The following is a 72,089-nucleotide window of genomic DNA, read 5'->3' on the forward strand; positions in this document are numbered from 1 at the left end:
TTCAACACTAGCCGAAGGCCACCACAGACATCAGACAGTCTCTTCTCTATTAAGCAAGGAGAGACAGAGACGTTGAGAAATTTTGTGGCTCGATTTAATATGACCACATTTGAGGTCAGAGACCTCAATGAAGATATGGTCATATCGACCATAAAAAGGGGTCTGAGGAGATCCAGATTCACCTATTCTTTAGATAAAACTCTCCCTTGGACCTATGCTGAACTTTTGGAGTGCACGTACAAGTACATTCGTACGGATAAAGCTGCTTCTGACTGATGTCAGACAGATGAAAAAGGTCAGAAGAAAAAATAGAAGAAGAGTGGAGCTCTGATCGAGTCAAGTAGGGCAACTATCAATAAGCGAGCTTCACCTCGACGATGAAGTCCGAAGCTGAATAACTATGACAGGTATGACTCCTATGCTCCTCTTTCTTCTCTTCGTGTGCAGATCTTAATGAAGATCGAAGGAGAGAAGTATTTACGACACCCCTCGCTAATGAAAGCACCATCGAGGAGCCATGGCAAAAAGAAGTACTGTCGGTTCCATCATGATCACGATCACGATACTGAACAGTGCACTAACTCAGAGATGAGATAAAAGTCCTGATTCGACGAGACTACCTCAGAAAATTTTGATGCGATCGTCTGACTCAACCTCCCACCGACCAACAACCTCAGCAGCAAGTTGAGGAGACAATCAATAATTGACCAATGATGGGAGTAATCAACATGATCTCCGAACAACCAAAGAACTGGGGGGCAACTTCTGAAGAAGAGTCGGCAAAGAAATGATGACTCGATAATGTAATTATTTTTTTGAAAAATGATGTTCGGAGAATTCAAACTTTTCATGATGATACTGTCGTTGTCTCGACGATGATAGCAAATTATAATGTAAAAAAATTTTAATTGATAATGAAAGCTCAACAGATGTTCTGTTTTACTTGACTTTCTTCCGAATGCGACTACCGACTGATCGATTTAGAAGAGTCTCGACGCCATTAGTCAATTTCACTGGAGATGCAATTTTTGTGGAAGGAGAAATTACTCTCCCACTAACTGCCAGAACAGATCCACGATAGAGTACTATTCTCTTAGCATTCACGATTGTCCGAGTTTCTTCGACTTATAATGCCATACTCGAATGATCTGGACTTAATACCCTGAGAACAGTAGTCTCAACATATCATCTATTGATCTGATTCTCAATAAAAAATAGAGTCAGAGAGATGCACAGAGATCAACAACTTATCCGATGCTGTTTTCTGATCTCCACACAGAATAATCAACCTGAAGACTCTTTGTCCGTTGATAAATTGGATCAAAAAGAAAATAAAAAAATAGATGAACCAGTCAAGCAATTAGTTTTCATCCTACTAAAAGAAGAAGATCCTAAGAAGATGGTCCAAATTGCATCGCAGTTGCCTGATTTGGAGTGGCAACAACTAATAAATCTACTAAGAGCAAACGTTGATATTTTTGCTTGGTCGGCTACTGATATGCCAGGCATCCCTCTGGAGGTAATAATCCACCGGCTAAACATTGATCCAAAAGTTAAGCCGGTGAGATAAAAGAAAAGATCTTTTGCTCTCAAAAGACAGAAGGTCATCGACGAAGAAGTCGACAAGCTCCTCGCGGCTAATTTCATTAGAGAAGCAAATTATCCTGATTGGCTCGCCAATGCAGTGATGGTGAGAAAAGTCAATAAAAAATAGAGAATCTGCTTCGACTATACAAATCTAAATGAAGCCTGTCAGAAAGATAATTTTTCTTTACCGAAGATCGATCAGCTAGTTGATGCAACTTTGGGACATCGACTCTTAAGCTTCATGGATGCCTTTGCTCGATATAATCCAATTCGGATGGCATCTGAAGACGAGGAGCACACAGCCTTCGTAACTGACAAAGACATCTACTGTTATAAAGTAATACCTTTTGGTTTAAAAAATACAGGAGCTACTTATCAACGGCTAGTCAACAAAATATTCAAGACACAAATCGGATGAAATATAGAAGTCTGCGTGGATGATATGTTGGTGAAAAATTCTCAAACTTCTGATCATGTTTGGGATTTGAAAGAAGCCTTCAACTTCGACGACATCAGATAAAGTTAATTCTGACTAAATGTACATTCGAAGTGACTTCTAAAAATTTTTTTAAATATTTTGTGTCACAACGAAGAATCGAAGTCAATCTCGAAAAAATAAAAGCTATCATCAATATGAAGCATCCAAGTTCCAAAAAAGATATACAGTAACTTAATGGAAGGATCGCTGCACTCAATCGATTCATCTCAAGATCGACAAAAAGATGCTTGCCCTTCTTCAAGACCTTGAGATAAGCAAAGGACTTCACATGATCAGACGAGTACCGACAATCCTTCGAAGACCTAAAAAAATATTTGGCATCTCCACTATTACTTACAAAACCAAAAGTCAGAGAAACTTTGTATCTTTATTTGGCGACTTCGACTAAAGCAGTTAGTTCGGTACTTATCCAAGAGGATAAAAATCGTATTCAATGACCGATCTATTACACTAGTAAGGTGCTTCACAATATCGAAATAAGATATCCAAAGACGGAGAAGATGGTCTATGCTTTAATCATATCATCGTAGTGACTTCGCCCATACTTCCAAGCACATCCCATTGTTGTCTTAACAGACCAGCCATTGAAAATAATTTTATACCAACCTTATACTTCAGGTCGAATAGTAAAGTGGGCAATAAAATTCAATGAGTTTGACATCCAATATCGTCCACATCCATCGATGAAGGCACAAGTGTCAGCCGACTTCATCGCCGAGTATACTATACCTGACAATAATCTTAAGGATGAATCCAATGACCAAATAAAGTTAGTTGAAACTCCTCAGTCCGACTTAACATCGACGTGGATGCTACATATTAATGGGGCATCTAATGCATAGGACAGTGGAGCTTGTCTCATCTTCATCAATTTTGAAGGGATTGTAATAGAATATGCCCTTCGATTCAATTTCAAAGCTTCAAATAATCAAGCCGAATATGAAGCACTCCTAGCCTGCTTAAAAATTGCCAAAGAGCTTAACATAGACAACCTGAAGGTCTTCACTGACTCATAGCTGATTATCGGACAGGTTAAGGGCGAGTTTCAAGCTTGAGACATCGTTATTGTGAAGTATCTTCAAAAAATGAAAGATCTTATATCGACTTTAAAATATTTTAAGATCTCTCACATCCCATGAACAGAAAATGCTCGAGCCGATGTATTTTTCTGACTTGCAACCTCTTCATTCAACTCGCTGGGTCGGATATTCATCGAATGTCTTGAACAGTCAAGTATTAATAAAGTCGAAGAAGTGCTGCAAGCCAATGATGAGTGAAGCTGGATGGATCTAATCATCCAATACTTGACTGATGAAACTCTACCACAAACCTTTCAGAAGCCAAACGACTCAAATGGACGGTCTCATAATATATTTTGATGAATGGCCAACTATATAAAAGATCATTCTCTCTTCTCTTACTGAAGTGTTTGAGACCAACAGATGCCGATTATGTACTCAAAGAAGTTCACGAAAATATTCGTGGAAATCACTTGAGGGGCAAATCTTTGGGTTACAAAGTCTTACGACAAAGATATTATTGGCCAACCATGAAGAAAGATGCAGCTGAACTTGTCTAAAGGTGTGAACCATGTTAGAAATATGTAAATATACAATATCAATCGATCAGTCAGCTGACATCAATTACTACACCATGATCCTTCGCACAATAAAGAATAGACATACTTGGTCTTTTTCCTCCGACATCTGATCAGAGAAATTCATAGTGGTTGCCATTGATTATTTCACCAAATAGATGGAAGCTGAACCTCTGCTACAGATCACTGAAAGTAAAATGAAAGACTTTATTCAAAAGTCAATTATATGCAGATTCGGTCTACCACATAGCATCATCACCGACAATGGTCAATAATTCGATAATCAGAACTTCAAAGAATTCTATGCAAAATTTTACATTACGTATAAACTCACATTAGTCGACCATCCACAATCCAATGGTGAAGTGGAAGTGACAAACTGAACAATCTTACATGGACTCAAAATCAGATTGAATGAAGCTAAAGGTCTCTGGGTGGAAGAACTATATCCGATCTTATGGGCATATCGAACAACTCTTCGCATACCAACAGAAGAATCGTCATTCAATCTGGCCTATAAAATAGAAGCGATGATCCCACTTGAGATCGAATTACCATCAGTAAGTGTAGAACAATACAGTGAGCCAAGCAATTCAGAATGTCGGAGAGCCGATCTAAACTTACTTTCAGAAGTCCGACAGTAAGCTCAAGTTCGGATAGCAGCATATCGACATAGAGTAGTCCAGTATTATAATTCAAAAGTTAAATCGAAAATCTTCCGTCCAGGAGATCTGGTCCTAAAAAGGCAGAAGTCTCAGAGCCTTTGGACCAAGAGAAATTGTCTCCAAATTAGGAATGATCCTAAAAAATAATTGAGACACTTAGACCAGGTGCATATCAGCTGAAAACTCTTGAGGGAATAGCTATTCCTCGAATATGAAATGCTGACAACTTAAAGATGTATTATCAATAAAGTTGTTTATATATACAGTGTTAGGACCGTGGCCCCTAACCAACATCCCAAAAGGCAAATGCCCCTTGAGAGGCGAGGTTTATTAGCCTTTATCCATTAAGCAAAGGGGCTTCACACCTGAGTTGACCCGCATTAAGCTAGATCACCCTCAATCAGCAAGCTAGATGGTTAGACCCATTTAATCTTACCAACCAAGCACCAGTCAACCCTCCATGTCGACTCCTTGGGTCTCACCAAATGTGCGCTGGAATCTTGCACAATAATTTCTCTCCCCAATGATATTTTTCTTTTAACACTCTGGGGACCTCCCAGATTTCGAACCTGCAACCTCGCTCTGATACTATATGTTAGGACTGTAGCCCCTAACGAACATCCCAAAAGGCAAATGCCCCTTGGGAGATGGGGTTTATTAGCCTTTATCCACTAGGCACAGGAGCTTCACACCTTAGTTGACCCGCATCAAGCTAAATCACCCTCAACTAACAGACTGGACAGTTAGACCCATTTAATCTTACCAACCAGGCACCAGTCGACCCTTCATGTCGACTCTCATAATTGTTGTCAATACATCAGCCACCTTCAGCTATCAACCCCTGCCTGAGTCTCACCGAACCCCCTCGGCTACCATCCTCTCCCAGAGTCTCACCGAGTTCTCTTCGGCTACCTCACCGAACCCTCTCGGCTACCATCCTCTCTCAGAGTCTCATCAAGTCCTCTTCGGCTACCAACCTCTCCTTGGGTCTCACCAAATATGCGCTGGAACCTTGCGCAACATACAGTGCTCAGAATGAAACATTGAATTTTAGAATCACAAAAGTTTCGGCCAACTACAAAGTGATATTAGATCGATAAATGGATGGTCAATTTCTATCGACTATATTTTAATTTTTTACTATAAAAATTGACACATTGATTATATCTCTATTTTCACTGTAAAAGTCGATATACCGACTGTATCTCAGTACTGACTGCATCTCAACTTTTCACTGTAAAAATCGACTCTAATTGAATGATTATTTATGCCGACTTAGTTTTAACTAAGGAGAATACTATGTCAATATGATCCAAGTCGAATTGAAACTATACCGACTTGACTATGGTCAGTCGAAGGATATTCGACTTGCCACCATTTATTAAATAAGTAGACATACTGACTTGACTACGGTTAGTCGAAGGATATTCGGCTTATCACTGTTTATCCTAATACCTAAAAGGTAGAGTATGTCAATTGATATTCGACTAATGAACAATTCTACAATTACTACTAAGCATTTGATTCGTCGATCGATATTCGATAGTCAAACTACAATTCTACAACATTGTAGGTATACAGAAAGGAAGAAAGAGTTTGTACTTGGAAAAATTCTTTCATTCATTGAAAAGGAAGTTACAAAAATTGGACTAAAGTCCGATTACAAAATTCTTCCAATTACAAAAAAAAATAAAAATGCTACACCGATCACCAGTCGTTGTCTTCATCTCCTTGCTCCAACGCAGCATCGACGACTGAAACAGCTTCTGGTGCAGTCGGTGCGTTGTCTTCGATCGATGCAGTGCCCTCTTCAGCAGCTTCATCTCCTGAACCAGGGAGAATGATGCTGCTCAAGTCTAAGTCTGGGTATAATTTTCTGACCGTATCTCGACCGTCCTCATACCCGATGCAATAGGATGCATATCCGCCTTCAAAAATTTTTTCCTTGAATTCTTCAGAATTTTTGAAGTTCTCGACGGCCAGACTCAGAGCTTCCCTCGCCGACTCTACCTCAGCTCGCATGGAGGCCGACTCAGTATCGGCGAGTGCCAACCTTTCCAGGATGGCCTAATGCCTTCCGCACTCCGCTTCCAATTCTTCAATACATCCATCCCACTCTCTTCGAAGTCGATGGATCGAGTGCTTCTTGCTCTTGATTCGTGACTCAAGGGATGAGATGTTTTGACGAGCCAACTCGAGTTCGACTCTGGAGGACTATAGGTCGACCATCATTTGGAAGATTTGTTTCAGAAGTTCCTTCTCCCATTTAGTTGCCATCTGGAGTTGTTCGACGGTAGTATTCTTTTCGACGGTAACGGCCGCCACTTTATCCATCCATAATCGACGAAAGTCGGCAATCTTCCAATAGCCGCTCTCTAGATCGTGCATATCATGTGCCCACTGAGAGTAGAAGATAAATCAAGTTAGATCAAACAAAAAAAGAAAGAAATGTTGGAAAACTTACCCCGAGTATCATCGGGTAAAAGGAAGAAAATATTTCAGCGACAGTCCGATTCTTCCTATTCCCCTGATCAGTCGGGAGAAAAGCAGCTTCGATGAGCCGCTTGGCCAATGCCAGATTGGCCAAGGTTGACTCACCCTCGGAGATCTGAATGTCAAAAAGGGTTGGAAGGCCTACAGACAACCCATTATCAGCTAAAGTCGCTGGCGCCTTCCCCCGATCTCTGGTCGGCAATCCCATGCTTAAGAATGCTGGAAAGTCGGAGCTCAACTGTGCTCGAGAATGTTGTGTTGGAAGAATGCCTGGTGCAGCCATAAACTGCTTGGGTTCAGCCTGACTCCTGTCCCGATCCGAACCTCTGCTGAGCTGTTGATGGTACTGTTGCAGCTTCGTCCTCTCCTGTCGTCCCATCTTCAGCAGACGGCACCTCAGGAAGCATTATCGGGGCCGACAACGCCAAGACTGGTTCAGAAACTATCTCCGACGAAATATCAAATTCCCTCACCAGTGCCGATGGAGTAGTGACCCGACCCTTCTTCGACGGTCAAGAGGGTCCAGCTTCAGTTACTGCCTTCTTCTTGGCAGCGTGCAAATGGATATCGGCAGCCGACACTCGTGTCCTTGGCTGCATAGCTACAATCAGAACAAAGAGATCAGTATAAAGTTCAAAAACAGATAAGAAAAATAAAGTAATCGACTATGTTATATCTAAAGAAGTGATCGAACTAAGCCCGGAATCGTAGAGAGCTTGTTCGGTCATCAACTCTTATTGCAGTGGAACTACCATGTCTTTCAGTCGGAAAAAATTTTCTCGATCATCGGCCTCCATCCACTATTCTCTTTGAGGCCAGTCCTTGGATCACCCCAGCACGAAGGAAAGCCCTAGGGAGAAAAAGAAGAGACGAAGAAAAATTGGTTCTTCCATCCATGAATGGACGATGGAAGACTGATGATAAAAGAAAGGTCATTCTTTGGATTGAAGAACCACCAACCCTTGGCCTTCGGATGAGGACGAAGGACAAAGAAAGATCAAAAAAGAGAAGGATGAGGAACAGTCGGTATAAGCTGACACAATAGAACAAAGCTAATGATTAGCCGGATGGAATTCGAGGCCATAATAATCAAGAAGATTTCGGACGAACTCCAGAATCGAAAATCGAAGACCGACCTAAAGATCCTCAACATAAATTGCGATCTGATCCGAAGGAGCAGAATTCATCCGACCGTCTGAACCAGGAGCGAAAAGTTGATACTGCTCCAGAATACGATATTGTTCCCGGAGCCGTTCAATGTTGGGCCCAAAAAAGGAAGAAGCTTCCATTTTCGGACATGATGGAGTTGTCGGTCGAATTCTCCGACCGACTATCCCGAGAAGAAGAAGCTTTTCTACTAGCCATGGAAAATGGAGAACTAGAAGAAGAGAAACCCTAGAAGAAGGAAAGGGGAACTCAACCTGAAATTAAAAGTGATGCAAGAAACAGAACTCAGAGCTCCTAGTACTGGGGCGACCTTCCAGCAGAACCTTCTATTGCAGAGGATGATGACAAATGCAAAATAAGGTCTGGATGAAAGCGACTGAGTATATATAGGATCCCTCAACAGTCCAGATGAATCGATCAAATCTGAATCTCTTCAGATGTCGACATGTGGTGACATCAAGACCGACTATTGATCGGACGGTTCGACGCACCTGCTCCTAGATCGTGCCACCTCATCATTATCCGCATGAACAGCTAAAAGCCAATAATGTTTAGACACATGGCCAAGATCTATTAGTCAAAATCAAATCGTCCGAATTTTCTGAACGCCGAATTATCTTCCCAAAATGACAGCCCAATGATGATTTTACAGCTATCGAAACAACAAAATAGCTGGATATCTCTCGTATTCCAAAAAAGATCATTAATACCAGCAGCCGAGTCGGGGCTCTAGGCAGCATGTGACAACTCTCTTCATCCAACATGACAGACCACGTGATAATATACACGTCAGACTACCTTGGACTTGGGAGTGGGGAGCAACTGTTGAGACAAGTCAACCAACCCCCGACTCCGACTCTACGTCAGCCTTATGAACACAATACTCTGACTAACAATCAATTGACCGACCGACAGTCGGCTATTATCAACCAATAACGGACAACTTGATTAATCTTCGACCGAAGATCATCGGCATATCAGAGTTACCGATCGATGCTCATTCGGATCTCCACGACTACCAACCTACCACAGTTACCGATATATAATTAGTTTATCTTCCTACAATCATATAAGGCCGAAATGTGCGGAACCTATATATCTAACCGTTATAAACGGTTATCAAATACGTATCACAGTCATTAGTGGGCATAAACAATCCATTAACTCCATGATTATAGTCCGATAATTTACTGCCATAAAAAGCGGGATCACGTACTCGACGGTTACATCTGAATTATCTATAAAAGGGAGGTAAATAAATAGCATGGATAAGACAATTCTAGATGGAAACTCTGCCAATTCAAATATTCTTCATCTGCTGTTCACCACTCTCCACTGACTTAAACATCAAAGAGTCCCCATCGGATATAATTTCAGTCAGTAAGGACTTCTTTTGTAGGTGCTCTTCTTCGCGACGGACGCAACAACAGTAATTGATTCTTGAATGTTAGTGAGTCATAAAATGACTTATAATAAATTTCGAGATCCTTTAATCTATTCATTCTGAAGAAAAAAAATTTAAAAAATTTTAAATTTAAAAAAAAAATTAAACTAAAATCCAAATTTTAACTGCCTATTCATAAGGATTTAAATTTTTTTGATATTTTTATTGATTCCAAATAGGAGGATATTTATTTATTTATATTTATATTTTAAAGTTAATCGAAAATAAAATAAATGAGAAAAATAAATAAGTAGAAAGAAAATGTAAATAAATGGAAGGGTGAGCTATAAAATCACCCTTTAATAGGACAACTTATAGAGCCATCCTATCAAAGGACGACTTATTCTCTGATCCATCTGACCTGATAGGACGACTTATTCTCTGATCCACCTGACCCCCAGCTAGCAATCAAGTTGGTGAGTTACTGAAGAAAATCTTCCTTTGAAAGGACGTCTTTCTTCTAAACAATAATTTCGTAAATAATTTGAACTCGATATTATTTTGATAATTTTTTTTAAAATTAATCGTAAATAGATAAAAAATCTGATAAAAAAATTTAAAAATACATGGAGATAAAAAATTAATAAAAATTAATACTTAAATCCTAGCAGAACATAATCCCACACCATTTCAACCATACATATCTATTTGATGTGTAGATCAAAGCCACCAAAATACATGATTATTTTTTATATATATTTTTCAAGGCCTTATAAGTATAATCATAGCCAACATAATGAATTTTTATTGATTACTAATTTCCAAATTGAGAGGAATAGATATTCCAAGAGAATAATCAATCCCATGATATAAATACTAGCATTCCTTTTTTTTTTTTTTTAGGAAGGTAGAGGAAATAAGATGCTTCTCCTATGTACATATGTATATATATTAAACAGTACAAAATATTAAGCTCATTGGTGGCATCTTAGCACATGCAATATGCATCCATGAGTACAATACAATCGTCCACTGACACCTATTTGAAGAAGTAAGCTGTGAAGGCCTTCAAAGATGCTGGTAACTTCAACTTCTCTAAAGTAGTTTATCCAATCAACAAGCCTTGAACTAAGAGAGAGTACAGAGACTATGGCTTATCCCTTGTACTCTTTAACAGTTGAAAATAATGCCGTGGATCGAATCTGCTCTTAAACTTGATTTAATGATTCAAAACCAGTACAAAATAATTACAAAGCAAAGTAAAAGAGTTGCATGAGACCAGTTCTGTCACATACTCTTTAACTTGCACCAAAACTTGAATATGACAAATGTTAAAAAATGGCTACAACCAAGACAGTACGTATACACCTCAATCGTCTAAAAATACATTACAAAACCTTTTCAAACCTCAAGGAATGCCTGTAACGGGATCAGTGGAATTACAGACAAAAACAAGCCCACTGAAACAGTACAAATTAATACTTCTATGAGCATACAACGGACGGGATCGAACTTGTCTGATTGGCCGCACCACTAGGACCCATATAAAACACAACTCGCCCTTTGTCCTTGGCGTACACATCCAACAATGACTATTCCCATACCACTGTAGTGGTAAATCACACGACAAATCTCACTCTTAAAGCTTGAAGATCCAGACGTCGTGGGTCCATTATTTCATCCATCTCAAATGCAAGATGGAAATATGACACCATCCAGAGAAGAGAGCTTGTCCCAAGGAACTGTCATACTTGGTATCTTGACAATTTATGCAACACTGAAGGTTCGAGTGTGGCCATGCACTGATCCCATCCTCCATTAGCAAGCATCTACAGCAAATGGTTTTATTATTTTAATCATAATTTAATTTCCAGAAAGAGAGAAATATATGCTAAAATAAGTCACTACCTGTTTATACCCATTCACAACCTGGCAGACTTCATTGCGTAGATCTTCACTCCTTATTTCCTGAGAGGTGAAAATAAAAATCAGCTAAAAGATATCTCCAAGTTTCAAGTGTCAAATATCTCTAGAAAGAGGTGCACAGTTCTCACATGCCAACTGGCAATAGCTTTGCATACATGGGCTAGCGATCTTACAGCACCAGATGGATTTGCTCTCACCTACTTAAGTCACAAGAAATCAGCATGCGTAATTATTAGAATCACTGTACCAACATATGCAGAAAGATGTTGTACCATTGCACAAAGACCACGAAATGCATCCTCTTTTTCAAAATCATCTCGTATCCTGTGATCAAGGATCTCCATTAGTTGCTTCCAATAAAGCTAAGAGGAAGCCAATAGTGGCTTGTGAAACAGCTGTTCAAGTATCAACCTTCATCATCATAAAGAAACAAAAGATACTGTTCATCAATGTGCAAGCCTTGAGTCAACCTTCAAACCTTGCTTGGATACTCTTTAAAAAATAGTTGGCCAAATTTTGAATCTATAAACTGCAATCAACATTTGCCATTCTCCTCTTTTATAAATTGTCTAGGGGTAAAGAGAACAAAAGGGGATTTCTTTTTCATTCTAAATTTGCTAAATGTGTTGGGAATCATTTGGGTTGGGGTTACTTTTTAGAAAGAAATACAACATGTTGCCTGTGATTGTTAGATGGCACTATTCAATAGACAATTTGAGTCTTGACAAGGTTTGAAGGATCAACTAGAGATTCTGGTGGACAATATTGCCTATCCTTTCTGGATGAATAAACTAAAGGATTTAAACTTAAACTGAATCTCTCACCGAAGAATAGTCTTAAATATTGTAAACTTCAGTCTAAAGCAAAACCTCATTGTAGAGAGAACTTCCATACCATCATCGGTAGGGTGTGTGACCAGGATTAGTGTTTTTAGATCAACTCTGAATTTTTGAAAAAGATGTCATGATTTACAAGGCCAGAGGAACAGGGAAACCTAACAAGCATAAGGAAAAACTTGTGCCCATTATGGATGGCATGGTGTTGTACTCTCATCTTATGTATGACAAAGTGCTAATAAAGTGGTGAACCATCTAGCTAAAGAAGGGTTCCAGAGTGTTGATTAATTTATTGAGTGTGATTTACGCATTGTAGTCTTCAATTATACCCACATATCTGGTCTAACTTTTCATGTCTCTCCTGTTACAAATCCTAAAATTTTACAACATTACCAATCAAATCAAGGTACAATCATGGTTTGCAGTTTTGGCCAAAACAGCCAGAATCAATCTTGTGCATATGGACAATCCATGCTTATCTATCATACATTTTTTCTCCCACTTCCAATAAGTGTTTTGGCAGGATTAAAATTAAGCTTCGCAAGTCTTGTGAACATCTGAAAACATTTTGATATAAGGTTCAAAAAATAAAGAACCCAATTATCCAGGTGTAAAAAGAAAGAGCATCTTACATGCATAAAGCAGCACACCAGGACTGCATGAAATGTTCCATATGTGGTGCTACAAGCTCTGGACAAACCCAGCCAAGCCTTCCCAGAGTGATTGCACTGTTTTCTATAAGTGACTTGTTGAGACCCTGTCCTCACCAGAAATGATAAATGGCAAATTAAGCTAACAGTTCTAACAAGTCACAATATAAATAATCAACTCACCTCTGCATTTTGAAGAATTGGGACCAAGCATGAAATGATTGTCAACACTATAGGGGAAATTTCTTGATGAACCTGAGAGTGAATAGCGAAAACAGATTATGGAATTTGGACTTCTACTACTACGAAAAAAATAGATGGTCAACAACATTCATTTTTAGTACATAGAAATACCATCAATTTGGAGTAAAAAAATGGTGTCCAACTAAATCGTTCCAATACTAACCATGTCATGAACAGATCAAGGTTTACCTGACTGACGTCGCATATCAATGTATTATGAGATATCATTTATAAGAAATGATTAAACTAGACAGCCAGAATTTTTTTATATAAAAAAAAAATTGATAAAAAAAACATTAAACATGAGGAAGCCGCATATAACATACACAACTAATTTCCACATATATTCCTCATGTTATGGCTGTCCAATGTACTTTCAAGATAACTAGAATCAATAATGCCAAATAATTTTCGAGTTGGCAACCTAAAGCTAAGTTCACATAGCACATCAGTTCAATGCATTTAAGGTATCCTCCCCAAAAAAAAAAAAGTATTTTAAGGATCTCGAGCTTCAAATACTTCCAATAACTCCCTCCCATGGACATAGGAATTTTCTATGATAGGCTGTAGAAAATAATTTAAACGCTAGTCATAATGGGGCATCTTTGTCTTCTTCACACATGCAATTGCAGAGTAATCAACTTTAGTCCAAGTCATGCACAGAAACAACTTTTTAAGAAAGCAGTCCAGAAAATATTTGATCTCAAATTTGCAGGTTTTCTTCACATGTGTGATGGCAAAACCAATAACTAATAAAAGAATAAGTTATCTAGTAGCACACAATAACCATAATATTATACCAAAAGGAAAAAAAAAATGAATTTTAGACAGCTGCAATGTCAGCATTTGTCTTTGTACACTAGAACGTAATGGTATTCTTTAAGAAAAAAAGGAGGAAAGTAAAAAACCAAGCATTTAGATTACATTGAGTTGGCTTGGTTACAGGGTTCAGAAAATATGAGAGTAAAATTCAGAACTCCTTGGAAAAACCTCAAAGAATTCACTCATATGCAACAAAGGACAGGCGAAGTGAAATTTCAAATAGAATTCTGGTCATGCTAAATATTCTAATATAGCAGTTAATCCCTTCTGTAATTAGATGTTCTATAGGGGTATTTAGTCATTAGAAGCCTTCATCCAGTGGTTGATCTAATCTAACAACAGATGAGAAGAGTGTCCAGTCAGATCAGTGTGACAGAGTATCTCTTTCTACAACTTTTCTTCTTTCCACCTCCAAGATTTCTCATGTACCTTGTTGTTTTCCAATAAAAGTTCATCCAGATTTCTACAGTTGGAAGGAAATAATAGTAGACCAAAGAACAGGATGGTAGGCTGTTCTCCCTAAAATTTGGGTCCAGGTCTAATAAGTTTCAACAGATCTAGATCCAACCAAGTCCTTACTCACTATTAAAAGAGTTCTTATTTATCTGTGATGTTCTAGTTCTTATTTGTTAATTTTGAAAAGTTTGATGACCTATAAATGTCGTAACATTTAGAGAACACTAAATATGAGTTAGGCAAGTTTGTTGGCAACAATTAAATAAAATTCATATATGGCACTATCACATTTCATGGATAACCCCATGTATGATGTGCGATGCAACAATCATCAACTAGAGGAGCTTGTTTATTGCTCATTCTCTTCAGAAATCATAATAACCTTTTTAAAAAATTACAATCGCAGAAAAATGTTGATACATACTTGAGGCATGGCCATCCATGTTCCCATGATAAAATGATACCATCTCAGTCTGACTTGTGCCAAAAGATAGTATTCATGGAATTATTTACAATAAAACAGCAGTAGAATTAACAGTAATAAGTGCACACAACAAGATTTTGAGTGATTGTTGTAACTACAGACCAACAGGTTACCATTATACCTAAGATAGCATTTTATAAGAAGCCTAATGTTTCCAAGGACTGGCAATGTTCAGTCTCTATCATAAATTTCCAGAAGACAGAGATGCCAACTGCTTATGGGAGGATACTGAACATATCAGATTCACAATCATAGGAAGAGACTATTTCTCACTTCAATATAATATTGCAAGGTGTACCGACCTTGACTGCTAGTTCCCCAATTGCCCAGCAAGCATTATTTGCCACTGATACAGCCTCCTTCACCGCAGAAGCATGCTGCAATGACAAAGTTGTTTAAGGATCATATATACTCAAATATGGATTTCTAATGTTCCAAGAGTATGTCCTACCAGTTGTTTGGCTGCAACATTAAGAAACTCCTGTAGACGAGGATGCAGGTGTACGGGGCAAACCTGATTGCAAAGCAGAAATTTAAAATGTGCAAGTATTAAGAATCAGAAAGAAGCTTTCTGGTGTATAGGGTTTAAATCTACGAAAAACAATTGACTTCAACTCACTCTTGCAAGGTCCCCAAGAAGTGCCAGTGCACTTTGCCGAATATCAGCTGCTTCATCCATACAGCATTGCAAAAGTAGATCTCTCAGATTACTTTGTGCAACCTATAAATAATAATAAAAAAAATCCTTTGTTGGAGTGTCTTTGCCAGACTATATGCTCCCTGTGAAAGTATAGCTATGCCACAATATTTTGATATACAATCCTGGTTTCTATCTGCTATCTGAATGATAATATATGGGTTTCATTCTCAACATATGAAAAAGCCCATGTAAACACCAGTTTCTGGGAAAGAGTTTAATGATGTGTACGTAGCCCTCAAAATTATTGATCTATATATTATAGGCCATGGACCATGGATGGATGTCACCATCTTTGAATCTAAACACTGTTTGCTAATTTAAGATTTAAGAGGAAATGACAGTAACCGACAATTGTATAATTAGATAGCATCCTTGATGTCAGTTAAGCAACAAGAACAAATAGCATAAATGTATACTACAGCAGGCCATAAAATATACTCACAGTACAATCAAAGGTAATATCTTGGAGTAAAGTCTAAGATTAGAAACTTCTTGACCACTAATCAAAAGAAAATTTGGATACTTGATGCACAGCTACAACATATTTTTAATTGGTGGTAGGAGATACAGCAGTTCATAAAGAATCACAAGCATTAATAGGATATGTCAGGAACTATGAAAACAAGATCGTCAAATTATCATACACCAAATCTCACATAAAATCAAAGAAATAAATTGCACAGGCTGGTGTTCTATTACTAGGTTAAAAGTTCAGCTCCACTTCTTTACGCAAAAGCAAGCCTGGAAGGTTTGACTCTAGCAAGCTACATAACACAGATTGATCCATAAGGACCACAACCCAACTGTTCCTGACAAGGATATATGCAACCTTTACATCATGGCTGGCAATTTCACACCAAAAAAGGAAAGAAAAGAAAAGAAATGACTGGCCCTTTAGGTTTAAGGGCCAAACAAAAGATGTTTACGAAACTTGGTGGAATAAATCTTAATCTATTAAACCTACCCAAAATAGACAGGTTACAGCTTGCTGGCTAATATTGTTCGCCATTACACTAATTGGCTGAATCATATTTGTCAAAATTTAGGCTTGCAAACCAGACTGGTTTAAACAAGGAAGATTGGAAGAGATTCTAAAGCATATGATACATCTTTTCAGATTCAGATAGTAGCATCTTCTTGCAAAATAAAGAACTGCTCAAAGAGGGCTGCTACTTGGATAGGGCGGGCCGGTGACCAATAAGATAGCAAGAGAAAAATACTACAAACTCCATAAGCGGACAATGGGACTTCATGAATCAGACCATCAACTTATGGGCTTCAAGTGCAATATAAAGTAAAGGCGCTTCCAAAAAAACAGGCTCTAGCTAGTAGAATAAAGCAAATCACAAGCGATGAGATAATGAGAATGTAATCAACTAATCATAATTTACACATGTACAGTAATCACAAAATATAGGGCATCATCATCAATTAATTTTGGTTGGTCTATCGAGGTTCTTGTCTGAAATAATATGGTTTCAGGTTGTGAGGCCATAATTTCAGCATGAAACTTACTGAAACGTAACAACCAAGACTAATGTATGGTTGCTCGGCCCAGACAAAAATCTAGTTGGGTCCATTTGCCCCAAGCGCCAATCAGCCCAATTCTATAGAAGTCAAGTAATAACCAATGAAGCATTTGTCTATCATAATGGAATTACTACTCTGAGCACCTTCAAAGCATGCCTCTACACAAGATGTACATAATCAATGTGGTTGACAAATATAAAGCAAAAAAATTACCAGGCTCTCTATCCCACTGCCAAGGCCTTCAGCAAGCCCTGACAATAAGTCCAAGGAGCAGACAATGAATTCTTTATCATATTGGACACCAGCCACAACATGATTAACCTGCATTTAAAGCATCAAATATCAGGGTGACTGAAATTAAAATCCCAATCATGCCATGGTTGTTAAATATAAAGACTCCTGTTGCTACAAACAGTTAAATGTATTCTTTCAGAATCCATGGTGAAAGATTTATTAATTATTACACTTCCAGAGGTCATCTTTATTTACCCCCTCCAGAAGAAAGTTACAAAGGAGGATCAGAACTTAAAAGGCAAATTGGTGCACCAAATCAACTTGGAGAACTAGGTCCCCGTTAAATAGGTATGCATGTGTATGAATTCGTCAGCAGACTGACTTGATCCATGCACAATCCAAGTATTCGAATGAAATCTCTATGCTCAACATTATCCAGTTGATTGGATCATCTAACTGTCCACTATTTTGGTAAAGTCTAGTGGACTATCTTCAACATTATCTAAGCCAATTTATATCAAGTCTCATGACTTGCATTGTATTACACTAAAATATATACCATACCCATCACAAAGTGCTTTGTCTTGTGGTGTGATAAAAAGTGAGTTTGGTTTTGCTTAAAATTAAGTACTTCTGCAACTTTTAAAGCAAAAAAGCACTTTGTAAAAAAATAAATAATTGTTTGCTAGCACTCTAAAAAGTGGTCCGACAGGATGAAAAATTCAGAAATGCTTCTACAGGATGAAAATTTTGGAAAAGCACTTTTAGAAGAATCTAAAAAACCTATTTCTGGCTTGTCTTCTATCGATGCAGAAGCAAGACCAAACATGCCATAATATTTTGGAACTGTTGCGATGAGCCGATGAATCTACAAATGACAGCAATAGCAAATGCATACAGGTGCAAAAGGTCAGAGGTCAAATATACATTCTCATAATTTACAATGACTATAAATGTATTATTACATAATATAGATAACTGTCGCACCCACTACTTGTGCATATGAAAGACTCCAGCACGCTTCCCCTTGGCAACTAAAGAAGACATCTGTTTTTTATTCATTTGAGAAAGAAAAAGAAAAAAATGAAGATCTCTCTCTCATTAGCTATGCAACCGATGTAGGCAGGATCCAATTATATACCAACCAACTGCCAGACCGTTGATGCACCCAATGTTAACCTAACCCAACCTAACATGAAACTCAATCTCTCTAACCTAAAGATGATCCAACTTCATATTCTTCTAGATGGAAATAGCCTGTGTTGTATCAAGTGATGCCAGCAGAGGGCTCAAGTGGTCTATATTAATAGACTTAGATTCTCACTTTTGAAATTTAAACTAACCACGAGCTCGATAATTTAAATGCCAGAAAAGCTAGATCTTATGTTTTTATCAAAAAGTTGAAGATGGGAAAGAGAAATCATCCAAGATTTTGGAGGCAATAATCAATATGACATAATGCAACTATTTGAACATGTACTCAGCATCAAAGAAAAATTCAAAAGGGATGGATTAGACATAGAAAATGATACATTTCACACAGGATAGCATGGACTTACTAACATCTATCTAACAACAACTCAGTTGGTTTGGGTTTGTCAAATTGCAGCACTAAAATAAAATTAAAGAGCCAAATACCTTTGCCAATTGTTGTATCTGGATAAGATTGATGCACCTCTGAAAAACTGGTTCAGCAAACTGAGAAAATCCTGGTCCCAAAGCCTGCATATTTGAGTATAATTCAATCAAGTGAATTCTTTTAGATCACCATCAAATGAATTTTGCATATGATCACATTCTAAAGAAAGAGGGAGGAAAAGGGGGTTGGTGGGAGGGAGATATTTGACTGCAATTAAACAAGCTGTTTATGAACAACTCAGACTCAATAAGAAATTCATTTGAAGTTGTTCAATTAGGAAATAAGGCCAACACAACCTCAGTTTAACGTTTGACTCGTAAACAAGCCAAGGCCGAACACTCTAGGATTGAAAAATAAGTAGAAACTCAAGCTTGACTCTATGACAGGCACATTCAAGCTGTTTTATTAGGAAAACAATCAAGCTTGAACACTTTCAAGTTATGATTGGCCTGAGATTTAATCACACTTTCATTTAACAAGTCAAGCCAGAGCAACCAAAAGCATGTCTTGGCTCAGCTAATGTGTAGCCCTGAGCAGACAAAATCAGAAAAGATTCAGAAAGTGTTCTCGAACATAAATTTCAAGCAAATTAAAAGCTATCATATTTTAATTGAAATATTATTGGAATAAAGAAATTTTGATGAATAGACAAATCAGATCCACGAGGAGTGACAAAAACAAGGATGAAAGTAAGCAACTTTCCACATCAAACGGATCTTTTCTATTCCAAATGTTTTATGATAATGAACGAATGAAATGCTAAGTCTGTCAACAAAATCGGTCACTTCATCAAATCAAATTTACAGGGAACCCTTCCACCAGAGCCCAAGAAATAACAACTCATGAATCCAAAAAGCTAGGGGTGGAAATCAGCCAAACACAAACAAAGCTTGCTCTAGCTCAAATCGTTTGCTAATCGAGCCAATATTAACTTCTGCTAATAATTATAAAAATAATTATTAGATATAATAAATATATATATATATATATATATAGTTAAATTTGTATATTAGTATTTCGGGAACCATGCTCAAGGCTAGACCTAAATCTAGCTCAGCTTATTTCTTAACCAAGCAAACCAAGCTCAAGTCACTGACTGACTCCATGCTAAACCTTTCTAGAGTATAAAAATAAAACAAAGTCGACTTCTGAAAATTTCCCTTTCTCGATCTCTGTGATGATTCATTTTGTGACCCTTTTTCACTGATCCCACTGCTCAAGCTTCTCTGTAATGACTCATTTTTTTATCCATTCTTGCTAATCCAACTCCTTAAGCTTCTTCAAATGGAATACTTCCTACTGGTATTTGTGCATTAACTACCTAGTTATCCATTCACGAACCCTATGCCGATGGAAATGACAAAGAAAAAATCTTCTGCAGATGGAGACAAGATTTCCTCTCTTTTTTTTTTTCTTTTTTTTTTTTTGATGGAAGTGGGCGGAAACCCCACCCTATTTAGTTAAATAAATTCAGATGGAGACAAGATTTGCATCAGGAGAAGTTAAAACACATATGAGGACCTTAATAGTCAGTACTGATGCTCAGAAATTTTCAGCTAACTACATTTCTTAATATTTGACATTACTACTCCAGTAATTAGCTAGGCACCAATATGGCTTGCTTTAATTAGAAGATCAATAGTATACACCGAGACCATGATGATCTTTTTTTAGAAAAAGGGACCTTTTACCTCTTAAACAAAAGCTAAATCAGACACACTAGGAATCAAAATATCTTGTGGTAGAGAAGCTTTATGACCACAGTAACTATCAACTCTTCAAGAGTTTTTTTTAAGTAACTAGACGTAAACAGAATTTATAACAGCAAGGCTAATGTGGTCAATTAAAGATTTAGTTCTGAATGTCTACAACTATTTTTCCTGTATCAAAAAATCAAATTAAAATTTGGAAATATGTTTTCACAAGTCCTAGATTGAGTAAGATTATTATTTTAGCTATATGCTAAACTTAAGAAGATCATGTTAGAAAATCGTATACATCTGAGCATTTAATGTTGTGATTGCAGAACAGAATAAGCTTTCCTCAAAAAAAAAAAAAAAAAAAACCCTTCCCTTATTTACTCCTGAGATGAGAAGAGATAGAGCATCATTTTGCATAGATACTCTTTGTTATTGCTGAGTAAATGATTTGTTCTACTGCTCCACTTTTCTCATATTATCACTAGAATTTAGCTAAACTATCATTAAAAGAGAGAGTGGATGGAAACCAACTAATAGGAGAATATACAAGTGTAGGGGATAACTTCAACCTCGGAAATTACTTTTGCACTCCTAAAATTCTAAGGTTTTGTCCATCTTTACATGCTAACACTGAACACTTCCAAAAATCTGAATGTCCAAGCTATTGGCTTGACACTTGTTGCTATAGCAAACCAGAAAAAAACAAAAATCAAAGTTGAATGAAAACTTTAGGAACATATGATCAACAAGTATTAATAAACTATGTTTTCACGTTTTCTCCACATTCTATATATTATTTTTCCCCTACTCATACTCTCACCATATTATAAGTAAACTTATTTATTCATGTAAGCAATTAACCCGCTGCCCTAATGAGAATACACCTTCACATCTTCCTTCACTTGCTTCCAAAAATTAGCATCATTAGAGCCCACCCTGTGTCATAGGAATTCACTCACGAGCCTCGGGCAATCTGAATAAAAGCATCTTGATAATCTGACTATTGGATATGACCATGTCTTTCCAACATTTTAACTTAACTTTGACAAGGTTTGTCACCAAATCAATGCTATAAGAAACTGATCTTGCTCCTCGAGAATGCTAAACACACATCAAAAAATCAATTAGGAGGTCCTGTCACTCTTGTTAATGGCCTTTTAAATTCTCTCAAATCGATATCTGGAAACCATCTAGTCATTTTTGGAAGTGTTCACACAAATGAATGAATAAAACCCAGCTTTTAGTTTTTTTTTTTTTTTAATTGTGCACCTTATGGGTAGCCTTTTGAGTTCAGATTTGCTTCCTAATATTCAGTTTGCCCCTCCCCTTCCTTCCATAACAATTCTTCCCTTGTTTTCTTGTTTTAAGAAATATTTAAGAATCATTTTAAGTAGCTAAATATAATCTACCAAACTGTTCAGAATATGATCCAACAAGAACCAAATCACCTAAAATTGGGGTGCTATTGCATATGACATGCACACCTCCCAGCCTTGACCTGGACCATAGGGGTTTGGATCTAAATTTTAACACAAACCATACCTATTCAATAACCAGGTTCGGGCTGGAGGTCCAAGTCCAGGCAGGAGAGATTTCAACAGAACCATAGATCCTACAGGTCAGGTCCAAGTGCTTTAAGACACTTACCCTACCTGAATCAGGTCTAGATAGTTTACAAATCAAGTCCAGATTTGGGTCCTAAGCATGTAAGAGTATTTGGAAAGCTCAAACATTCATGGCCTGAAAAACAACTCATTGATGGCATGGCTTCAAAGTGCAACTAACAAAATTTATAAGAAATGTGAAGTTACAAGATGAAAACTTTATAGATTTAAAATGTCGATCTATCTTGAAATCCATACCCCAGACCTAGGTCTATGGATCCAGGTCAGGTCCAGGTCTGTGGGTCTCATAGATAGACAAACTCCAACGTCTCGTGGATAGACAAACCCCAAATACTTCTGGGTTGACTTTAACATAGATCGTTGACATCCACTACCACATTTTTTATAATCCATTTTGCCACCTCCTTGAAATCTCTACTCCAGCAAATTAAATCCTTAACCTATCTTCATAGTTAGCCAAAGTTAGTGTACAGTATTTCCTTGCTTATGCCTGTTTTTTCAAAAGCTGATTGGCTGGCATAAGGCTTATTTCGAGTCTTGTGGCCACTTTATTCTTGAAACAAATGCTGCTAGGTGTGCATAAGCGATCTATTAATGGTAGGTCATATAATTGTTTTTGTTCGTATTTGATACACTAGTAATTCATTATTTTTATGAGAAGTCAGTAATCCTTCCTGATCATTAAGCAATCATATATTTAGCAATATAGACAACACTCATTCGATTTACCACTTTAGGAGGCTGAATGACTAAGACATCTCACACAACTGCACTTGTAATTTCTAATTTTTCATTTTTTAGTTCTTTTACTTCTGGAATATATATAATCAAATAATTCTGGTACTTCAAACTAAAAATATTGCAACTAAAGTCCATTTAAATCTAATAGACTCATAGCATTCTCAACTTTCTTTTCTTAATTTTTTTCATTTCCTTTTTCATTGTACTTTTATTGTTATATGTTTTTCAGTTTTTAATTAGTGTTTACTAACAATCTTTGAAAGTAGGCCCACTACAATAATATTAAATCAAAGTTTTCAAACCTCGATCTACATATGCCACATAAGATAATTGTCAGCTTGTTGTATCCATTATATTTGAAAGTTTTGCATAAGGTGTGAAGCACGTAAAACTTTGTCCAGAGTAGGTTGTACCAACCCAAATTGCCTAGTTTGAAATTATATCAAACAAAACCGACAGGGAACCAGGATGATTCGCATTATCGGCTTGGTAAACAGGCCAAGATTTCTTCTCTATAGGCTGGTTTTTTCTTTGAAGCCTAATTCACCTTATCTTTAATCCCAATGCTTTTTTTCTTTGAAGCCCAACTCAAATCGGTTGATTAAAGGTCACAATTGTCCGCCACCCCCACCCCCCCAAAAAAAACCCAAAAAAAACCCCGGCCCACCCCCAAGAAAAGCATCCACCAAGCTCACAAGGAAGCCATGCAAGAGAAGTAGCCCCTTGCTTGATCACCCCCACCCCCCAGTTCAATCATCACGAATAAGCATCCCCCCCTTCCCAAGCGCAGCCCTCTACCCCCCCCCCCCCCCTCTCTCCTCCCCAATGACAACAAGGGCTTTGGAGCCCTCTCCTGGCCTCTCTCCCCCTCCCTTTCTCTCTCTTTTCCTCTCTCCCCCGTCCCTCTCTGGCTCTCCCTATTCGGTATGGCCAGAATAACACAATTCAAACATGTACTATGCTAAACCGATTGCTGGCCAATACACCTTCCAATAACAGTTCAGTGAACCTTGACTGTGTCCATAAGTTTTATCAACAAATAAATAGGAATTTGTTCAAATCATCATATAAAACAAGGATACATGATAGACATATGAGTCTATAAGAAATGATACCTGTGCTATAGAAGTAAAGCACTCGAGCAATGGAAATAGATCTTTGTCACTATTTGAAAGTTGCTGCCACTTTGAGATTAATGGAGGCATCAAAATATCAAGATACTTCGGCTGCCAATGAGAACCACAATCTCAATAATAATCTCCTCATTTCAGTCCAAATTCTTCATAGTAAGAAAAAAAAAAAGAAAAGGTACAAATTACTAAGTTAAAAATGTTAAGACCTGATTTAATTCTCCTCCAACTGCATCAGCAAGAGTACCAATAGCATCATAGACAATCCGGAGGTTCCGTCTCTGGTTGTTGAGAAAGAACACAAACAACAGACATGAGATGAAAAGGTTGGTTGAGTGACTTGCAAACATGAAATATTGACATAACCACATTAATTTGTAACTTCCATGCTACTGCTTGGCATATGACCTAGCTGACACATAAAAATGAGCTCAATGCACGTAAATGCTAACAGTTGAAACCTGATATTTCCCAAAAGCGCATAAGAGGTGCTGCAAAATGATTTCCAGGCGTGGTGCCAATTCTTCTGCAGCCTCCTGCCAGCAGCAAGACACAATTGATAACAAATATATTAGAATGCATGGACAGTTATCAATTCAGGACAGCAGAAAACCTCTTCAAGAGTTGCAAAAGCTGAGCAAGCAGCCTCCTGCACTCGCTTATTAGTATCCAATATCCTTCTAAGTAGTCCCATGAGAACTTTATCAAATTGTTCATGACCATTTTGATGACCAATGCCCTGCATTATCAAGTAAATAAAATCAGGAGAACAGGCATGTGCTTTCGCTATGAAGAAATATGAAAAAAATAATACATCAATTCAAGACAAATACACTAGTAAAGTAAAAAGTCAATATAAAGCTTTACTACCAGAGTAATAATACATGCAAATGCAATAACAGATAGTTTGAAGTTTACAAAAAATATTCACTAGATAGAAGACCATTTTACTTGTCATCAGACATGCAAATGAAAACAACCAATCATCCATGCAAACATAAGCATATGTTAATTTTGAATCCATGAGGATTACAAATATAGTTGTCATATAATTAAACAGTGGCGGTAATTGTGATCCATGCAGAATAAGGCCCATTCAGGATAAATACTCTTATTTGCAACAATACCTCTAAATACCAATTTATGGAAAGAGAAAAGGGCTAAACAGCTATTAAAAAGTTTGATGGAACCAGCTGGTTGAGGAGGTAAAGTCTTTTGGCATTGATCCAAGAAACTTTAGTTCAAGTCTCGTCTTCACCTCAATTCATGGTCCTAATGAATTATTGATGGCCATTATCTATCTTTTTCTTTTTTTTTAAAAAACAAAAGTTAAGAACTTTGAATATCATTTGAAGCTTGCATAAGAGTCAAAATATTTGTTTCCTGTGGGTACATGAGTCCTAGAGCCTATCTATTTTATGTTCTGTCACAACTTTGACCAACAAACTTGCCCTTATCTCTATTTATACCTTCTTCCTTTTCCCCTTTACTTTTCATTGGATCATGAGTCATGCATATATCCATATTCAAGGTTTTAAATCCTATAGGAGGGATGTGTCCCAGTATCTCTATGGAATAGGACACCCCACTTTCTTGTCCCGTCCCAACAACAGTCTAGGTCATGCACCCCATAAATATCATCCATCTCTCTCTACTTTTTTTCTTTTTTTTCTTTCTTTTCTTTCCTTCTTTTCTTTATTTTTCGTCTACCTTCCTTTCTTTTTTTTCTTTTTCTTTCTTTTTCCTTCCTTTCTTTCATTTTTCCCTTTTTCTTCTCCTTTTTCTCTCCTTTCTTTCTTTTTCTTTTTCTCTCCTTTCTTTCTTCTTTCCTTCATTTCCTTTTCTTCTCCCTGCCTTTCTTTCTTTCATTTTTCTTCTTCTTTCCTTTCACTTTTCCCTTTCTTCATTTTCCTTTCTTTCTTTCCTCTTTCTTTTTCTCTCCACACATAAATGAGTTTCGGAGTCCCGACCCCATCCTGGTCCCATTTTCTTATATGAATAGGACAAGACAGCCGGGACACCCCCTATCCTGCCGGGACATAGAATCTTGTCCATATTTGAAATGGATCTCCCATGATGATATACTAATTGCCAACCAATTTTCAAAGAAAGTTCTTATGGTATGCATTGTCCACAATAGTCTTGGAGCTAATCATTAATAACCAAATATATACCTTGTTATAAGGCTTTCCATCATATGGTACATTTGTTTATATAGTAAGTACCTTCATGAATCATTTATATCACCAATTTTGGCTTTTCATGTCTAACTATTGCATGAACTCGTTTTGATCACTATCAATAACGTAGAAGATTTCTTGTGTGTTTTAACATACTCTAGCTTGCAATCTTAGTCATCCAACATGCTCTAAATATAGAGCGAGTTTGCATTGGATAGCACTAGAATAACATTTTAACTAATTAATCACTTAAGGTCATGCTTAGTTGCCAGGAACTAAAATCAAGGTTTTCCTATTCTCAGTATATGTAGTCGTGAGAATCCTTAGGAATGAGAGATTTTGATTCGTGTTTGGACTAGCCTAGGTAAAGTTAAGAAAATAAAGCAAACCAAGTAGCATATAATATAATACATTATATATTAATATTATCATTGTAATCATAATATATTACAGAAATAATATTTAATGATCTTCTGTTTATTAATATTGTAAGATTAATAATATGAAGATTATAAAATAAGAAAATTGTACACTGCATAATATAATATAGTATACAATATATAATATAATTAGATTATAATAATATATTGTGTAATAATATAATAATTATATAAACATCATCATTATAAAATATAATTAATTATAAAATAATAAAATGGAAATGTATCCACATAACAATATGATAATATAATATATTAATACTATATTCAATGTAAGATTAATAATGTGACTTCACTAGAATCAACATATACTCAAATATTAATATTAATACTAATATTTATTATTATGATGATAACAACACATGACATATAAAATTATGTATAATTCTATGAGTTACATGAATATGATATAATAATATAATACATTTGTATTAAAATGATGTTAATTATATTGCTATATAATATTAATATATAATATATAACATGATATTATGTTAATAATGTATATTATTGAATGTGAACACATAAATTATATTCTGTATTATAATATTGACATGTATTATTACAATATTATATTACACAACAGATAATATATTAATATATACATTTGAAGTATAATTTATATTAATAAAAGAAAGGCTCTTCTCATTTTCAAATGGGCACATTTCCAATACTAGGGAAAACTATCCCAAAGAATCCCTTGGTATGGTTTGCCCTTTTATGGGAAACAAATACCCATTGGAATCACCATTCACACGTCCCAATGAACTGCCAAACATGAAAATAGATTGTAACAAGAAACTGACATCATGACACGGTGACACCCATATCCCACCATCAATTCCTGCGAACCAAACATGGCCAAGGGTATCTCAGAGAATATCGTTCAAGATAGATATCTGTTCTGAGATTCTTAGTTTCTTCTTATTATACGATTCGTATGCGAACATCCAACACCAAAGTCCAGAAATCATTGCCACTTTATTAGAATCATCCATCAGAGGCCATAGCAAGTCAGTAGGTGCCTAGCCTTACCAATAATCATCAGCATTAGCACACAAAAGCATCATAGATACATATAAGCCTATTGTACAATACCATCTATGGAGTTAGACATCAAATGTAAAGCTATGAATAATCAAAAAAACTATATTTCATGTCATCGCTATATCCTTGCTTTGTCTTGTCAGGACAAAAACATTAATAGAGCCCCTAACAGAGGCACCTATTCATAAGAATATCCACTCAAAACTATTTCCTCAAGACTCTGGAGCAAGGTTTCCCATACCATGCCAAACCGGCTGGTACACCCCGTATCGTACCGGACCGACGGGGAACCGGCACGATTCAGCTAGTAAATTCGGTACACCGGCGGTATGGAAGAAAAAAATAGAAAAAGTGAGAAAGAGAGAGAGAGGAGAGGGAGGGAGGTGAGAGCTGCCGAAGGCCGACGGTGGCCGGCTGCGGCTGTCAGAGAGCTTCCATGCTCCGTATCGTCCGATAGGACTTTCAAGAGAGCAAAAAAGAGAGAGAAAGTGCTCGAAGGGGGGACCTATCGGACAGATGGCGCCTCCGTCGCGAGGCCCCCGGTGGCCGGCGAGCTGACGGCCTGTGGGCAGTCGAGCGGGCGGAGCCACCCTTCTTCTTTTTCAAAACAGACGGTCGTCTGTTTCAATTTTTCGTTTTCTTTTTTTATTTTAAACTCATGAAGTCGGCAACTGTGTTGCCGACTTAAGGGATTTAAAAAAAAAAAACACAAAAATCGTGAAGCCGGCAAATAGTTTGCCGGCTTCACTTAAAATTAAGTTTTTTTTAAAAAAATTGCGAAACAGGGGCGTCGCCCCTGTTTCATGCCCGCGGCGCCACGCGCGTGGACTGCGGCCACGGTGGCCAGCCGGAGGCCGTTCGGCAGCCCCGCCGACTCCTTCCCCTCCCTTTTTTTCTTTCTTCCTCTTTCTCTCTCTCTTTCTCTCTTTTTTTTCTTCCTATTTGGGTCCGCTTGTCTTCGTCGATTCGGTACGGTACCGAACCGTACCGCCGGCAGGCCGATACGGCCAGCGGTACCGATTCAGCATACCTTGCTCTGGAGGTTCTTCAAGTTTCTCAAAGTTCCTTTCCATTATTTCCATTATAAATAAGAGGTCTGACAAAAAGCTTGGCAATTCTTGATGAAGAAGTTTGCCATTGAATTTGAAAGAAAATAACTCGAGATATTTAAAGGAAAAGTGAAAATTGATTTGTTAAAAATAAAAATTTACTGATAAGGAGGAATTCTGAAAAAAGTAAAATCTATATAAATATTTTAAAAATGTTTTAATTGATCTTGAACCGAAGCAAAATGGATTGGATGACTGAATTAAAACATATTCTAATTTCAACTTCATGGATTTCAGTCTCAGATTTGATTAGGTACTTCCAGAATTCATGCATTAGGGAACTTGTCTTGAAAATCAGTGTCCTTCGTGCAATAAACTTTGTACTTCAGTATGCTAGCATAACAATTCTTATAATGGTCTCAGGATTAGGCAGTAGAAAAACTTTAAATAGTATGGAATGTGAAAGCTGCAAAAGGGTGCATACAGTTAGGGACAAATTACTTGGTGTAAGATCCGAGGAAGATGATTAAGGATGTTATTGATAGGGCAAATGGACATGAAGCACCATGGAAATGTACCTCATCGAGAATAAGCATGGAAAAACTAACAAAATTGTTCTGCAGCTAACTTGAATATTTGTAAATTAACTCCTCTTTCCCTATAAGGTTAACAGTTCCTTTAATCAATATATTTTCTACATAAGAAGTGGTTGTCTATGAGGGAAATGATTGCGTTTGATCACATAATAGTGATCATTTTACAACTACAGAATGCTATAAAACTAAAATAAGCACTAAAAGATGATATTTTCCTTGAATACAAGAAATAGAATAAGCTGATCGGAAGCCTCTGATATGCATCAAACAAGTAAAAGAGACATGACAATGGCATGCTTAAACAACTCTCCTGGGGTTCAGCAATGCAAAGTAATAAAAGGCACCGTTTATCAGGCAATGTATTCTGATGCAATTTATATTCACCTGAACAATGTACTTGCTAAAACGAGAAAGTGTCCAACAGGTGATACTCCGTATAAGAGGAAATTTATCATCCAGAAGTGGTATAAGGAATGCAATAATCTGCAAACAGAATATAAGCAGCCCAGCAATTACAGAAAATTACACCTCAAAGATTAAGAGAAATATAAATGGCAAAGGCATGGAACTAATTAACACATATAAAGTAAACCAGAGAACATGTTTGAACTGAAAGCAGAAGCAAAGCAGGACATTAAATCATTTTGACAAGCTTACTCAGCAAATATACCAATGCATGGTAGCATTTTAGAGTTCAACCTCCCATGTTAATTTTCACAATAAGTGGGTTCCCACAGATGGCCAAGTGACTGATTATGGTTGGTGTTAGATGGGCAAATGTCCCTTCTTCACAACGAAGAAGATTGTTGAGGATGCCACTTTATCATCAGTTATCTCAGAAAATTTTATGAAGCCATACAACATGTTTGGCAGATGCTGTTTTCACAATAATCATCGGCATATCGAGCTTTATCCATGGTATTTGAAAAATACCGAACAGTTTAGAAATAGTCACCCAGGCTCTCTTTTGCTCTTTTGAAATAGAAAGCAGAAAGGAATCTTCAACAAGGCATAGAAAGCAATGAATAAGTCAAAAATGAACTTCTCATTTTTTTTATTTTGACCTAATGAGCTGAATAGCATAAATACCTTTTTGCTTTTACCTTCCTCATTCATTTTTCTTTTAACCTAATGAACCAAATAGAGCATCAAATACCCTTTTGCTTTTACCTTCCTCATTCATGCTGGTCCACTATCTACCAATTTCTTCCACCTTCACCATTCAGTATGAATTCTTTCAACATGTGAGGTCAGAATTTTTTCTATGCCCATACATGGACCATGTTGGTTTATGCATGCATGAAATATGTAATAGTACCACCAAATTATTCGGGAAAAACATTTCACACTTATTACATGCTAATATCAAGTACACAAGCAAATGTTCAATTAGTAACAGAAAGACAGGCTTTGTAGAGGTTATTGGCATTTACAGAGTACCGGTAAAAGGGTAAACAGATCAACTAGCTGTCAAAGGCAATGGCAACAGACTAGTACTGCAGGGTGGCTTTCACAGTGTTTTTCATTTTCTTCTTGCTCCTTGTTTTAATTTTATGCCACTCATTTAGTAGGATTTTCAGCTGTTGAAGATCAGCACATTCACCTAGCTGGTTCCTTTCTATTTACATAATATGGACTTCAGGAGTCAGAGAAAGGCTTCCAGTGCCCTCACACAATTTTTCTTTATTACATAGAAAATGCCGATGTTTCAATCCACTTTATTAAAGAGAGTTAACATTAATTAAACAGACCTCATTTTAGTTAAATGAACTCATACAACACAGTCTACAAATAGAACATTCAGATTTGAGCTTCTGCCTATAGCATTAAGATTCTAGGTCATGCAATAACATCACAACACCTAAAGACTCGGGTCCTAACATGCTGTCTAACAGTTTGGAAAGGGGTACAAAAATTTAGGGCATACAGCTAATAGGGAGTTGAAAGGATAAATATCTTCTCTTGGCATCATTTTTCGTACAAGGTTTATGGTGACCGATTGTTACTGCTGCAGAATATTTAGCAAGCTATAGTACAAAACAATTGTGCCATATAAACCAGATAAAATTACATATACATATATTTATATAAACAATAATTTATAATAATAATTTGCCAGGAAATAACAGAGAGTAAATCATGTTTCATATGGCATGGCTGCTTGCTTATTAGAACTACATAAATTAAGAAGGACCCAAATGCTTTTCCTTTCACCTATACATATTATCAGAGAAATACCTCAGGAAGGTGGGGGTAAAGTCCGCTAATGCATCCTTCTGCTATGGCACCAATTGCCAAAACAGCAGCTTCCCTCTCTTTCCAAGCAGAATCATTTGCAGTTGATAGCTTTTGCTGCAAAAGTTAAAACGATTTAAGAGCATGCCAATGAATTAGAAATAGGCTACTATGGGAGCATTAGCTTTCAAGTATGTAACCAATATATCACCCAAATACAAGTTGTATAATGAAATTTACAGGTTACATATTCAGAGTTAGGCTCAAATCCAGAGCATTTGTCTCCAAATATTTCCTAGTGGAAACATCATGAATATTTAGGGTTTCTTTACTCATGAAACAAAGTAAACAATTTCAACAGTAATGATAGTATGTTTTAGTTTGATCTACAGCATAGTAAAAGCTTCTTACCATTGCACGAAACAATGACCCCTCATTAAAAAAAAAAGAAATTAGCTAAAATTTAATCTACAAATATTTTAAATTTAAAATATTCAAATTAAGATCGATGGTTTGGAATTGCATTAATAGTTTATGACTACATTTTTGCTCACTAGCGATATTACCCCCCTTCCCACTGGCAAGATGCATAGGCTAGAGAGCTCCAAAATAAATAATTTTTGCTTTCTAGCCATCTTATATATCATAGATCATAACCAACAATGCTGATTTTCATTTCGAGGGGACCTTCATTGATTTGCACTAGGAAACATTTGGACCAAATTGCTCTCAAAAGCATTCCATCCTAACTCAGATAATCATACTAGTCTATAAAAGATTATAGAAAGATTAGTGTTTAGCATGTGCTATGAATGCAAGAAGAGGATGGAAATCTATTTAATGCAGGGATGCATTGAGCAACTCAGAAGGCTATTAAACAGTTACGATTCAATCAACCAAAAAAGTATTTCATGGACAGCTCTGATCCATCAAATAAACCCGACCCAAGCACATGCAATACATACAATGATTTGATTGATATTTGAAAGATGAAAATGGTATCATTGATTGATGGCATATTTGATATATGGCATTAATCCGATTATGAGACTTTGTAACTGACATCAGCAATGCAAATGATAAATAATAGCCAAGAAATTATTTGATCAACAGATATAATCGTATCCATCAGTATACTTTTTTTTTTCTAATGTGAATTGACAAATGCACTCCCCTTTTGCTCAACAAATATTCACAGACACAGGAAATATCTGATGAACCGTTATAACCCCATAAACCATGATATCATTTCCACTTTTGATTCAGTATTTATGTAATGTACATATCAGAGACAAAAGAGGGGTTCCATATATGTAGAAAGGGAGTACGTATAAAATTTTACTCAAGATGGAAATTCACTTATCCCAGAAAGAAATCAAGATGAAGATGTACTTGCCAAGACAGGTTGTTCCTATATACAGTATTCCATGCCCTATACAAACAGCGCACCTGCTGGGATTCAAATTAAAAAAAAAAACAAAGAAAAAGAAACCGCAGAACATGCTATAGTTTGGCTTCAAATCCTCTAGCGATATACATAGTGAGATAATTGATGTAGCACAGACTCAGTGATCCATCAGAAGGGACTGAAATCTGAACCAACAATTCACCTGGTTACTGGGCCCTCAACAATCTAACACTTGTTTGGTCTGGAAGATATTTTTATTTTAATATTAACAAGTGGCCCTTCGCAAGAAACTGATGTTAAAGGTCAAAAGTGCTAAAAAGTTGCAGGTGTAACTACTTGATAATGAATTTATTCTAGAGTTAACTATGATTTCTTTTTTCTTTTTATTTTTTTGTAAGCATGTCATCTAATAGCATTGTGATTAAGGCCAAGGTTTTAAATTCCATGAGATGGGGGTGTCCCGGTTTCTTTAAATAATGGGACCGTTCCGGTAGATCATGCATCCCCGTATATATCCCCCATCTCTCTCCCCTTCTTTCCTTTCTTTCTTTCTTTTTATCCTTTCTTTCCTTCCTTCCTTTCATTTTCTTCTACCTTTCTTTTTTTCCTTTCCTTTTTCTTTCCATTTCTTCTACTTTCTTCCCTTTCCTTTTTCTTTCTATTTCTTATCCCTTCCTTTATTTCTTTTCCCCTTTTTTCTTCCTCCTTTCTTTATTTTTCTTTTCCCTTCCTTTCATTCTTTTTTCCTCTCCCCTCCCTTTCTTTCTTTCATTTTCCTTCTTCTTTCCTTTCACTTTTTCCTTTTCTTCATTTTTCCTTTCTTCCTTCCTTTCCTCTTTTTTCTCTCCCCGTATTGATGGGTTTTAGAGTCTCCCATTTTCTCACTAGAATGGGATAGGACAACCAAGAGCCAAGACTTGAAACCATGATTAAGATAATTTTTAAAATCCAGTGGGATAGAGGGCAACCTGCATGTCTCAACCTGGAATCGAGGTTTGAATTTTTTTTTTTTTTTTGGGGGGGGGTGAAGGGGGGCACCTTGATTTTATCTCATACAAGTGCCCCACTCATCCCCCTGCAGTCCCACTCAGAAATAGTTCAAGCATGGGCAAAACTAACACGGCCTCACCATTTTGCTCCCAACTCACTATTTCTAAGGTCCAAGGAGGGTGAATTCCTTTAGCATGAAGCAAGTAACGAGAGACTAGGGAGGAGAGGGAAAGAGAAGACAACAATGAGAGGGTAGTGGTGTACTTGATCTAGCGGCTGACACCCTCTGAAGCATGGTTCGTCGAACCGCCCCAAATCGGATCGATCATTTGGGGCGTGCCGAACCATACCAGTGGCTAACTGGTGCAGTTCATGCATTTGATTTGGAACGCCAGCAAAAATGAAGTGAGGAAGAAGGAAAGAGAGGGAGGGAGAGAGAGGAGATGGAACGAGAGGAACAAGCCAGCGATGGCCGGTGGTGGCCCGTCAAGGCCTTCATGGCTTCACGAGATGCAAGAAAAGAGAGAGAAGGGAGAGAAGTAGAACAAAGGGGTGGGGAGGTTGTCGGAGGGCCATCGAACAGCCCAAAACCGCCCTGCGGCTGTCACGGAGTGTTTTTTTAAAAAACACAATAAATAATGAAGCCAATAATGGGTTCGCCGGCTTCACCAGGCAATTTTGGGCTATCTGATGGCCACAGGAACCACCCGCCATCGGGCGGCCTCCCCACCGCCTTCTCCTCGCTCCTCTTCTTTATCTTCCCCTCTATCTCTCTCTGCTCTCATTTTCTTTCGTAGAGGATCATGGAGCCTAGGACGCCTCGACAACCCTCCAGTATCTTCTGCGATCCTTCGGTGGCCACCACTGACGTCTTCACCGATGTCCCTTTCCTTCGTCCCCCCTCTGTCTTTCTCTTTCTTTCCTTCCCCGATTTATCCCTCGTTTTCGTGTCAGTTCGAATCCGATACGGTCTGATACATAGGCATATCAACTCATACCGCTGATTGGCCAGCACAGAGTCCGATTCTGAGTCAGCAATCCTTACTCCAAAGCGGAGGGGCGAGAGATGTAAAGGGGTTGGTAGCAATAGCGTTATAGATCCATTGAGGCAAGAAGAAGGGTAGGAGGGAGGGCGAGAAGAGAGGGAGAGGGAGGAAATGGCAACGGAGGTCGAGGTGCAAAGAGAGGAGGGAGCAAGGAAGGCGACACGATTGAGAACAACATGGGGAAGGAGTTTCACCTCCCTCAAAACCTCATCAAAACTAATTCAACCAACAGTATTTCTGAATTGTAAGGAGCAAAGTTGTCATTTCAACCCTTAATAAAGCATTGACCTGTTGTGTGTGACCTAAAACATTGTATTTACATTTGTTCTGAGATGCTCCACCATCCCAATTGTAGAGATGGGGCAGGACATACACATCCTATTCCATGGGAAACCCAAGATGCCCCCATCCCATAGAATTTGAATCATTATATTAACAAACTTTAGTTAGATATGCAGTTTAATTTTTGAGCTCCATCAGATTCGATATAATCAAGGATATATTAGAACTACTAACAGAAGGGTTGTACACAAATAGTGAGACTTACGATTTATGAATAATTAAATTTGCCATTTTGCTGAATTAGATTTTGCTACTTACCATATTATACCTCCTCTTGCTCTTTCTTCCATCTACCAATCTCTTCTCTTCAAAAAGCACCCTCTTATTAATATCACTTTGTTGTTTTCACATTCACTTGAAGCATCACTAATTTTATTCAAAACTTGCAAGCAGTTCACTGAGGAAATTGTTCAGCCACCTGATTCTGTGGCAAGATGCCACATATCAGCCGTCCAAGTCCCTTTGCTCATCATTATAATATTATTAGTGAGTTATACAAGTGATATTTGCACTTGTTCCTTTCCAAGTACTGCCATATTTCAGCATTGTTCTTGTTTATTTTGCTAAACCATAAGAAACCAAAGCAGACTGTTGCCACATCTCTTTAAGGAACCACTATATTTAATTAAACTCAAATACGCAAACCAATACAGTCTGAATGGCTTATAAGTTCTGTATTTCACCTTCAAAGCTGCACACAGAAATATTTAAACACCAGATTGGTTGGATCAAAGTCTTATATCACACTACTCTGGACAACTTCAGAAAGGTGAATAAATCAGAATTTGGAGATAAGCTGTACAAGGTACACTCAAGTTTAAAACCACAACCAGCAAGCTTCGACCCAACAATGTGAGCTGGCTTTTTGAAGCTTTCTTCATGGACTCCTATTAAGAACCATCAAGTTTTTGAAACTAGCAAACACTAGACCAACTTGGGCAGACTCTAAGTCTTAGATTCACACGTCATCATCTCCAAAGTAGAAAGAAAGAAATCTTTTCAATCATTTAAAAGCCCATATCTCTTTTGTAATTCCATAGTTCCATATTGTTTTCATGCATGATCACATTATTTTCATAGTTCCATGTTATAAATCATGCAATAGTTTGGACCTGAAGGATTGTTTCAAGGCACAGTCATATTTATGCATGGGGTCAGTTAGTCATCAAGGAAAACCAACATTTTAATGGATTTCTTTTGCTTCTGATTGCGAATGATAAGAAAATAGAATACTCTGTACAGATGTTTTTTATCATGTTTCAAGAAACATGCTCAAAAGGGGTTTTTCAGAACAACACTTTTTTGAAAAAAATGAAACTACCAAAGAGTAGGCATAGCTTGCTCTCACTACATGAACTATGCAACTGCATACTTCCTGACAGGTTAAGTTCAGCAATGGTTTGAAGCCACTGATGATGAAAGGTAGTTCACAGAAAACAAACAGCATAAACAAGGCTACATAAGCAGCAGAGGAGGTAAGATTTGGCCAAAATGAAGCATGCAATTAAAAGAATTTCTTCTGATATCAGGACCAAAATCAGCAGCTATATGTAGTGCAAGAAAATCCTAACTCTAACACATGATAATCCAAACTAAAGTTGGACCTACCACAGTCCAAACAGAAAGACCAAGTAACAAAAAATATGCGCTTAAAAATAGTTCTACCATTTTGATAGAACAGTAACCGATCACAAAAAAATTTTTTATAACTTAAGAACAAACATAGATGACTTTTTACCATTGTAACCATAAAGTATACACTTTTTAAGAGCAAGACCTTATGGTTACCTGAATTAAAGGCATCAATGTAGGAAGAATCTCATCACCAAATACATTTGACAGAATATCCAGTCCAGCTGCACTGCATTTCCGTAAATTCCAAACATTGACAGTGTCATCATCCTGTAGACAGCAGCAATCAAGAACACATAAGCTGAAGAAGTTCAGAGTTGATGATTACAAAGTTGTGGTGTCAAAATCACCAGTTCAAAAAGGCTCAATATTAGTAGCTTGAGTAAGTGATGAGAATAATTATGAACTAAAGCAGAAAATATAAATTAGTAGCCTAAGAACATACATCCTCTTCTTCTCCATTATCAGATCCATGTAATCGTGATGAATGGAAACGAGGCTTCAGATCCTGTTGATCAAGATGCTTTTCTATATAATTCCCAAGCAATAAAAGGATACATATGTACACATTCAAATGAAAAACAAAACAACAACTGTGAAGAAAAATAAAAAACCTGATCCCTATCTGGACAAGATTCATCTTCCTGTTAGGAAAGAAAACTATATGCATTAGAACAAGTTCACCTTGAAAAAAAAATATTAGTAATATGCTAATAATAAAGATAACTCCAAAATGGTAACCACAAGCAAGTGAAACTAGTAAAAAGGATGGCATACCTCTGCATTAACAAGTGACTCATCATCATCAGCATACACCATATTTGACATCAAAACCTACAGGTGTTTGGAATAAAAGTATATACGTTTTAACAAGGTGCAAAACCACATGGTTAAAAATAGATAGTACTGATGGGGGCATAAGAAATACTGGAATCAAGCGAGGTAAAAACTCTCTTAAGCCATCCGGGGGCAAATTAGCATCGCAATATGCTGACCTGAGATGTTAGCCCACATTCAAGATTAGCCACTGATGATATTGCAGATAGCAAGAAAACTACACTTGCTTACTCTTATCATAGACATATATGTCTATACATGTGTATGTGTGTATATGTGGATATATGTATGCATACATGTAGATATATATGTATACATATAATGTGGATATATATGTGTGTATATATAGATATATATGTATGAATGTATGTATATATGTATATGTTAACTCCTTATAAAACGAGTTAGTAATTTTAAAATCGACAATAGACCATTCGAATTGAAGATATAAACTGTTAACCACGATCTAGATTGCAACAAATGCCTAGAAATCAAAATTCACACATTTTGGTGGAATCTAACCTCATCAAACCAGTACAAAAATAACAACTGCACTAGCATAATAAATACGTAATAGGGCACAAAAAAATGAAATCCACTTCATGAATCAAGAGCTACACATCTTAAAACATCAGTAGATGTTCATTAGGTTTTGATGGTTGTATCATAGTAATGCATAGAACCATGCCATTAAAACCATCCATTTTAACACTTGATGATTAGGTTAGACTTTAGAGACCACTAAAATGATTTTTTTTTTCTAAGTATTTTTTTGTAGTGTAGATCATTTTCACCAGGGTGGATCTTAAACTTGGATAGTCCAATATCAATTTTAAACCATTAACTCCTTTTACAAGGAGTGAACATAAAGTGTTTAGTCCAACTATATATATATATATATAACCCACCAATTAATAATAATGTGTATCGTTGATTGCATCTAAAACCGCAAAGCATGGCCTGCTAAACAGGGCCAAATTGCCCAGGTCATCCTATATCGAACCAAACCTGTGCGGCACTAGCACAGTTCGGCATTGTTTTTTGGAAAACAGTGTGAACTGCTCTGAACCAGACGTTTCGAGCGGAATCAGTTAAAAGCGCTTCTTTGCACTGGTTTGAACTAGTTCGCTGCTTCTCACCAATTCAACCCAGTTCGCCGGTTTCCAATAATAGTCTCTATCATTCTATGGCCTGCTGAACCGGGGTGAACCACCTGGTTCACGTACCAAACTGGTAGCTGACCAGTACAGGTCCCTATACCAGCTTGACTAACCTTGCCACAAAGGTTCTATCTAAATTAAGCTCATATCATTTCATGCTACGTAAAGATGAACTTACAGCTAATATTCAGATGGATGTAACATGGTGTATGTTATTTATTTGCAAATGATATAGTGTTGATTATTTTTTTTTTTTAAAAAAAGCAACTTATATAACAAATTGTATTTGCGAAAGAAAGCTTCAGAAGTAAGGGCTTAAAGATCAATAAACAAGAAATAGCATATAAAGAAATGTAATTTTAGTAAGAATGGAAGTGAAGATATAGTTCTAATTCAGATTAATATATATAGATATCACAAATTTGATCGGTTTCATTGTTTGGGATCTATCATATAAAATAATGGGAGATAGACGAAAATATGGGTTCTATTAAATAAAATAATGGGAGATATATGAACATATTTATGATATAATAGAACTAGAGCTGGTTGTATGAAGCGGAGAGGTGCCTCTGGATATCATGTGATCAATGCATACCCAAGAGACTTAAGGGAAAATCCTATGGAGCAATAATAAGGCCTATAGAATATTGGGAGAACAAAGAGGGTTCATGAAAACAGGTTGAGTGTGGAGGGAAATAAGATTGTTAAGGCGGATGTGCATAAAATTGCAAAAGTAAAACTAGAACAGAGAAACTGAGAAATATATATATTAAAGAAGCCATAAGAGTTGCACATAACAATAACAGAGAGATAGATTGAGCATGTACAACAAAGATTTTGTTTGGTGTGGGGGGGGGGGGGGGGCGGACTTATTGAAGATTGTGAAAAAAAAAAAAAAGAAGGGGAAAATTTAAGGTAACATAGGTAGAAGTTCTGAGGAAAGATATTAAGAAGCCAGAAATAATATTATAGTTGGTCCCATACAGAAATTTTTGGAGAATGAGGATATACAAAGCCAACCCTAAACAGCTAGGATGAAGCTGGACGATTACAACTGTCTGAAATCACAAGCATAGAGAATCAACCAATGAAGCCAATATGCATCACGGCTGACATATCAATCAGGCACTAATAAATATGATCTACAGCAATCTATGCGTACATACAAACATAAATACTGTATACATATGTATGTATGTATAGACATAGGCATACATGTATAGATACATATAAAGTGTCACCCTGGTATGTCCCTATATATTTTGAGACATTGGCCAAAATGCTTAATTGAAGATCTCCCTACGGGATTTAGGCCAGCCCATTCAAAAGGTGGTCCTGGACAGTAGAAAAATAGGCCAAGTGCAGTCTATAATTCTGTATTTTTGGTGCTTGGGCCCCGAATCCTATAGGATTTTGGGCCCAAGCATCCCAACAGGCCCTTAATCATTTTGTTTAGTATCTTCAATAGATTTTTTTTAATTAGGAAGCATTACAATAAAGGCATAGAATTATAGTCAACCTTTCCTCCACTCATCGACTGATATATTGATACCTTGATTTTTATATATCAATTGAGATCTTGGGATCTGCTAGTCTCTTTTGAATTATCTCCAGAATTCCACCTTGGCCAAATTGTTATCTCAATTCATCTTGATATTGGTCACAATTGAAATGACCAAGATATTGATCATAAGAAAAAAGCGTCAAAATGGAACTAATAGCATATCTCTTATATATAATGGATATTTTTGCACGACTAATTGTTGGTTGTCCATTCAACAGACATTCACGTGATCTCACATTAAGGGAAAGACCCCGGCAAAACAAGAAGCAATCAACCAAATAAAAACAGGGAGGAAAAAGAAAAGCTCTCCTAGATTCTTTAGAACATGATGACAACAGATTGGCATCAACAGATTGGCATCATAAATGACTTAAGATTTTTCTTTAAAAAATTAGATTTTTAAGAATAGGAAGAAAATGTTTTAAAAGAGTTTTAGAAACCCTTAGATGAAGACAAATATGCTTTCCAATAGAGAAAGAGCAAGACTAGTCCTATTAAAAGATAACCCCTTTAGAAACCCTTAGATTATTGGTGACTCATATTTCTAGAAGTCTTGATGTATATGCTTTGCAATACTTTAAGAGTCTCGATATACATAATTTCACATGCATAGCACATGCCTAAGACGAGTACTATCGAAAGGTACCCTTTTACAGCCAAGGGACAAAAGGAAAAGGAGCCTTATATTGCATCTTCACAACTCTAAGCCAATGTTTATGAACACAATTTGGTATCTTCTTGTGTAAATCCTACAATTAAATCATAGAATGCTGATGAATCCATGCCACTATATTTTCATGAACATGTTTGCAGATCCCAGAAGTTAAAAAGTGCACTGTAAATGATTTTAAACAAATATCAAAACTAAAGAATAAAAACATATGTACAAGAAATATCAATGTATCCCAAACAAATAATCTAAAGAGCGGTGCAGAATCTTGCAAAATTAACAGAATATATATATATGTATGTATGTATGTATGTATACAAATATTAAAACTAAAGAATAAAAACATATGTACAAGAAATATCAATGCATCTTAAACAAATAATCTAAAGAGCTGTGCAGAATCTTGCAAAATTAACAGAATATATGTATGTATGTATGTCAGAAAATATCATAACAAAAATCAAGGGAATAATGATCTGATTCATATTTGTAAGTATACTTTTGCCCTTAAAAGTTAAAATATTAGCAAACATGGTGGAATGAGAATCAATTGAATACATATTTAAGGACCTTGGTTTAAGATACAGTGGCCTTTTACCACAATAAATTTAATTATTCTATTATACTAATTAATGTAACAAATTTTCTACAAGGGCCCCTTTTTTCTCGCTTAAAAATGAGCATCCAAAAAGTTCATTTTAAATGTCAGATAACCATAATTGGACTTTGTTGACATCACAAAACATGCCTCATTTTTTAAGCTTTCACTATGCAACAAGCATCTCATGATTACCAAAAATCATACCAAGCAACTCAGATGAAACTTAAGGTTTGTATTTAACTAATATAAAAGATTGTATTTAACTAATATATAACCATGAAAACTACAAATATCGGACTGCTAATCAATCACATATGTATTTTGTGAGCTTATAATCATAGCATGATATTGGCAAAGGATTTACCAAAATTCACAAGCCTCCAGAGCAACCTCATCATCAGGATCCTTGTTAGCTTGCAAGATGTATTCAATCACATTTCTCAAATGTGGCTGCAGTATAAAGATCAAACATCAATTAAAGATGAAAAGAAATTTCAGGGTGGACCTGTGCAACTTATTGTGGATCTCAATCAGGATTTATGAACCCAATCGTCAAACATTATAAACGAGGACCAGGTATGATGTACAAATAAACACCCAAAAAAGTAGCACAACTAGCAAAATGCAAGGTGAGAATTATGAATACAAAAACTAAATAAATGTAGAACAACAACAGAGAATTGGAGAACAAATGGATCCATTGTACCTACCTCCAAGAATGATGGTCGGACTTCAATTAGCTGAACAAATGCAGCACAAACCTACGCATCACAAAAAAATGTGGGTAATGAACATCACAAAGTTTAAGATACAAAACATTTCTAAATCATGACCGAATAGTTTGGATGAGAAAGGCAACCAAATGTTAAATACTAAACACCAGAACAAGCATGAATTTCGGTTATAGAGGCACAAGTGCTGGTCATCCGACCTGCATGAAAAATGATTATGGCAGCCCCATAATCATCACTAGTTTTCGAGGATTTCTAATACCAATAAGTATTTAAAATTTGGAAATGAAAAATTATGGTGTATCAATTTCAGAGATGGAATTTTCACAAAGTATAGGGCTTCAAAAACTACAGACCAATTTCCGAACATCTGCAGAAGAATCATGAGCAAGAGCAAACAATCCCTGAAGGTATTGATCCATGGACATAAACAAGGCCTGCACAATGGTTCACATTATGTGTCAAAGATAAGCTTTGATTTTGCTAATACTGAAAACAAGATGTTGGATTCACTTACTGTGGGCATCACTACAATAAACTGATTAAGAGAATCCAGTGATAGCTTTCTGAGTACCGCATGTGGAGACTGAAAAAACTGAACAAAAGAAAAAGGATTATTCAATCTCTAACCTCAAATTACAGGTTTCTATTAACAGAGATTACAGAGGGCATTTTAGCTATGAAATAATTAAATTTTCAGATACTCAAATCACCTGTAATAATCTTGGAATTAAAATGTTTATCGGCCGTTCAGATAATCCGGGAACATCAACATCAAGCTCTTCTGGAATGTCCTCACAAATCTGACATTGCAGATTAAAGAGAAAAATAATAGCCATAGTCTCTAACATAGAACTTTTCAGATATTCCAGATAATCACTAGAAGGCATTTGTCCTCATTATGACCTGTTTTATATTGTTCTCTACAGATATAGTCGTACAAGGAGGCTTAGCTAGAAAACTGCAATCATTATGGAGTAGCTTTTGAAGATTGATAAGAATTAAGGGATTCTTCTTCTCTAGGTATGAGACTTTGTTAACGAACAACACTAGCGATAGGCTCCAGTGCATGTTTAAGTGTTCAATCATTCCAATTTCTAAGAATTTTGAATTTCTTCTTACAAAAAAATTGTACCGATGTAACACTGACGCCCATGTGTACAGTGTGGGCTGAAGATACCCAAGTTCCAGGTTACACAAGTTGTGATTTTCCAATAGTATTCTGCCATCCCCCCCCCCCCCGAACAAAAAACAAAAAAAACCCTGTTAGCTTTTTCCTTTGTATGATTATCCTTTTTTGTGCATCTCCTTTTCTATAGCATTATGAGCAAATTGATCATAGCTTTGACTGCAGGGAAAAAAGAAAGAATAACCTCAATCCCCAAAAGAATACAAAAGAATGCTTTAAGCATCCAACTTAAACAATAAGTAGGTCTTAAATCATGTTAATCTTATCCATGATTTTCATAAAGTCATGGCCTTTGAATGCAAACTCTAAGGTCAATAGATAAATCATCATAACATTTCCAATGTTACAGTCAAAAGTAGGCATCAATAGATAATAAGCTTCTTGAGAACTAAGAGGGTGTTGCGAATAGGACTTGTCTTCGCACCATGGAAGGGCTTTGACACTGCAGAGCTGAGTTCACCACTGATCCATCATGAATTGCATGCCCAGCCATCCCATACAAGCTTATACTTAAGCATTTTATCTTGCATAATAACTTCAAATATTTTTTTAGACAGGCATTCATAAATTAGTATCAATTACACCTACAGGAGGTTGTACTGTAGTACATATATTTGAACAAATATGTCAAAATTTAGCTGTCTGCAGAGTTCCTCAGAATCACACCATTCCGAGATAATTCAAAAAGAACAAGTCTTTGATTTGAAGTCAGTGGGTTCTTAGTTAAGGTTTCTTTTTCTTTTTCTTTTTTCTTTGGTTGGTGTTGGGGGGGGGGGATGTAAAGTACTAAAAAAGAGCTATAGCATTACTGATATAAGATTTTTCTTAATAAATATGGATCTGGTATTAATATAAGATTTTGCTTAATAAGTTTTCAAAAAAAAAGCACAAACTATGGATCTGATTGAAAGAATCCACCTTGTATATGGCATCCATGGCACCTTCCATATGATTTGTGTCATTACCGTCCAAGCAATGAACGAGAGCTTGCAACAGCTCCGGCCAGCCAACAACTCGCCCTAATTGAACAAGAACACTAATAACTGTACCAACTGTGGATCTGATGGTCCTGTCTGTCGCCCCTAAACATGGCAACAACTCCGACTTAATATATTGCTGGTGCGAAGGAGACAAGGAACTGAAAGTCACCCTGAGATTGTTTTTCAATAGTAATCCAGCAGCCTGCCGTATTTCAACTGATTTACCCTGTTTTGTTTGAAAAATGGAGGACAATCAACTGTCAGCAATATCTTTTAACATGGCAAGCTGCAAATAGATACTAGTTTACCAATAATGAATCTCATGCCCAAACATTTAGCTGCGGTAAAGAAATAAGATATAGATAAAAGCATACCAAATGAGAATTGTAAAAAGAGAATATATAAAAATTATCTCGTAATAACATAAGATCAAGTTAACTTGTATCTTATTCTGAAATAAGGTAATTAATTGACCAAGGATTCAAGTCCCGACGGGGCATCCTGGGGGGCACCGAAATGAGGTACCATCCCATGTGTCGAGACAGGGCCGTCCCACTAGCATCTCAGTGTCCCAATCGGGACGCCTTAGGACATACTCTATCCCAAAGTATCGGGATGGAGCAGGACAGTGACACGTCCCGTTCCATGAGAAAACCAAGATAACCCCGTCCCACGAAATTTAAAACCTTGTAATTGACAACAAAAACAAATTGCAAATATCAATTTAAATGTTTCCCATTTGTAGAAACACACAAACCACAAAGTCCTTTCAGAAGACACATAGAAATACACAACCATAAAAAGGTCAAGACCCCAAGGCCACCCAACTCACAAGGGAGTAAAAAAGGCAAACATGACCAATCATCCCTGGGTTTTGCATACACATCCATTCCCTCAATAGCAACCTACTCATGAAACAATAATGCTTAAAAATTTCCATTGCCGTAAACGGATTTCAATAATGAATCCACTGTCGACTTCCAACCTCCCACCAAACTAGTTAAAGAAATCATCCAATATGAACAATTTCCTTTGTTGATATATGGCCTGCTCCGCTCAATCAACAGTGCATTGACATTCTTGGGGAAAAACTAGAACTATGACAAAATCTACACCAAAATCCTTCAGGAATCCTGATGTGGCAGAGAGCACAGAAAAACAACTCCTCTAATTCACTTAAAAAAAAAAAAAAATCGATCAGGTGGTTCTACAGTCACTATCATCTACAAATATTATCACAGTTTACATAGTGAACTCATAAAATTGTTAATAAATAATTAAGCCTCAGCTGAAACAGACTGATTGAAAACCTTATGAAGCAAGCACAACAATAATCACAGGGGTCATGTAGACAGGGATTTTAACAAAAAAAAAAAAAAAGCCTTTCGCTCCCCATCTCCATTCTTAGGATGTAAACAGATCAGTTCCGGACCATCAGTGTATGCATATCCATAAGTATTTTTATTTGGCAAATAATAGCATGGATATAGATAGAGGTATCGGTTTAACGCTAAATTTGGAGCAATATTTGTTGAAATGGCTTTAGATATAAATTGGATAGTGATAATATGAATATCAACGCAGATATATATTGATATTAAATTTTATTGATACAACATTATCCCACTTTAAGTTTTGTTGACCGATAAAAAGTTAAGTGTATAAGCCACCCAATTTCCTTTTATTATGATATAAAAAAGGAACAAGCATGTAATTGCATCCACTTAATCAGCTGACATTGAGTGTATCCTAAGATTCCTAACAGTTTTACTAAGTTACATATTTTGGATTAACATATTGATTGTTAATAATGCAACATGCAAAATCAAATATATCACCACAGATATCACTGAATGAAAACTAAATTAAATAAAAGACATATCGAAGATGACACTCACTGTTCTAAAATGCGGTGCATGAGACCACTTGTGCGGCAGACTGGCAGCATATATGGATATGATCCCCTGACTGCACCGCATACCCTCCCTATATGTAGATACTATATGCAATCAGGGCACAACAAACTGACAATTTTCCTTGCACTTTGCGGACACATATGCAGTAAGATTAGAACCGTGGCTGCATATACAGCTCACTTATCCTGGTTACCTCATATATAGCCCTTTTAGCATTGTGTGACTACATAGATGGCTACTATTGTAGTCACATGAAAGTAAGGCAGGTTCAAGCTAATGGGGGATCCGATATGGGTTTCAAGCAAGACAATAACATGTATTTTAACAATGTAGATATGTTAATTATGTCATAATTATCCCTTGATAACATTGATGTAACTAACTTTCCTTTGGAGTTTATAAAAGCTAAATAAAACTAAACAGGATTGCAAACAAAATTGGATATTCAAATATCTATCAGATATTGCTCCATCTATATCCATATTTGCTATTTCTTTACGGATGTTTTATTTTGTATACATGTCTGAAACTCTGAATACATTATCGCATGGAGACAAATGAAAACAGATATTATCCGACTCACTTTCACTCCTATCCATTCTCATATTAAGCTCCACCTAGATTACTCAATCTGCATAACAAGAAAATAAGAGCTACAAGGTTCTAAACGTATGAGCCAATCTTAAAATCCTGTCACGGATTGACCCAAGGTCTAATGTTTTTCTCAAAACTTCAAAACCAAAACAGAACCATTTCAATTTCTACAGAAACCAATATAAAACCAGGGTTGGCCTCAAAATTTTAAATGACACTAACTCGGTGACCAATCTTGTTATTTGCAGTAATTTTTTGCTATTTCATCACTTCATTAGATGTTTGCGAGCATTTTCCCTAAGTTAAATCTATATATTGTGAATTTTAGAATATCTGGACTGATGGTTCCATGAGGATTAAAAAAATTCTGAGGGGAAGTTAATTTCAAGGTTACAAACTTGATTCTGATTTCAGGTTCTATTGAGCTTGTGGAGGTTTAGTTTTGTCAATTCCAGTGTGTCATCAAAATCAGGATAAATTCAAAATATTTTTTTTAAAAAAAAAGAAAAAAAAAAGAAGCCAAAAGAAGATATTACAGCCCATCTTAAAATTTTGTGATATGTAGCATTTTAATATGTGGCTTTGACAATTTTAGGCTGAAGTTAATACCAGATATAAGTAAACTTTATAAAATATACTGTTGTAACATTATTATATCATTATTTGTTTCTTGAACATCAGCATTTTCGGGAAAAAAATCATTACATTTAATGACCATAAATCCTTTTAGTGTATGGTGTATTCAATTTTCTTCTTCATTTTTCAAGCATAATCCATAAAAAAAAAAGAACCCAAACATTTCTATCTCATATATATATGGCTAAGTGATTATTCAATTATATTTTACATTTATTTTATTTAAAAATAGTTGTCCTTACTATGAATTGCAGTGTCGTCTATTTAGTTGTTTTCAGTAGTCCTTGTAAAGTGCAACGATAGGGCAAGTTTTAAGAAGCTTTAGCCCATCAAGGTTTATGCTCATAGTTAACCCTCTTTTAAATCAAGAAATAAAAGAAAATTTTTGAAATTGATATTATATACTTAAATAAATTAAAAAATAACTTCTATCTGCTAGAAATACTAAAAAAATCCATGGCTACCTTAAAATCAGCTTCAGCCGAAACTGGCAGAAACCGCTGAGATGGACCAAGACTAGTCAATTTTGTCTGAAACTGACCAAAAGCAGTTAAAACTGACCAAAGCCTGAAATCTAGGGTTAGTTTCAGTACAGTCTTGCTTTGGAGAAATGAATCAATATAAAAGAAACTTAGAATCTTGGATAATTATTTGACAAGGGTTTGGGAATCCTAGAATCCAAAGATCATAGACATTATTATCACCATATGATATATTGCCATCAAATAAAAAAATATATATCTTATACCTAGACATGATTTTTAAATTTTACTTTTTAGAAATTTTTAAAATGCCTATAGTGGAAAACCACCACAATAATGCACCCAAAGGTCACAAACAACATAACAAACTTACAGAATGCTGTCTAACTTACTTTTCATCTTACTTTATTTTTCTTTGTTTTATGTAACATTTTTCCTAAATTTAATGTATCTTTTTGGGATATTTTTTAATTGTCTCTATTAGAATTGATGAAATTGTTGACAACTCATTTAGCTCAGATGGACAAGAAGCAATAACAAGCCTTTAAACCAATATCTTAAGTTTTCATATCTACACTTGTATAAGTAGTTTACCAATATCTTAAGTTTTCATATCTACACTTGTATAAGTAGTTTACTTATATGATATGATATGATGTGCCCTCGTACTGACACTTGCCAACCTATTGGAGTCAGCATAATACCCATACTATGTGATGCTGTGAGGCATAACAAGACCCTGGACTTTACATGTACCATACCAGGTCGATATGGTACCCATAGACCGCCTGGTTGGTACTTAACATGCTCCTTTAAACCTTGCATGGACCCAAACACCTTCACCTCTCTACCACCAGAATAATAAATAGTTTTGGTATTCAAGTGAAAGATACAAACGGTGTAGCAAATATTAGCCACAGCCCACCTGACATTCAACAACTGACTACCCTCCAAATATAAATTCTATCATCAATCTCCAACCTTCTACCTTGCAACAAGTGTAGCACCTCTTTGCAAACAATGTCTCTCAAAAGGAACAAAATGATTACATTTGCCTAACTGACATGTCATTACTTCCCTAAAATGTCTTCCAGTGATTATTCTGTACCAATCTGCCTCTCCATCAATCTCCACTCCATTTTTGTTTACTTAGGAGTTCAAATATACCGTTGTGAAATGCAGTTTCCCTTTATTCAAGATATATAGGTCATCCATAAATTTAGAAAATTCCCTATTCCTCCTAGAACTTCTAATCCCTCCACCACCCTCTCTTAAAAACACAAGGATGATTCATTTTCCTTCTATCACAATCATGAATTAAATGATAAAATTCTCAAAATAGGATCTACAACATGCGTCAAATTTTAAAGTGCAAAAGATCCATAATTTCGATGAACTTGACAGATATCCAACATGTCAGCCGTCTAAACCAAACTCTACTTTCAGCCTTAGTGAATATGGGTAAAGAAAAAGATCCAACCCTAGAGCAGCGAGTGAGATGACCAAATTAACAATCATCCACTCTCTTTCTCTAACCTACCACTTACAATCTGATCGGTAAGCATGTGCTCAATATTGAATATAAAAGTTCTGCCAGTTCCACTCAGCCATGTATTGCAAATACAAGCACTTTCACATCCTGACACACCATAACCACCAATCATTTTCAGCCATACTCCACATCCAACTTAAGTTTTCTAAAATTAGAAATAATAATAGAGACATCAGTTCTTGTGGCCACAAACCTTGCACGGTTACTTCAATAAGTCATGGACCCATCTGCAATAAGTTACTAACAGAAAAGCAAGTTTTCAAAGGACTATCAAAATATGAATTCTCATCCAGTAGAATGATCACTTATCACGGACTTCCCTCATGTCTACAACAAGAAGTATGTGTATTGCATTTTATCCATTAATACACTAGAACCACACTTAAGCATACATAATAATTAAAATAACAAATTTAAGTATCAAGATTTCATTTAAACTCAAGTTACAATACAAAAACTGGGGGGAAAGGAGAATCAGAAAAAATATGCTTACAGCATTGCTACTTGAAAAACAAATGAAAAATAAAACTACTATATTAAATATGTGTTTTTAATAACAAGAGAACCACAAATGAGTATGCTATATGCCTTCTTCACCTGTGTTGATCAAAATGCTGTTTTCTGTTTTTGCTTTTCATAGTGGATCTTAGTTCCTGATTCTTAACATTTTTTATAAGTGTTACACAGAAGAGAAAAACAATAAATTAGCCAAGAGTACCAATAACACCTTAAGGTCTATGGCACCAAATCTGTTAAACCAACTGAAACAATATTGAACAGGCTGGTACTACCACAACTTGTCTTTTCAGTAACTTGCTCGCGCATACCAATCTTTCCAGTGAACCGGCAAAAGCAAGCTTTTCTGAATCTAGCCGATAAGCCCATGTTTTTGCCACATAACCAATTACCCACATACTCACTTAAACCCATAATATTCCAATGCGGAATCCGAAAACTCAACCACAAGAATTCTACAAATCTATTTCCGTATAATTTCCTAATCAAACAGAAATCATGACCCACCGGGATATACAACTTTTTTTTGGTCCAATCATCTCAAACCATTTATAAATGGCCCAGAAAACAGGAATCATCGCATGACACCCGCAAACTTCTATACCTTCTTCCGCGAATATTATTAGAAAGACTCTCGAACCACATCATGATCAAATCAAACTCATCAAAGAGCAACCAAACACCCCATACAACAACAACCAGCAATCGAAACTAAAACTTGCAAAAACCCTAACAAATCCCGCATCAAAGAAGTAACCATAAAACGTCTCCGTCAATACAAAATCCATATAAAGTAGAGATATAAGAAAAAAGAGAGAAGGCCAAGAAGAAGAGGGAGAAGAAGCCAAGGAGGAGACCTCGGCGTGGGCAAGGATGAAGACGAGATAGTTATTGAAATCGGGAAACTGGCTGTAGTGCTGGAGCTGCTGCCAAATCCGTGGCTGATCGGAGTTAGGGGAGATTTGCTGCTCCAAGAGGCCGCAGATCTCGCGGAGCCCCTCCTCCTGGGGCTGCCACAGGGCCGCCGCCGCCGCCATGGCTCCTCTGCCGCCACCGATCGGAGAAGAGAAGAGAGGGGAGGGCAAGGAACGGATCTTCGGGTGCGTATGGGAGGGTGGGGTGTGTGGGCGATTCTGTGAGGTAAAAAGAGGAGGCGGTGCGCTTCTTCGATGATGGCAGCGCGTGCGGCGGTGACGTGAATTTTTGAGCTAGGGAGGGGGTAAAAGAGGAAGGAGGATTTTATGGAGGGGTAGGAAACGGTAAAATCCGAAGACCAAGAGAAGAGCGTGGACTGTTGTCGGATTTTTTATTTATTAGAGTCGGTGTATATACGGTGCTCCATTTTTTTTGTTTCAAAATATCTCTATGCGAAAAAAATAAAATACCAATCAAATAATTTTTTAATTCTTATTTGATCTCATTTATTAAAAATATATATATAATAATATAAATTTTATTATGATATCAATTATGATATACATGATATTTTAAAATTCATGATTAGTAAATGCTGCATGTTAAGCATATGTTTGATAAAAATATATGGAATTGTATGGTGATGTTCTATGTTTAAGTTTTGCATTTATTATAAATTTTTATCCCATTAATTTTATTAGATTTTGCTCATCTTTTTTTTCAAATTATTTAATCTTTGCTGCATGGAAGTATGTTCATAGTTGACAGATAAGAACTATAATTGCAATGCAATGGATCTAGAAAATAGTAAATTATCATGAGTAATTATTGAAATACAGTGTAGAGGAGAAAGTAGGCTAGGTATACAATATAAAAAGATATAATATTTTTGAAATTATTTATCTACATAAGTAAATATTTATTTTGAATTGTAGAAATAGGTAAGAGCTGGTTGACAAAATCAAAATGCATGATTTTTCCTTTAAGGAAAGACAACTGTATGATATTTTTAGAGAAAAGATAAAAGATATAATTTTTAAAGAAAAGACAAAATGTATGATGTTCCCACTATTCTTTTGTCTTTCATTTTTAACATGATTATAAGTACACATTAGCTTTTACACTAAATGTCTCAAAAAATTTCGTTATCTTTGTGATAGTATACCATTAGAGTACACCATGGCAGATATTGGATGTCCTTTGCAATAACACCATATAGCAGTTTATTCACGGTGTGTGAATGTTTGTAACCCCATGTTCTCATGTCCAATATATGAAAAAAAGGCAACCAAAGTGACATCTTGTCAACATTAGGAATGATAACAATTTGAAGCAAATTAGTATAAAGATTACTATATAAAGAATCAAAGTACCAAACTAAGCAAGGAAAATCATGAGAAACACTCCTTTATTTGAGAATATTTGTTTCTTTTTTGATCCTCAAGTATTTTTTTTTTCTAGAAATATGTTCATTTCCATAGTTGCGTAATGATGATGGTTCCATTTGTACTATTCATAACGGCACATCTCTTTTACTAGTTATATATGTAGTTGTATAGTTCATCTAATTGTACTGAATCATATGATGCCTTCATAATACTATCAACAACTGAATAAAACATTGGGTAAACTTAATTTCATACATACTTTTTAGCATTCATGTGAAAAAATGAGAAAAAATATCTATGTGCATGTTTATGATCTGAAAAATAGACATTCGGAACAGACCTACGTCGCTCAGAATTTCTAGAAGATCGTGTTCTTGCATATTTGAGCGTGCATTAACGATGCTTCCTAGAATCAAAAAGCAAAGAAATTTTATGTTTCTATGGATTGAAAAATAAACAGCCGAGAGAAGCCGAACCTGCCAAAGTTTTCATAATATCTACCAAGGTATTTTTATATGGTTCCAACCCGTATAAATGCATGCTATCCATTAAGTGATCAACGGGTCATAAAAGGACAGTCGCAATTCGCCAGGGCATCATGATCGTGAGGTGGCCCCATCATGAAAGGATCAAGTACCACGAGGCATGATAATAACCAGCATCTCATCAAAGCAAAGCACCACCACCTGCCAACCACCTAGCAAAATAACTCATATTACCGAAGGCATGCTTCACCAAGCCATCATTTAGTCTATAAAATGACAATTCTGAGGACTGAATAGCTTATTTAAAGGATAATATAAGGCAGAGAGACCGTAGGCTTTTGAAAGACATCCAAAACAAAAAAAGCCAAAACATACGTAACAGAAAAGAAGCTAAGCGCCCAGGACTTGAGGCTTTTTTCTAATGTCTTTTTCTCCTTACTTTACCAGAAGGGAGGGCCTTTATTAACGAGAACAGTGGCTTACTTTAGTAAGCGTGACATAGTTCTTCAGATAAGCAGTTCTCTGACACTTCTCTCGATATAAGAGACCTTTAATAATAAGAACAAAAAGATCAGATAAAGCAACTCTTCTTTTACAAAAAGCTCCAGAGGGCACAGGAGGAACACGAGGAATCAAAAATTAACTCATGGCTCCTAAGACTAACTTTTTTTTTAAATTAAAAAAAGAAATTCCTAAGAGTAGCCTTTTGGCTTAGTGACTTGGGTTTTGAAGCATGAAGTGCACTCGGACTAGATAAATTTAATCTTAACCGGTCATAGGTTAGTCCGAAGACTGTAGGCCCATTTACTTTATTATAAAACTAAGCTTATTAGGATGAACTGATCGCTGCTAAATGAAAAGGGAAGGCACTTAGTTTTGGCTAACTTAAACGCTCGAAGGTATAAACTATGGACAGGGGTTTATCTTTTATGTAAAACAAGATCCCTTTCTTTACACAAATCCACCATTAGATCGTGCAATAGTTGCATTGAGATCAATACAGATGGATGAATGAAAAAGTTTGGAGTACTTTGAAATCTGTGCAGCATCCATCTAGTTCAATCATTCTATCGTGAAAAAGATACAACTGAACCCACAAACCATTGGATTCATGCTACAAGCTCCTGTTGTGTGCACACAAACAATTTTCTGACATAATGTAAGAAGATTGATACAACTCAAGATGTACTGCTATACAGAATTTATTTTTTTGTTTAAATTACCAAATCAACATTTATGGGTTTAATGAACATTTTATCATAGCATAATTTAGGCATCTCGAAGCATTTTCCTGACTATAGAGCTATTCAAATGTTGGCAAACTTGGAAAAGGGAGATCATGTAGATTGATTTTTTAAAAACCACACGTCTACATATGCTATGGATGATATCGAAAGAAAGGACCATTGGATACGGTCGCAGCTAAGTGATGTTATGAAGAATGACATTATTTGCCACCTTAAAATTAAATTCAAGAAATAGATATTAGAGACAAGCTGATCAGAAATGAGAATATTATGATGGATATTTCATAAAATTAAGAAAGAATTTCATCATCCGAACAAACCCTAGCCGCCAATTGAATATGAGACAGATCAAGTGATGACTCATTCGAATTAGCAAGGGTCAAAGCAGACAAGTAGAGGCCTGCCTAGGGTGTAGTTGATTGAGATGTCCGCATGAACTGGGCTCAGATAAATCACCATGGCTAGCCTTTTAGTTCGTGAACTGCCAGCACAAGGGCAGTGCCCGTCCAGATCTTAAAGTATGGCATAATCGTTCAAGAGGGATCACTTCATCTGTTAGCTGGTACAAACGTACAAATCCCAGCATTTTAAATAGTTGGCTTTCAGGTTGGACGACAAAAATTGCTGCTGTCGTGTTGGTTGGAAAACAATGGATGCTAGGTTTCAGGGTGCCACTGTTGTTTGCTGAAGTGCTGCAGAATTCGCAGTTTTAAGCATCAAGGTAATAGTCTAACAGGCATACCATAATGATCTGATAAAATGGAGTTTACTTTATCCCTAAATGATAACAAACAGAGCTTGGGCTGTTGAATGGATGGTCTAAAAAAACAACAGCAATATCGACAATGATTAATTCTACAAATCGAAAGTGTTATCGAGACATCCAACTAGCACTCTTCCACAATTGCCATGCCAGTGAAAGTGAGGCAATGAAATGAAGGCTCATAGACTTACCGATGCTTGCTCTGGCAATAAGATCTGGCACTGAAGTTGCTCAGCTAAAGAAGTTATGAAACTGAAGGCACAGCTTGGGACAACAGAAGAAAGAAAGCAATAAGAGAACAAATATAGCAAAAAGACAACCAACTCCAGCTAAATGCTTTGGCATCAAAGCTGCTCAGTTCAGAAGTTGTGAACCTGAAAGGGGTAAGCTTTATAGAACAAAAGTTATACAACAAGAAGAAACCAAAACTAGTGAAAAGACAACTGATTCCAGTTTCTGTAACCTCTGAACAAGAGAACTCCAAAAAATATACTGCCAAATGGAAGTGGATACCGATGCCCAAGTTACAACATTAAACAAACATACATCAAGAAGTTGTGAATCAACAATCAGATGCCCACGTAGCAGTGGTGCTCAAGATGAACCACAGGCAGGTGAGGAAATATGATGTCCATTGATCCATTGATCATGCGATGATCAAATTCATTTATGTCCAGGAGAAGAATAAAGATTTATCAACCCGAGCTTGAATGATAAGCTTTACCATGTCCAGTGAAAAGGTAACTGAGCTAGATCAAAACTTGAAAATTCAAGAATCAAACTCAAAAACTCAAAACTCAACTCAATTTTGATTCACTCAAGGAATCAACAAGGAAACCAAGCTAATCAAGATTTGGAAATCCAAATTTTTGGTACTCAAGCTAATCAAAATTTTTGGTAAGAAAATCAATATTGCAGCATTCATGAAAAGCCAATATCACAACTTTTATAGAGATTCAACTATAATAATTTAGGGAGGAGTATTATTGCATTTATAGAAACTCAAACTATGATTGTAGCTTGGAAATCTGTCATCAATCACTTTGGAGAATTAGAATTCATATTCTCAAATCTTGATCCAGCTAAATTTCCTTATCAATCACTAGAGCCTCAAAATTCTCAAATCAATCAAAGAAAAAAGAGAATTAAATTCTCAAATGTTGATTAGCTTGGTTTCCTCGTCAATCACTTGAGAGAATCAGAATTCAAGTTTTGAAATTTTCGAGTTTGACTTTTGAATTCTTGAATTGATTTTTGAATTTTTCAAATATTGATCCAGTTCAGTTTCCTAATCAACAAGAACATTCAATTCCAGAGCAAATAACAAGCAGCATCTATAAGCATTTCTCAATCTGACAAGATGAATGCTCAGTTCTCACTCAGATATGATAGCCAATATGGTGAAGCAGGAAAGAACAAGAGAACAAACATGGTGAAAAGACAACTAACTCCAGCTAAATGAGTGGCAACAAAGGCGCTCAGCTCCAGAAGTTATACAACTGAAGGCATAAGCTATATAAAACAGCAGCTTTAAAGAAACAACCGAACAAAAACTCTATCCACGGTAAGCCAGCAAACAAAAATAGGGGCAGATACCCAAGTTTACAACAATAAAACATACATACATCAATATGTTACGAATAAACGATTAGAAGCCCCTATAACACTAATGATCTAAAGTGAACCATAAGGCAAAAGATCTTTGAAGAACAAATTTACTTGATGGACTAGCACAGGCCACATTGGTCTATTCACCACGCAAGCATCCAATTCATTCACACTTATGATCCAAAATCAACCACAAGGCAAAAGATCTTTGAAGAATATATTACTTGATGATGAACTTGCAGCCACATTGGTCTACTCACCACGTAACCATCCAATTCATTTGTAAGTACAGAAGAACGATGACTGATAAATCCAAGCTTGAAAAAGGAGCTCTCCTGTCTCCAGACATTCAATTCCAAAGCAAATAACAACAAGCATCTACGGTAAGCATTTCTCAATCTCATGAGACAAGGATGACAGTTCAGTCCTCACTTAATATAGCAAACTCATTAAATAAAAACCACCAATCAGCAAGAAACAAGATTGTCACAAGGATCCTGAAACAACCATTTCGTTATGGTATGATGAACTGATGCTGCACCCTTGAACTGATGCGCGCTTTGCTGCCCTGTACCCCAACATGGTGTATCATAAGCAGCAATTTGGGTTTGTAACCAGTTCGAGAACTCCCTCCAGTAACTGAGATAAATCAACATCCGGGCAAAGATTGTGCAGAGGCTAAAGCAGACAGACTTGCCCCTGACTCACTGCAATGCCGAAGGTATGACTGTCGACTGGATGACCCAGCAAGATAGCTTGGAGATGCATTACTCGAACTAGGAATGTAAATGGATGTGAATCTTGAATGGATGGGTGAAGATGAAGGAAAACCCATGGAGTGTGGGGAGACTATATGAGAAGAGCGAGATCTATGAGATGAAGCATTTCTAAGGTCAGCAGAGCTTCTGCTTATACTGATAGCTGGTGAGTGATTATAGGTACTACGTGGGTAAGGAATACGAGGAGGAATAGAAAGGAATGGAGTTTGAGAAGTTGATTCTGACCGAGAAGGTGTGGAAACTATTTGTATATTTGAAGATGGAGATGATGCCACGGATGAATGAAATGATGATAATGCAGCAGTGGAAGGAGTCGCCGCACCAGAAGAGAGTAATGGGGTGCACTCAGATGCTGGAAGATTGGCTATGCCTGCTTGGGCATCTTGCTTGCAAACAGGGCAGAATGATCTCCAGGTGGTGAGCCAGGAATCAACACAAACTGCATGGAACTCTGCACAAAAATTCAACAAAGAGTATGGAGTAAAAGTATAGAATAAAATACTAGCAAACTAATTGAAAGGCAACAAACTACTAGCAAATTTTTAATCAGCCAGGTGTCTTTCAGAAAACCAAATCTTATTCAACAAAGAATGCAAGAAATAAAAGTGGCCTTTAGCCATGCATAAAGTTGTGCAACTACTCCAAATATGCTTTGCACAATTATTATTCCCAAATCCCAAACCACCTCCAGGTTAAAAAAAAAAAAAAAAGAAGAAGAAAAGAAAAGAGAGCCAAAAAAAATAAAACTTGTAAAAAAAATGCTAATAAAAAAAGCTAGCAACTCTATTATTTAAATATTGATCTAAATTTTAAATAAACAAGTCGATGTGCCATTGACTGCCATTAGCCCAAATTTCATGTGGAATAATTGTTTTAACCCATGAAGTTTCATATGTGCAATTTGTGCTTGTCCTGTCAGAAGTATGTTACAGAGATGCAGCAAGGTTCTGGCGTTGGAGCTACCAAGGTATATCCAGTCCCATTTGATTACAAAAGAGCCTGATATTAATTTCATTTTCCAAATAAATGAGGATCATGCATTCCCTGTTAAGCTTAAAAAAAATCATCTAAAGCGAAATAAAGGGCATGTTTATTTTTTTTAAATAAAATGGCATATCCTAAGACAACAAAAGGTATCATTTGGCAATTAAGTGTGGTCTTTTGAGTGTTAGATGTGGGATCACTTGGGTATTGTGATGGAACAGTGCCCCAGTCCACTGGCAAGATGGGGGCATTTAGCTTAAAAATTAGGCCACTTTGATACTATGTTGGATAACTGAAGGGGAAAACAAGGAGTCTTAGAGAACAAGTATTATGTTGACATAAGCAAACTTAAGTGTTAATCATATCCAACCACATTAACATTGGCGAACATGTCCACTGATTTTAATAGGTAAATTTTGTGGAATCCCTGTCATGGTGACACCTTGCATGGAGAGCAGAATTAGTGCATTACCATTCCCGTTTCAAGTGACTGGACAGCAGAGGCATATTTAGTGTTTTTGTGTTCTCTTTTTCATTACAAACTTATTGTTCTGATACATAAAAAATGCGTTGAACTGTAAAGCCTCCAAAATATGCACAAGCTAGTAGCAAAAAATAGTATATGCCAAATTGGTTTAAGTATAACTATAGGAAGAAAAATCAATTTTAAGGATGCCAACTAGCTCAGTCAGTGAAGTCACTGGGTTTTGGAGACCTGGTTACCAACCCACCTTGGTTAAAACCCATCTACTCATGCCAATGCACCATGATTCCAAAATTTATTCCCTTGAACTGAAGGGAGCCAACTAATAAACATGCAAGAAAGAATAAAACTTATATGACATCTATGATGTGGAAACATCTAGAAAGTGTATGCATAAGGTATCATATCTATGCATATAAGCACACTTATATGTAGTCACATTCCTATAACAGTACCCCATCAGCAATTAGTTCTTGGATCTGTAAAGAAAAAAATGACTAAATAATGAGCTTAATAGCAAGTCATTATATTTTAAATATGTTTTCTTTCTAATACTGCACTAATACTCTCTAGAGTGAGCCAGAATACCATATTTTTATGCTGTGGCTGAGCTAGAATAATGAGTTCCAGAGCAGTCAAAATACCAACATATAACCCCAAATGATAGGGTCCAAAGCATACTCAAGCTAGAAATCCAAAATTCAAGATTTATCAAAGCTATTCATAAAACATATATACATCTCAAATTCTAAAACAAGTATGCCCATTCAATAAAAGTTTTGTAAATACATGAACATAATATTTGGTCATAAAAATTATATTTCCAGTTTACAATTTTGTTTTCCATTTAAAAGACAAGTTCATAAAACTCATGAATTGCAAGTTACTTAATGTATAATTGTTTTGATATCCATATTTAATCAAAGTAAATAAATGAAAAAACTAGGAAAGGCAAATCATTACTTACCTTACAAGCATACTTAGCAGATAAATCTAATGAACTTTGAAAATTTCCTTCAAAATCTAATCCAAAAATATATCATGTCAAAATATAACCATGATAAATTCTAAAATAGATAAGGAGAGTTGGAGGAAAGACAAGGCTTTTCCATAGATGGTAGTGTTTGGTGGCCTAGATTAGTCTAGTCTAGGTAATTCAACGGATCAAATCGTGAAACAAGTCCAATCAGGGTAAAGATAGTAGGACAAAAGTTGTCAATGGTGGGTCCAATGATGCCTGACAAAGATCGAGGTGGAGGCCAAGTAGATGGGAGTCATAAAAACATCATATCAAAATCCACTACGAAGATCGACCAAGGGGAATGGAGAGAGAAAGTGAGAGGAAGGGAACCTCCCTAGGATCCACCCAGATGTTTAGAGAGAGAAAGATAGAGAGAGAGCAAGAGAAAGAGTGAAAAATAGAGAGGAAAAAGGGTCTTCGTGGCCTTTTTTGGGAAAGAGGACGATGGGGTGGGAGGTGGTGGTCTAGTGGTGGTGGCGGTCCATGCTTGCCAAAGGATTGATGATAGGTGGTGATGATGACACCAGGTGACAGTGAAAATAGAGGAGAGCCATAACAAGGATTTTGATGATGGTGGCTGCACAATCGAGCCTCAGCTTTCTTGTCGGTGGTTAGGGTTTCAACATCAACCAAAAGATGTCAAGGAGAGAGATTGTTGGAGACCCACAAGGGTTGTTATTACAAAATAGGGGAGATGGGTGGATATGGAAATAAGGATTGAATTAGTAGTGGAAACCAAGCAATTCTTGGAGCGTTATAAATTGGTAGATGGGGGGTATGCCGGATAACGTAGGAGAGGCGGTGATGATGAGGTGAGGGCTCTAATACTTCGTCTCCAACAAGGTTTCAGGCCAAATTGGCAAGATAGAGACAGTGGAATGGCAAGGAATGTCCCCAAAGAGAAGAGAGGAAGGGGAGGTGCTCGACAATGGTGCATCTCAAGGGCGGGGGACTGGTTTAATAGAGGTAGGAGGCTAGGGTTTTCCTAGCCTCCAGTGAAGTCAAGGTAGTGGGAGTCCATCTCCTCCTTTGACTCGAACATAGAAGAGTTGATTTGGAACTCAGTTTAGGAAATCATGGCTCTATGGGTTATTTCAGTCACTAGGCTGGGTCTCATAATACTAAAACCTCATTATTGACAAGGAAAATCAATTTTTTTTTTGCCAAGCAGACTTAGGTATCTTATGCTAGGATCCTCTCTTGCCCAGTTTGTTTTAGCAAGAATAATGGTCCAAATTCATAAAAGGTCTCATCATTCACTTCAAATTGAGACTTAGTCTTCAAATGACACAAACTTCAACAAATCAATTGGCAAATGATGACATATAGATGGATAAGCTTCAGTTTAATGCTAAGGGGAAAAAACCATCGAGTTTTTCTTTTTCTTTTTCTCTGATTCACATTGTATACTCCAATATTGTCATGTCACCTCGAAATTATTGCTGCTACAGCCTTTTATGTTGTCTGGTTCAAAACCATTAGTATCATATTTCAAAAAATTGAAAAACAATCGATATCGTATCAATCGGTCTGGTCCAGCCAATATGCACCAATATGTCTGGTTCGCATTGGAATGGCCATTTCAGTATCCTAGCACCCCTATTGGTGCTGGTTTTACACCAAAACAGCAACATACATACATACATACACATATGTGTATATACATAGACATGCCAGTCATACTGTCACATATTGGTGGTTTTGGAAACCATGAACTCTCTAATTCTAACAATTCTCTGATAATTTCAAATCTAATGGTTCAGGAGTACTCTCTGCAATCTACAAAGCTCATATATCCCCATGATATTCTTATTTTATTTATTTTATTTTCTTAAGTGTGCATTACAAATGCCAGAATTGCTACTACAATGCAATAAAAAAAATATGCACTTGTTGGTTGGTGCAATTTATCTATCAATCAATAAAGGAATTCATGTAAGAAAAAAAATCATTTAAAACATGTTTTTAAGGCTTAAGCAACTTAAATCTTGATAAAATATGATGGTGATAAAATATGTCTACTTAAGAATACGAGATAGAATCATTACCAAAGCAGCTCTACATAGAAGGGCAGTCTAGTGCATAAAGCTCCATCATTGCAGGGTCAGAGAGGGTCAGATATACACAAGGCATTACCAACACATACAGAGAACTTATTTCTATTTTTTGAAAATGTGACCTCTAAGTCATAATGGAGCAACCTTACCATGGCACCAAGGCTCTTTTAACAGTCATATATACAAAATTCTGATAAAAATCCCAAACATCAAAAATCTACTTAGATTCGAAGGACTCATGCAAGTAAAATAATTTTCCATGAGTGATGTTGAACAGGCTCAAATGGTGAACAAATATTTTGCATAGATGCACTACATTGTTTTCAATTCCTACAAACTATCCATCATATGAATATGTTTAGGATGCATAAAAGGTGTTGTTCTTGGTCAAAAATTATGATGCCTGGTTATGCCATGACTACCATGTTGCACATATTTAAGGCTAACCTTTTAGTCACTTGGCACAGTAAGCAAAGACAATTAGCCTTCTTGCTAAATGAAGTATGAGCAAAAATAAAGTTGATTTTGTTATGGATAAGAGACATACTGTGACGGCATGGCAATATTCTAAGCTTCTCTCCAACTCTGTAGTCTTCTAGGCAGATAGCACACGTCGATGAAGTGCAATTATCTTCCAAAACAGACGTAAATATGAGACTTGGCATTGCCTTGACCAGTCGACTGCTCATCCCATGAAACTCTCGGACATTAGGAATGGTAGGCTGTTCACGCCTTATGCGGTGTCTGCGCACAAAAAAGCATGTAGCCAGAACAGCAGACATGGCGAGGAGTGATATGAAGGAAATAGCCATAATTGACCATGCTGAACTTTCAAAGTTTGGTATTATCCAGAATTCCACGTCTGTATGACCTGCATATTTCTTCAGTATCCCGCCTGAGGCCTTAGAGACAAACACAGCATTTATATGAATGCCACCTGGAGTTCCTGCCACTGTATAACTTCAATTTTTAGCTAATGAATTTATTATTAAGAAAAGAGTGACTATAAAATGCAACTAGCCAGGTCATGTGGAATTGCATCAGAGATAAGGTAATATCCTTAAGAGGCTAGGAGTGAGAAAATGCATAGCAGGAATATGATATAATGACCTAAAAGATTCAGTTCTTTGATTTTGATGTGCAAGTTAAATATTGTCAAAAATTATAAAAAGAGGATCATCAGGTCTGGTCATGCCATATGAGAACTACATATTACATGCAATAACTATTTTGTACTAATATCATTATGTAGCCATTGGCATTTTTGGAAGGATTGAGCTATGCTGGAAACCAGGAAAAGTGGGCTGCAAAAGTCTTTAGGACAAACAAACAGTGTGAAGCTAAGGGAAATTTGCACAATCAGAAAGTTAATGCATAGCAAATCAAATGAAAAATAGTTTGCAATTTTACAATTGTAGTATAGTGACATATCCAAGAAAATAAGGATTACAGCTAAAATAGTTCAAATTCATATCCATATAGATGAATGGTACCGATAGTTTTTAACTGGTCCCAAAAAAAAAAAAAAAAAGCAAATCTAAATGAAACATAGTTTGCGATTTTACGATTGTAATATGCTGGCATATCCAAGAAAATAAGGATTACAGCTAACATAGTGCATATTCATATCCATATAGATGAATGGTAGCGATAGTTTTTAAGTGGTTCAAAAAAAAAAAAAAAAGAAGAAACCAATAGGAAATGTTCTCTTTTTAAAATATGTGCAAAATTAAAAGACCGTGGTTCCCTGTCAATAATCTTATTTTCCTATTTATTGTCAAAGATAGCTTTAAGTACTTCCCAAGTCAAACTTCAAAGAACACAAAACTTGAACAGGCTTTTATAAAATTACTTGGTTGTGTAAAACAAATGGTTTTATCAAGTTCCAGGACAACATCAACTTGAAAGTCTTTTCCTTTTTGTGCTAACCCTTGTCAATTCCAACACTCTTACACATTAAATTAAGTGGAAATTAAAACAAATATTAACCAAAAAGACTTATTACTCATCCTACCATGTCAACATCAGTTCTATAGACAACACTTTGTAATCGGTTCCAACATTCCAAAATGGAAATTGTCATTATTTTCCTTAGAACCCCCATTCAAATCCTTTTTGCTCTCTACCTCTTTTCTTAAATCCTTTGACTTGATTCAATACCATTTTAACAGTTAAGCATTTTTTGGCATTGTTATATCCTTTTTCCTTTTTCAGAAATGCAGTGGGAATGCCAACTGCTGGGTTCAAATATAAACTTCTCCAAATATCACATGCACTGAGGAAAGGAGTGCCAACAAAAGGGCCCAGGTCCTGTTGGCACTAAATCATCCCATTTAATCTAGAACTGTAATTCAAGTATTTTGAATCAATAGTCAACCATAAAAATAACTAAGCTGGAAATTTTTCTAATTAATCCTTTGAATACTTCAACATAAGAAGCTCGTTATTAAAGTTATCTCACATTTTTCCCTGCATAAACATAATATCAGTTGCTATGCAGTAAAACACATCCCCAGATTTGATCATGGGAATGTTTTGTGCAGAAATTTAAGACTTATCTAAATTCAAGCACTAAAGCACCTCAACTAGAAGCTACAACTACAACCTCTAAAATAGCCAATATAGGGTCAGATATTTAATTCACGAGCATCAGCATATAATGTCTTCCAGGATAACTGAATTAGTGAAGGGAACCCATATTAAAAAAAAGGCATAGAGAAAATGTGCTTGTTGACAGTTTAGTTAATTCAAATATCTGTCAAATTTTTTACTTCTACAAATCCCAAAAACTAGATAGAAGAGGCTTCTTCATAAACAAAAAACACAGCCACTCAATGGACAGAATATATATATATATATATATATATATATAATATATATATATATATATGTAACAAGGGTCTGATCTGCAACTCATTTGCTAATTGCTAAAAAGTCTTGTCAAGCAACCATGTGATAAGCACAGGCCCAGAACATTGACAGCAAGTACTTCACAAAGCAAACTAGAAATTTATTTTAACTTTATTTTATAAATTTTCCGGATACATAAGTTACATTCAAGTAAATATCCCGACATTAATTTAAAATCTTGTCCATGAATCTACCTTTTCAAGAAAGGCCTATTATTTAAGTCAATTTTCCACATTGAAGTACCATATAGATGCTGATCTGGGCCTGCTCCAGGGCCGTTCCATGATATTTTGCTTTCCAATCTTTTTGGTTGTATTCATACTAGGCTTATATGAATGCTCTATCTTATCAAAAAAAAAAAAAAGTACCATATAGATAGTTGATGAAATTGCAGGAGCATTGTAACCAAGAAAACCATAACATTAATGGAACAACTAAAGGTCTAGCCTAATCCTGCTAATAAAAAAAAAAAGTTTCATCCAAAAATAACTTATCCAGTTTCAAGTATATACTAGATATATAACACAGAAACTTCCGGTAAACATCTAGTAGAGCTACTCGAGTACTTAAAAGCATCACCTCCCTACTTGACATCTGGATATGCTCCACATACTAAGCTCAGAAAACTTACTTTCAAATTCTAAAGTACTGCTGAACTTTGAAGAAGACAGGCCTTAACATTAGATTAAAAAAGAAGTACCCATCAGCCAATCGCCAATTCATGAATAAGTCCCAGCAAAATTTAATCAGAAAACAAGACACTAGTTTGAGATAAGTGTAATAGTGAAGAATATTCTACCTACTTTAAAAGGGAAAGATGATCAATTTATTAGCATGCATATAATTACATTTAAAGATACAAGAAGCAATTTAGAGAAAACTTCAATGTTGTCAGGCATTCTGAATTTATGATTCTAACATAGAGAAAGGGATGATCCTTTGGGTCATAGCTACATAAAAATGAATAAATATAATTAAAAGCTTTTGAAGTTAGAAACATTGTGACTAAAGCAAGAAAATTTACTTGAAATCAAGGGCCACTATCTTCATTGTCATATACAATAGCAGCCTTGAATCCAGCATTTTGTGCATGTCGAACTTTATCATCAAATGTGCACCCTCCTCTTATGATCAACACAAATGGAGGATTTGGCCCTTCTTCAACTTTATTTGTCAATAGAGTGCAGGCATCTTGAGGCTCAGCAAGATATAATACACCACATTCACCAGATCCTTTTATTGCCGGTGCTGGGAAAATAGAATGAAAACATGACTAGGGGACCTCATTAGTTACCATATACAAACATACTGAAAATGATTTCAGAAAAAATGTTGTTGATGCTCAAAAAGAATTGCATGATGGTCAGGTGAAAATTATGCACATGTATTTAACCATCAAAAACATGAAAACACCATTAACCGTACTCATCTATGCATTATAACTATCACACATTTGCCATTAAACAAGCTTTTTGGCTAAAACCTTTTTAATGTTGCAGACTTCCCTTTTCACAAACATAAGGATACTGAATTTGACTTCAACAACTCATAAAATTTGTTACAGTGATGAAATTCATGGAAGATCTTATTGGCACCTCTTTTATAATATGCTTGTTGACTTTGGCAAGATAAAATAAGGACAAATATCCAAACCAGGAGCATTTTTCTTTTCAAAATTAAAAATGTTACCTTGGTTTCACTGACACAACTTCTTTTCAAAACACCTTCAACTTTCTCCATGTGCTATAGAAAAATCAACCCTCCAGTTTAGGGCACTAATCCCTATTTCCCTATATAGGTTGCTAAAGTTCTCCACAAGTTCCCAGCAATCTTCTTTCTCCATATATAATGTTCCATGAACCTACAGGATTTGCATATTTCCTTCTTCTTGCATATTTCATGGTGATATCTCACATTTGAACCTGTTGCTGAGTGATCTCTATTTCTCAGCTATTTTCTCCATTTAGAACCATTTATTGCACTTGAAGTCTTCAATAAAAGCAGTGACTTTTATAAAAGTAATGACTACCATAGTAATGACTTTCAAATTTCCTCTACTATATTAATCTTGTAAAACTTGAAAGTCTTCCATGACTTGTTGATATCTTTGATCCATTGCTCTGATCACTCTCTCCAACCAAATTCTGAGTGCCTCCAAAACATATTCAAATTTTTAACCAATGACATCACTCAGTGTCTAAGCCACCCCCATTGCTCAATTTTGTTGCTTCGGGTTAATATGTTGTTTGACATTTTCCACCAATCCTAAAGGTTTTGCATCTTATTTTTTCACTTCTAAAATTCTGCATGATCCAACAAAGCTCCTAAAGCATCCCTTTTGATCAGCCAATGTGAAAGAGGCTTCCACCTTGAGGACTTCTCTGATAAAGTTTAGGACTATCTGCATTAACATCTGCTATGATTACTCAGTTATTCTTAGTTGATTTTTTAACCAATTTGCATAGGTTGCAGCTTGTGGTTTTGCTTTACTTTTTTAATGAACAATAGAAGTTTCAACATTAGATTACTTTTAGCAACATGAACATACTCCCCTTTAAGAATCAAGTCTTGCAAACTTTCTTATCAACACAATCTTTCACATTCAACATGGCATAGACCCTATGCTTCATCTTGTATCCAATCAAGAAATTCTACGTATAAAAAATCAACTATGTGCTAATTAAAAACTAGTATCAAACAACACAAAAACCAGGCAATAGAATGATATTATTTCACTCAAGATTTGAAGTTATCAGAATTAGTATCTAAAGTCATATAAAAAGGTTCTACTTCTCACCAAAAGTTGCCTCGACATCTTCGAATGACAATGACACGTTCCTCCCAATCAGCACCACGTTCGCATCTGCAAACCGAACCAGCAGACAAAGAAGAGTGCCAATAAATAGCACACTTCCCCCGGAATTCAGCAACCCCATCTCAACGAGCTCACAGAAAACACTTCTATTTAACACTGGATTTACCACCCTATACTGCTAATCACTCCAAAATACAACCTTTATTTCATCAAACGGCAACGACCCACCACCCATTCAGATTCTGCAAATCCCAGGCATCTTCACAAACGAATCAATAAATAAAACCGATAAAAATAATAATAACTTTTCGAAACGCGTGGATGATATTAAGAGAGCAAAATCAAAATTTTGGGGGCAAATCCAATCGTTATCGCATTTTGAGAAAGACAAATCGAAAGAGAGAGATCAGATAAGGGGAAAAAGAGAACCTGAGGTGTCCGGATGAAGAGAAGAACCCTAGGGACTACGAGAATAGAAACATCGGCTTCCATGAGCGAGAAAGAGGAGATCGAGGGGGAGAGCGCTGGTGCACGTTAAGGAAAGCGGCGGAACAAGCTGGCAGGGGAACTCGAGGGGACCTGGATCTCTCCTCGCGGCTTCGAGCCTATCCGCCAGGCGCCCCTAGAATTCTCTAATTATTATTTAATTAATTCGATTAATTGCACGAAATTGGAGATGAAATAGGAGAAAAAACTAAATATGGACAAATTAATACTGGCAAGTGGATGGATGGTGGGATATTCGTTTGGGTTGGAGCGAGCATATACGGTGGCAACGGTAACACCATTCGTATAAAGGATCGTTGGGTAATGATTTTGTGACGTAGGTGATGGAAGATGTTGAGTGGTTGAGATTAAATCTTATAGGATATCCAATGAACTCGAAAATTATTGTCTATGCATTGTGGACTATGATCAGCCAGCAATAATTGTTGATTTTTATGGACCACATTCGATAAATACATATCTTAATATATTTTTATAGAATCCATGGTCGTGATTAATTATGTGTATCACTATATTGATGCATACAGTGTAGATAATAATTTTTTCAAAAGAGATTTAAAATTTGAGATTTATCTTGCGGCTCATTGATAGATGCAAATGTCTAATTGCCTACTTGTTTCTTGGCATTGGCATGCTTTTCTGGCTTATGAAATATACATTGAACCATGTTTTGTTGAGTAGCTGTCAAGGATACTTGGATCGTTATTTTTCCTTGTGTCCAAAAGAGATTAGTTTCGTCTGGAAACTGGTAAGATCTTGGGTGCCTTGTCAACTTGGAAGAGACCCGTTGGCAGCATGTGTCAAGTGATCCATCACCTGGTTGTTAGAGATACAATAGGGAGAAATTTAAGTACTCAAAATTGAGTAATTAGGATGACAAGGCTAAATGTGCAATTGCAATTTAGATATTTAGATGTGGAGCTTGCATGCATCAAACAAATCGGGATAATTTGACGAAAGGATTATTTATAATAATCATGTTTCTAATGGGATAATAGATGATATACATCAAGGGACAAGTTAAATGGGAGTATCATCTAAACCTAGAACAACCTCTCTGATTTCGAATAGCTATGTACCATACCTGCTGTGCAAGAATTAGTTTAAATTTATTTCTTTTTTTTTTCAAGTAATTGGTCCATGTCTACATCATCTATTATGTTGGTGAAGACCATTGACATCATTCATGTACAAGGTACCAAGTTAGATCAATGATTGTGTCATATTATATGGAAGGGGACAATTTTTACTTCTTATTTAATGTGAACCAACCATGATCAAATGGAAGACTACATGGTACAAACTAGTAACAAAAGAAAATTAACTAAAGGAGCTTAGGATTCCATGGCAATTGTTGGTTAAGAATATATTCCAATAATTCATGCCATTATTTTTTTTTTTTTGAAAAGATTCCATGTTCTCTCAACTAAAAGAAAATTTGTATCATAGAGAGAGGGGATGGATTAATGAAGTACTGAAACTTTGGCATGAAGTAGTGGAGCATGGGCATGAGATATCAACAATTAGATACTGACCGGTGCACTCAAAAATCCAAATATACATAAATCTTAATCCTTATCTCTTTTTTTTTTTTTTGGATAAAATCAGAATTCATTCATACCAATCTAAAAAAAATATATTATGAATTAGAAAACATAATATATGAAAAATCAAAAAGAATATCTAACATAGCAATTCATAATGTAATTTTATATGATTAACTACCTATGCAGTCGTTCAATCGACAACACTGTTAGCTTTCTAGAATTTGTTGGATTAGACAACCACATTTTTTTTCTTTGGTAAGAGATTAGATAACCATTCAATCACTCAATCCTTATCTGTACCACCTACATCAAGATTTCTTTGAGCTCCATGAGAAACTAAAGGCAAAGAACATACAATGAGCTCACATGATCAGGATTGCTATGCGCCTTTCTTGGTTCTCTCTAGATAGCTTTACCAGCCGACAGCTACATTCTTATCAGATATATGTCATTTCCCTTGATGGGAAAAAAACCTTATCCATGCTAAGAAAAAGTTCGGTGATATTACATGAATGTCCTTTGCTTTATAGGTAATTTGCCCGTCTTTATCAGCTGAGAATTATCATTGTACAAGTGGGTGGGGCCCCTTCCACTATTTTGTATTTATGAAATGAACCTGGCCAGTGGCGAAGGGCCTTTTGGCACTTTCCAGTATCATCTTTAGTCGGCACATAGAATATTAGCGGACTTAGGTGGCTGGGCATTGTGATAGGTACCTTCAACCATTAGTCCTCAAAAATATTTGAGCAAACCGGCTACTGAGTAGCAATGATGAGTGGATGACTGCAAAGTAAGGAAACTATTGAAATAGACTTGCCGAAATATTTTTTTGGTATGAGATAAATATATTTTTCAAGTTCCAAGTTGGGTGCATATCGGGGAAAATTATTACAAATCAAACAATTTCTTGGTTTTAAAAATAATTAGTATGTAAACTAATCTTAAACAGGAAGATTACACATCTATATATTGGCTTGCCAAATACCTCTTCAACCTTCAAAAAGTGGAAATAGTCTTGAGTAAGAGCCCAAATGCCATTTTGGCTGCCTAATATGCTATTCACACAAGGGCAGTCAAGATCCTTATATGTCTCTCGGGAACCATGTCCTCAAATCTCTTACTTGTTATTCCTTTTTTTTTTTTTTTTCCCGAATCCTCGGGCCTCCATTTTATCCTAGTTTGTTCATGCCCAGCGATCAAGGGCAAATCCAAGAGAGACTCTAAGAGATGGCCTTGGCACTCAACTGTGGAATCTGATCAAGTATCAAGGTTTTGATCTCCTATGAAACTACTGTCTCAAGATCAGGCAAGCCCATGATCTTTTCCCACAAATCTCTTTCTTTTGATTTATTGCATGTTTCTTGTTGTTTTAGATTAAGCAACAATTTTTTTTTTTTCCCCAATATCTTGATGGATGTGTTATGGGCTAATGTGGAAGATAATATTTGGATGGTGAATTATAAACAGGTGATTTAAGAAAAAACACATTAATAGAAGGTTTCATTTGCAAGGTAGAAAAATTTGATGTGTTTCTTATTGGGAGTTAGTCTTGATTTGGAAGGTCTTTTGCCATCTACTTATAATTTATTTTCATGATTAATTGTTTATAATCTCATGGTGGTAAATATTGAAGGCTCCAATTTGGATGACATGTAGACTGACATATTGAACAGAAAAAATGAAACAGGGCTAATAAATTGTAAAAGAGGTAAGGGTCTAAGCTTAAGGGTATAGAGGAGATGGATGCAAAGCTTACATTAAGAAAGGTTTATGACATTATGTGAGTGGAATGCACGGAGAATTCAAATTGGCCAAATGATATTGACAATTTTATTAAGAACAAAGATTTATGATTAAAAAAAAAGGTTAGAAATGATATTGGTGAAACTCATGAAACAGGCCATATAAATTTAATTTACAACTAATTAATCACTTGTTTGCTTTGCTTCCAATGCTAATGCTTTGGCGAGGGGTCATTGAGAGGAGTAATTGGCTTGCCATAGTTTTCTTGTTCAATTGGTTTAGAGAGGAGACTCTTTTGCTTCTTACTCTTGATGCAAAAAAAAAAAAAAAAG

The 72,089-nt window shown here is 36.2% G+C and overlaps 2 protein-coding genes and 1 long non-coding RNA gene across 4 annotated transcripts in view; 1 reads left to right on the forward strand and 2 right to left on the reverse strand.

Annotated features, from left to right (window-relative positions):
* Positions 1-10,584: 10,584 nt before the first annotated feature.
* On the reverse strand, positions 10,585-51,700 carry LOC105036626 (transportin-1). Of its 2 annotated transcripts, XM_073249291.1 has the most exons (30): positions 51,362-51,495; positions 46,707-46,794; positions 44,747-45,034; positions 43,353-43,442; positions 43,157-43,234; positions 42,996-43,076; positions 42,619-42,669; positions 42,273-42,358; positions 38,002-38,068; positions 37,851-37,907; positions 37,688-37,717; positions 37,519-37,581; positions 37,230-37,343; positions 31,659-31,772; positions 29,805-29,903; positions 24,722-24,847; positions 24,570-24,644; positions 24,318-24,389; positions 24,094-24,204; positions 18,912-18,995; positions 17,253-17,360; positions 15,429-15,530; positions 15,261-15,323; positions 15,112-15,186; positions 12,988-13,059; positions 12,787-12,911; positions 11,591-11,642; positions 11,447-11,515; positions 11,301-11,360; positions 10,922-11,221 (listed from the first exon to the last, which is right to left on the reverse strand). In XM_073249291.1, exons 2-30 carry the CDS (start codon positions 46,785-46,787, stop codon positions 11,138-11,140), a joined length of 2,577 nt encoding a protein of 858 aa, XP_073105392.1. In that variant the 5' UTR covers positions 46,788-46,794; positions 51,362-51,495; the 3' UTR covers positions 10,922-11,137. The 2 variants fall into 2 exon arrangements, with proteins under 2 accessions (XP_010910681.1, XP_073105392.1); XM_010912379.4 differs by lacking the exon at positions 46,707-46,794 and having other exon boundaries at positions 10,585-11,221; positions 51,362-51,700.
* A 5,167-nt stretch (positions 51,701-56,867) lies between these two features.
* LOC105036608 (receptor homology region, transmembrane domain- and RING domain-containing protein 1) lies at positions 56,868-68,702 on the reverse strand. The gene is given in 6 exon segments (XM_010912363.4): positions 56,868-58,140; positions 62,783-63,187; positions 66,170-66,181; positions 66,184-66,393; positions 67,943-68,202; positions 68,390-68,702. Coding segments are annotated over 5 exon segments (1,347 nt in total). The 5' UTR covers positions 68,082-68,202; positions 68,390-68,702; the 3' UTR covers positions 56,868-57,559.
* A 2,168-nt stretch (positions 68,703-70,870) lies between these two features.
* LOC140854049 (uncharacterized) overlaps positions 70,871-72,089 on the forward strand; it is a 38,006-nt gene continuing 36,787 nt past the window's right edge. The window contains exon 1 of the long non-coding RNA XR_012137184.1: positions 70,871-71,320. This is a non-coding gene — a long non-coding RNA (uncharacterized lncRNA). The remainder of the gene's footprint in view (positions 71,321-72,089) is intronic.

This window comes from Elaeis guineensis, chromosome 1 (genome assembly GCF_000442705.2).
Source record: "Elaeis guineensis isolate ETL-2024a chromosome 1, EG11, whole genome shotgun sequence".
NCBI classification, from domain to species: Eukaryota; Viridiplantae; Streptophyta; class Magnoliopsida; order Arecales; family Arecaceae; genus Elaeis; species Elaeis guineensis.

Bases quoted from the DNA above. Each gene is read 5' to 3' on its own strand.
- LOC105036626 (XM_010912379.4), bottom strand. From the start codon at position 51,541: ATGGCGGCGGCGGCGGCCCTGTGGCAGCCCCAGGAGGAGGGGCTCCGC. The intron at 37,344-37,518 runs GTATGTTCTTAG...TGCTGTCTACAG, and splicing joins ATAATGGAGAAGAAGAGGAT to GATGATGACACTGTCAATGT. The intron at 13,060-15,111 runs GTCGGTACACCT...ATTCACTCTCAG, and splicing joins TTGGGGAACTAGCAGTCAAG to GTTCATCAAGAAATTTCCCC.